The sequence below is a fragment of the Papaver somniferum genome, chromosome 2 (assembly GCF_003573695.1).
Source record: "Papaver somniferum cultivar HN1 chromosome 2, ASM357369v1, whole genome shotgun sequence".
Classification (NCBI taxonomy): Eukaryota; Viridiplantae; Streptophyta; class Magnoliopsida; order Ranunculales; family Papaveraceae; genus Papaver; species Papaver somniferum.
Window position 1 is genome coordinate 195,938,851 of NC_039359.1, and position 72,089 is coordinate 196,010,939.

Genomic DNA, 72,089 nt, shown 5'->3' on the forward strand with positions numbered 1-72,089 from the left:
TAATAATTGACTCGGAATTTCGCAATATCTTAAGTAAAAAAAATTGACCGATTAAACTATGATATTTTCCAGATAAATACCCAATGGAGATGGAAACTGTGAGTACCGTGACATATTTTCAAGAGTTAAACAGTTTGCAACATATCTCCAAACACAAATTCAGAATGAATATACATTCCAAGTTTCACCTTACAAAACAAGGGACACACCTCCCCATCTCTCTCCTTTCTCTCCGGAAAAAATACCCACACCTTTCTTCATCTTCTTTGCTCAAATCCAGTCTGTATTTTATTTTGTTGTTTTTTATTAGGGTTTTAAATATATATATTTTGAGCTACTTTTTATTGCCTGCACTTTAAGTGCTCCTATCTTTCACCATTGATGGTGATTCTATTTTATGTTAACGAGTTTTGATCAGTGGGTTTTCCAAGTACGACGATTATTTTGGGTCATCAAAATATTCAAATTACTGGTCAAGATGTTGAGCACATTACTCGTGTTTCAATTAATGGATAAACTCTTAGTCATAAGAAAATTTATCAAATGGGCAAGTTATCCCTGGAATACTATTTTTTCTCCGATTTGATCGGGTCTATCATGCTTGGTCTAGGTTAGTTTTTATTTTATTTTTAGTGTTCCTTCTTTTTTCTTCATGCTTGTTATTTTTGTCATTTTTTATTTGTTCTATTATTAAATACTTAAATCCAAAATATTTTCAGATTAATAATAAAACATTACATAACAATAGTTGGGAGCCTAATAACAAGCTGAGCCCCAAGCCCTTTTTAAATAGCTACATCTAATCTATGAAAAATAAAATTTCCTACTTTAGAATTAACATCGTGCCTAGAAAGGAAGTTCTTCAACCTCCCCAAGAAAACCATAGTCTCCTCACCAAGTTCACCTAAGGTCGTAAAAGCCAAGGTGCCAAAACCATAGCCATGAGCAGAACAAATATTAAGATATTTGTTTCGCTTACGCTACACAACACGACTCACAACCAACCCTGGAGAAAAATGCTGCAGATAATTGTCAGTGAAAGGTGAAACACCGGTCACATCAAAGCATATATCATGACCGTTTTCCCAATTGTAGACTAGGATATCAGCTGGCCTAGCCTCACCGCCATCACGAGAAAGGAAACCCAAGGAAGCCTCAGTTTTGGGTTGTACCCCGGCTCTAAAGCAGATATCAGTCAAGGTGTCACGGACAAGGTCATGAAGAAATTGGAGGCCAACTTCATGCGCACAACGTAAGGCATGATCCCCAAAAACATCCATATCTTTACCACAGTTAGTACAAGGACTATCCTTAATAAAAAGCAAAACTCCAAGCCTATATCCAGGAACAACACTAAATTGTCTAGGCTCAATCTTCTGGCATAAATTATCTATTGGGATGGCGAGCATATTATCTTGTGTATGTTTTGTCTTTTTATTCTGCCACAAAGCCAAATCACGCTTAGTCATATTGTACTTGTTGGGCATCTCCTTTATCACAGTGTCGAAGTATGTCACTTCCAATTTGCTCATGGGATGGAGGGAAGTATCATCAACACAAAAGGAAGAAGAAGCGAGACCACAAGCACAAGATAAAACATCCAACGCTAGCCTATATGTAGGGCTCATACCATAGATTCCAGAGTTGCGTAAGATTTCACCTTGTAGTTGTTATGTCTGTAGACATGATGCTAAGAAACAGTACCGCATCCATAATGTACAACCCGAGACCACCTTTTTTGAAATGCAAGGAAGCAATATACGCATCTACAAGCGGCCAAAACCTGGTTCGTATCCAGTGACCAACTTTCAGACAAAATTGAAAAGATGTCTATCAAAAATAACTTGTGCATCTTTCACATAAGTTGGTGATGTTGTACGTAAGGTGAAGTAAAGCTTAGAAACACCAGCGCAATTATGTAAGAACTGCAACTCATACTGTGGATTCTTTAACCTGCGTATAGCCTCCATCAACTGAACAATTTTGTTGATACGGGCAAGGACCATTTGGCTGCAAAAATTGGGATCCATAGTAATCGGGCCACCAAGAATCTATAACAGGTCTGTCGATGTCTAATGGAAAAACTTATTCATCTGCACCTCCCAAATCATTTGTACGCCTGGAAAGTTCAGTTTTTTGGATGGTAATATGAAGCGCGACAGATCTTCCTTCAGTTCAAATAACCTGAAGTACTTTGGAAACCGTGAGTGTATTACTAATAATGACAAATACCAAGCTTGTAAATATAAACTACAAGACTGTGTTATCTTTAACACAACAGAATGTAATGTTAAAGCAAATAAAAGTGGTCCCAAAGGATCTCCTTGTTGTACGACTTGTGCTGAAGAGAGAGTGGCATCATTATAGTACAACCTAGCCGGATTCGAGTAACAAAATTCAATCCACCAAGCAATAGTGGGGCATTTGCGCCTTACCTACAATATCATGGCAGTTCTATCAACAATATTGGAAGCATTTCGAAAATCCACCAAAAGCATAGACACAGAAGTAAGATTACTCTTTTAATTCAAAATACGGTTGATAATATGGCTTCACACCCACAAGGAACCCCAACACGAAACTGAAAATCACTAATGGTGGGTTTGTTTGCAGAATTCACAATTTCCATGAATTTATAATCCTACTGGATTATAAATAATGGGATTCATGTAAATCCCATGTATGTTTGGTAACTTAGTTGAGATTCCTAGAATTCATAAAAAATAATTGTGTTAAAGTCAATGTACTATTTGGCGTTGCCCTAAGAATCTTAAAATTGTACATATATGGGATTTTGAGTTAAAAAATAAGTGGGTCCATAAATCCCCTAATAAGTTTCCCAGCAAATCTTAGAAAGGAGGGGTCGGACTCCATACGGAGGATTTGCTAGAAAAGTGGTTCCCGTCGGAAACGTAATTTCAGGGATTTGAGCAACCAAACATGCAGAGGGAAACTTAATTCCACCAAATCCTCTAGACCCACAAATTCCACCTTTAAAATTCTACATCCAAACCCACCATAAGATAACTTTTCATGTCTTTGCTGACGCTAATAGCAACCACCTTAGACACTAACCTCCTCCAAATAGTGCCTACAACAATAGGGCGTACCCCACCCCTAGGCTTAAGTAAAGGTGTGAGGGAGCACTGGCAAAAAACTCACCAACCCGGAAAGAGCATCTACCAGCAAGCAAGAGATTATCAACTGCAGTAATAAAGGAAAGCAAATAATCTGCAACAGCAGCAGCCGAACCACTCATAGCATCCAGCAACTGTCGAGCACGTAAACCATCTCTACCAAAGAAATACCTCTCAGAAAGCTCTTGATTCTACCAAGAACTAAGTCGTTGCTGGCCGAGAAAGATTCCACAGCAATCGATGTAGGGGGATGACAGAAAGTGGCGCATAAAGATGTTTAAGCTGTAAGTTTCCCAGGGTTGCAACTGTATTCGGAGCAACACCATTCGAAGTAAGAATACGAATGGGTGTTGTATAGGAGCTTTGACCCACCTTCCTCTTGCAAAGAGAACGATTAATTTCATCTTGTACAAGCTTAAAACATCATCAACTTCCCACCACTGTAACATTTTTTTTTTATTCGTTGATATACTTATTTTTGTGACATGATCAGTACGGAAATCGAACCCCAAACCTATAATTTGGAAGTTTGACCCTTGATTAACTGGATAGTCCCCGTTGGTTTTCATTGATGTGATTAATGTCTATGTAATCTTGATTTATGAATAATAGAGGATTTTAATAAAAAACTTAAAAATAAAAATAAAACAATATTTAACACACCGCATACGAGTATGACATTGACAAGTTACTTACCAAGCACTCGTGTGTAATGCGCATACCATACCCTCACCTGATTGAAAAGAGTAAAGAAGACAAAATTAATGAAACCCATATAGATCACTTGCTTGATACAAAGAAATCATCGAAACAAACAAAAAATACCAAAACAAATGAATGAGAAAGAAAAGAAAAAGAAAAAGAAAGATGGTTAGGTTAGGTTAGATTGAGAGATCAGATGTTTTATTGATCTAAAGACTACCATCACATCAAAACAAACAAAGGTTAGTATAGGTAACTAGATTAAGGTTTTTTTTTCTTTTTTTTTGCGTTTCTAAAAGGAATACCCATTTTTTTCTCAATTAAAAATAGTTAATTTAAGATTAAATTAGTTTCTTTGATTAGTTCTTATATAAACATAATTTTAATAAGTTAATCAAAGAAGTGGGGTCTTTATTTTTTTCTTTTATGTTTCTTAATCTTTACAAAAAAAAAAATCTTTTTATATTCTATTGTAATATTGATGTTCTTCCGAAAAAGAAGTGCAGAAAATCAACATTTAATTATTGCCAGCTTTTCTTGATATCCTCTTACTTCTCTCTCTCGACACACTCTTTCTCATATCTCTCTCTACTGTAGAAGTTTACTTCACAATTTACGGGTACTATTTCTCTCTTTTTTTGATTTAATTGTTTCCTTCTATGTTGATTCTGAAACTTTTTGTAGATTTCAATCCCAACCCTAGTTTTCTTTTTCATCAAATATTAAGAATATTCTGCTTTTTTTTTTCTTCAGGAGATTTTAGCTGATTTTTGGGGAATTTCAATTTATAAAGTTGAAACTTGAAAACAGAATCAGGATTCCAGGAATTGGTGTTACAGTTATAATTCTATGTTTTTTTTAGATTTGGTTAATGAGGTTTCCTTATTTTTTTTTCTTTTTCAGTAGATTCAGTTGAGTTTTGTGGGTTCGTAGATAAACTGGAATATTGATTCAATCATTGTTTTTGTTTTACAGGAATGGAAGGGGATACATATTCAGGGTTAGGGAATAGAAAAGGAGGAGGAGGAACACAAGTGGATAGTAAAGTATTACAAACATTTCAAAAGATTTTTGTTCAAGTTCAAAACATATTAGATCAAAACAGATTACTTATCAATGAGATAAATCAAAACCATGAGTCGAAGATATCAGATAATTTGAGTAGGAATGTGGGTTTAATTAGAGAACTCAATAATAATAATAGAAGAGTAGTTGCTCGATATGGAGATCTTTCAAGTTCATTTGCTAAATCTATGGATGTTTCATCAGAAGGTGATTCTATTGGTGGTGGGTCCATGAAATCTGGTCAGAAAAGAGTTAGATATGGCTGATATTGTTGATTCAAATATGTACCCTAGCATGGTGAGAAAAGAGAAAGAAAAGTTGGGATATGATCAAGGCTTAGAAGAAGATTATTGGGGATGATTGTTAGTAGATTTTATAAGATCATTTTGTGAATTCATGAGTAGATCAGTGTTTCAGTTTTCTTTTTAGCAAGTACTTGTTTCCACTCTTTATTCTTATAAAGAAGAATAATAATTGTTGAAAATTTGATCATCACCTCTGTATGTCAATGTACTTTCTTTTTCTTTATGCTCATTGAAATTATTAATTCATGCCCATTAAAAATTTCTGCTTCACAATCTTGTATCTTTTTTTTTTCTTCTTTGGTTTAAAACTATTGTCTGATTACAAGTTGAAACATCAACGGGCTAACGGGCAGCAGAATTGGCACTATTGAAGTTGCCCATGCTTTTATGTTTTTCCATTTTCATGGAGGATAGTGTCGCAAGCATAACCAGTGACAAGAGTGAACCAACAAACATGGTCAATAACACTTTGAAAATCTAACAAATAGTTAGGTGAAAACAATTACTCTAAGATTTTGTTCAGTTTCATAGTATTAAAAAGTTTAAACAGCTTTTGTCTACCCCACTAAATCCAAAAGCCTTTACTTTATCTGATGAGATCTGATTTTGGGTTATTCGTCATTCTTTTCTACTACTATCCATGATTCTCCATTAATGGAGTTTCCCATTTAATTTTTGAGAGACATTTCTCTCTATTATTTCTCATGTCAGTCTTAAAATGTACTACTACATTTTGTTTGTATTTTACAGAGAAAATAAAACCGGATTGTTGTTAAATAATTCAAGACAATCGACTTAGGAGAAGATACGGTAGAACATATTAGTTTCATAATTAAGTAACATGAGAAAACAAATAGTGGGATTTTTTGTTTTTTGCTTTGTAAAGATGCTTTGACCCAAATGATTGATCAGTTTCTATTAGATTAGATAATTATCATTATATCTAGACTAGAATGATTTTCTTGACTCGCCGAAATTTAAGTGGACCTGGAAGTAAGGCTACGGGATGTCAAAAATTGGTAAAGTTATGAAATTATCCTTGCCGGTTCTAATTAAATCTAACAAAATTCATCTTCTATTATCAGTTTCATTTTCATCTTCACTTTCTTCCTCTATCATACCAACCAATTGGTCCTAAATATGTCGTAATTGTCGATTCAAAATTTTTATCGTCGATTTATCTTCAAACATGCAGAAGTGTATGAAACAAACTTCTAGAAACCTAATTGTCATGACCCTGGAATCGAAAAAAGTATGTAACAATACAAATGCAAAAAAGAAAATTAGCGGGTGAAGAAGCAATCTCTGAAAGTGAAGAAACCAAAGAAATGACGAGGTTAAGAACCAATACTTTTTTTTTCCCTTGAATGTCAAATTAGGTCAAAAAATCGAAATTGGAATTGAAGTTATGTGGTCGTCAGCGACGGATCCAAAATTTTTTTTGAGAGGGGTCATAGGAAAATCCCTATCAAAACTTTAAGTATTTGATCCCCTTAACGAACAAAAATGTTCATAATTCCATCAAATTTTCCCCCATTGTAGAACAAAATCTCTTAAAATCCAACTGATTTTGCACTGAAGATGAGAATCAAGTGGGGGCTAGATACCCCATTTGTCTCTATGTGCCTCCGTCACTGGTGGTCGTCAGGGTATTTCTCCATCTACCTTCATGATGTTTCATGGTTAGTTTTAGTCGTTATCTACCTAGGTTGAGTATCGTGACGACTTTTCATCTTTGAAAGTAACATTTATAGGGTCGTTATAATATTCATCTTTAACACTTCGAAGACTAGTAATGTGGTAATATTAATCTTCAGGTTTTGAAAATCCTAAACATGCCGACTAATAACCTTTAGAAGTGGTTTTTCCTGTGTATGATTTGGTTATTAGTTTTTCCTGTTTTGAATAGTATCTTGACGATTAAGTATTGGTCGTCATTTTGTAGATTATCAACCACGATGACTAATTACTGAGCGAAACCAAATTTTCATGTGTACAATTTGGTTATTAGTCGTTATGGTTTTGTAAAACAAAGTTGACGACTAAGTTGTGGTCATCATGTTGTAGAATTTTCGGTCGTGACGACCAATAACTTACCAAAACCAAGTTTTCCTTTGTACAATTTTGGTTTTTTAGTCGTTATTTTTTTGTAAAACCAAGTTGACAACTAAGAGTTGGTCTCCACTTTGTAGAACTTTCGACCTTGACGACTAATTCCACAAGATAGTTAGTTGTCATTATGTTTGACTGTCGACCTTGACAAATTACAATGCATTTTCATTGTTCTTGAATTTTTAGTTTGTAGATGTGAATTTTTATTTATTACTTATGTATTGTGTTATTGTTTAGGCTCCAAAAGGTCAATCAAGAAAAAAAACATATTAACCCTCTTTCAAAACCTCCTTGCAAAGACGACAAACTCTTGACTGCAGCACTTAGAATGGAATTTGTGGAGCAGGGAATGGTTAAGATCCATGAATGGAAAGATATTCAGCCATCGCCATCACCTGAACCAAGTAATTCTGATAACACTGATGAAGACCAATCAATTCCTCCATGATGGTGATGATGAAGGAAATGAGGTAATGATGGTGATGTTCAAAGAATTCCGGCTGGTAGAGGAGGTAATGGTGATGATGATCAAGAAATTCCACCTACTGGAAGAGGTAATGATGATGATAAGGATGAGGACGGGATTCATGACGACAGAGATGATAGAGAAGGTGAAGTTTTTAAAGAAGATAAAAAAGAAGACGAAGTTCTTGAACAAGGTAATTAATGGTCAAGAAAAAGGGTTCCGATTCAACAAGTACCACAAGGTGCAATGGCAACGAAGGATAAGAAACCAAATAAGCCTATTGACTGCTACATGCCACCCTCTCACTTGAAAAAGGAACATAAAGAGTATGAGCCACTCTTTGGGCTGCTCGAAGATGGTGGAATGTTCTTTTTTGAAAGAAAGACTCGTGGGTGTATGCAATCTTTTCTACTCTCGTAAATAATCTCAATATCACTTTTTTGTTATTACATTCTATATTTAATTTGCTTTAAGTATTTGTATCTTTTTGTAATTGTGTGTTTTTGGTTTTTGTTATTTAGGATCATAAGGATGTGATCCGTCTTTTGAAGCGCCAATCTTAGAATACACTTATAAAGTATTAGCCACGTGACAAAGAATGTGGTGCTGTGAAAGATATTGTCAAAAACTCCGGGTTGTGGCATGCGGTGGAAAATTCAATTGTTGAGTACGACAAAGTTACCATATATGTATTCTGTGAGAGTTTTTTTTTTGGGGGGGAGAAAGGATACAATGTACTTCCTATTCGGTGAGATAACGATAACTTCCGGTAAAGATGTCTATGATGGTCAAATTTCATGGGAGGATCTCCATAAATTATCCAATAGCTTGTTCGTTTGGGATGAAAAGAAGTTGGATCCCACGTTTATGTTAAAGCATGATTACAGAAGAAAAAAGCTGAATCTAAAGAAGTTAAGGGATAGCTACAGTCGGACCAAGGCTATTTTTGAATAGGAAGGAAGTGTGGACGATGTCCGTGTCGCGGCTACAATGGTTTCTTATTTTCTATACATCTTGGCCAACCGTGTCTTCCCTGATAATGCCGGAAACAAGGTCGAATAAAAGTTTTTAAACTATTGCATCCCCTTGATGAGATGCATAAGTATTCATGGGGTATTGCGGCGGTTGGACACTTGAATACAGAGTTTACAAAGGCTTCAAGGTCACTCACTAAGAAAGTTAACGGAAATCTAATTCCAGGTAATTCAATTGTCTTTATCGTTTATGTTTTCCGGTTTGTGTAGTTAATGTTTGGTAAGATGGGATTCTTACTATATTCCATATTAGCATAGATTTGGATATATACGAGCACTTCCCATCCTTGGTGAAAGCAAATCCCAACATCGAAATCAAGGCTAATCTTCCAAAGGACAAGCCTAGAGGATGCAAAAACTCAAATATTTTCAGGAGAAGCATATGCAGCAATAGCTGACCAATATGCGAGTTTCCTTGGACAACATTACCATCGATGTGGTAATCTTCAATTCATATCGATAAGATAGACAAGTCACGAACTTATAAGGAGAGATGAGGTTGTATTTTATAATGGTATTTTATTTTTTCCCAATGGATTTTTAATATAGGATCCCTCTCGAGTAATGTGAAAACTTGGTTATGTTCAAGAAGAACCCAATTGCGATGATAAACCATGCTTTAAAGTTTTAAGGTTACGTTCCAAATCTAGAAACTTCTCGTTGGGACGAGAGGCGTGAACATAGAGTTGATGTGAGTATTTTGGAAGAGGTAGCCAACGGTCACGAAGATCATGGTAATTACATGCCGTGGTACTCTCATTTTACTCATCCTCGCGTAATTCGGGAAAAAATTGTTCAATCGGCTCAGAAGAAGAGGAATACCGTGAAAGACTTAACAACGAGTCTTAAGAATTTTGTAAGTTTTGTGTCTCTCTTATTCTTTTAAAATTTATGTACATTATTGTATAAGTTCATTGATCCTTGTTTTTTATCTAAAAATAGGAGGAAAACTCCCTTTCGAAGATGATTTGTTGTGTGAGAGATAGATGAGGGCCTTTGTTGGACGAAGAGAAAACTAAGCACATTGACTTTTCTACGAGTGTTGATAATGAAGATACCACCAAATTATTACGTGGACCAACTGTTGAACTAAAGAGGCCTCGTAATCGTGGAAGTGGAAGTCAGGGAAGTCAACAAGGTGATGGTGCTAAACATGGCCAGGGTCGTAATGGTGGTCGTGGTCGTGAATGCATTTCTAGTTTGTTTCTTTATGTGTTTGAAAAGTATACAAAGGTTCATGGTTGGACAAATGTTTCTTTATGTTTGGAGAAATGGTGGTTTCTGTTTGCTTGTAATTGAAACACCAACTTTGTTGGATTTCTAGTTGTTGAATAAATGGTTTGCTTAGTTATATTATGTCAACATTTTTGTTGTTTCAATAGTTTAGTTGTCACGATTTTATAATTTGTCAAATGACGACCAAACCAGGGTCGTCACCTTTTTTATGTGTAGACTGACGATCAAGACAACAAAAATTGTGTCGTTACCAGGGTCGTCAGGGAATTAAAAAATACGACCATGAAAACCATGTATTAGTCGTCATTTTATGAAAACGACTATCATACCGATCATGGGAGGATGAATTTGAGTTTTCCTGTAAGAAAATATACTATTAGTCGTTAGGGGGTAACAACCCATATGACTTTTACGTAGTCATCATTTTTGGAAACTCTAACAATGACAATCAATATTTTTACTATTAGCCGACATCATGTTAACATACCGATAATAACGGTTATTACTAGTTGACATTTTAAGGTAAATCAAACCATAACGCCGAGTTCAAAATTCAAAATTTTGCAAGTAAAATTGCATTAATTTACTCTCCCAACGGCTAGATTTTGGACTATCCTATAAATATACTTGCTTTCTCCACCAATCTACACATGCCAAGTTTTTATATACTCTAAAAGCTCATTTCATCATATATTCTTTATAACTCACTTCATAACTCTGTATACAAGCATGGCATGATTTGATTCAAGTGAAAATTTGGCCATAATCAAAACATGGTACGCCGAAAGTCGAAAGGGTGGATCCCGAAACCTTTTGGGAGAACATATATCCAATATGTGTGAGATTATGGAAATTCAAAGAGAAGAACTCTGCAACAAATTCATGATATGTGCCAAGTTGTACAGAAAGTCATAGTTGATTTTATAGCTATGCAACAACGTATCTTCAATGATATCCATTCAATCTTGATGGTCCCACAATTTGTAAGTATTTTTAGAGTTCCTTTTACATAGGTTAAGTTGTTTTGATATTCCATTATAACAATACTAACAAAGTAAGTTTCTGTTTGTGTTTTTGTAGGAGGAAGTCGTGAAAAGACACTACTTGGAGAAAAAAAAAAAAGAGGGAGAAGCATTCACATTTGATGGAAGCTATCAATTAATAAATCCCAAAATTCCGTAGTTTTCCCCGGAATATATGTCGGGTTTCGCCAGATCGGACGAACATTCTATCGATGAAGATTGAGAGTTTTAGTTGGTTTTAATTAGATTTTGTGGGTAGATCTCTATGTAAACCCCCACGAAACTATAACTCGTCCACTAGGATCTCCTAGGGATAAAAGGCTTAGTGCACATGCTAAGCGCATCCGTGATGCCTACAAAAGTGAGCCTACAAAAGTGAGTTAGATTTTAGAATTTGAATCAATCTACTAACAAATATTGCATAAAAAAAATATATTATATCTTTTGAGTCTCACTTTTGTTGGGTATGTAAAAAGTAGTCATATTTCAACACTCAAAACTTGTCGACTAAACAAGGGTCGACAAGTTATGGATTTTGTAGACTAACGACCTTGACAAAACATATAATACAGATACATGAGTTTTCATTCATAAAAACTCAAATAATGACGATCATCGTTTAGTCGGCATGTTACCATTTTATTACCATCCCGACTAATAGGGAATTTTCACACCATTCTCTGTATGCAAAATCTCAAATAGTCGGCATTGTATGAAATCCGACAACAATACAACGTTTGGTAATATTTAGTCCGCAGGATTTGAAAAAAATAACATCACGACATTTGACGTCACCATTCAAAATCGTCATTATGTCTGGTTATACGATCATGACGGCTAAGTCTAGTCGGCATGTTGTTGTGTAGTCGACGCTGACGACTTTTCATGACCTGAGTTCTGAATCTCTGATTTCCTTTCATCATTTGAAGAAATATACCAGGAAAACCCTATTCAATATGATTTTGAGAAGTTTTTGACTAGAGTAATGTTACTTAAGAAATTTAATCTAACAATATTAACTTAACTAATTCAATAGATTATGACTAATTAATCAGGGACATATTTTTCATTTTCAAAAATATATTGTTAAGGGGCTTTTGGTTTTACTTCCTAGTGACTCCATTTTGTTTTATTACCTATACTTGGGAAACATGATTTCTCTATATTCTCCCTGTTTTACTAGGTCATTATGAAGTAAAATTGAACATCTATTTATCTATATATTTTTTAATGGTCGAAATACGCTTTCACTTTGTTACTAATGATTAAGTCCTAATAACACCCTTTATTTTTTCTATAAAACAAACTTTGGTTAATCTCCTAATGGGAAAAATTACATAATAATATCATATTACAAGGTAATAGTTGGAAACCGAGCAACAAGCTGAGCTCCAACCCCTTTTTGAATAGCAACCCTAACCCTATGGAACAAAAAATTGCCTATATTAGAAGAAGAATCATGCCTAACAAGAAAATTTTTCAGTCTCTTTAGGAAAACAAGAAAATCGTGCCCAAGCTAGCCCAATGTCGTGAAAGCCAAGGTTCCAAAGCAATAACCATGCCTCGAGCATATGTCAAGATATTTGGCTCGCTTACGATCAATAGCACAAGAAATAGGCACACCAGGAGAAATTTTCTGTGCACTATTGCCAGTAAAAGGTGAAACACCGGTAACATCGAAGCAAGTATCCCAACCATTATCCCAATTGAGAACCAAAATATCTGCAGGTGTAGATTCACCCCAATCGTTAGCAAGGAAACCGAGGGAAACCTCTGTTTTAGCATGAACACCAACCCGAAAACAAATATCTGACAAGGTGTCCCGCACAATATCATGGCGGAATTTCAAGCCAACTCCATGCGCACAGTGTATAGCGTGATCACCAAAAACATCCATGTTATTTAGTAAATAAAGGAACACCCACTCTATAACCAAGAATTGCACTAAACTGGTTTTTTTACCCAAACCCTTATATGAATAACCAACAAATAATCTTGAGTATGCTTGGTCTTATTATTCTTCCATTGAGAAAGATATCATTGCGTCATACCATACTTTGTAGGCATTTCCTTAGTCACATGATTGAAATACATAGCTGCAAGTTTACTCATTGGATGGGGGGCAACAGTTTCGACACAAAGGGAAGGGGAATGGAGGCCACAAACATGGGTGAACGCATCTAAAGAAAGCATACAATATTAGCTCATACTTGAGATGCAAGAATAGCGCAAAATATCACTCTGAAGTTGTTGGGTTTGCAAGCAAGAATCAAGGTAGCAATACTGCATCGTTTCAGCCAACGTGTATAACCCAAACAACCATACTAAACAGGAAAAGAGGCCACACGCATCTGTAAGTCCCCAAAACCAGGACCATCCCAAATAAATAATTGTTGGAAAAAGTTAAACAAACGACAACCAAAAATGGTCTGAGCCTCCTTAACAAAATCCGGGACAGTAGTCCTCAATGTGAAATAGATCTTAGAGACCCCGCAACAACTCCAAAAAAGCTGCATCTCAATCTGTTGATCTTTCAAACTCTGAATAACGTCCATTAGCTGTAAAGTTTTGTTAACACGAGCACTAACCAACTTGTTGCAAAACAGGGGACCGAGACTTACAGGGCCGCCTAAGAGCTTAGCTCCCAAGGCAGGTCTATCGATATCAGCAGGGAAAACAAACGCCATAGTACTCCTCACATCAACAGTAGGCAAAAACAACTCAGTCTTGTGAATATTGATATCACGTCCAACCAAGCTCCCTTCCTCTCGAATGATGTGTAAATATTTGGAGACCATAAGAGTGTCCCCAATCAGTGTCCCTTCGTCAAGATACCATGCTTGCAAATCCAAATCACAAACTCGAGAGATCTTGAGCACAATAGGATGTAAGGTTAAAGAAAAAAGTAAGGGCCCCAAAGAATCACCTTGCTGCACTCCCTGCGAAGACGAGATGGTGTGAGAACCATAATACAGTCTAACAGGACTAGAATAACAGAATTCCACCCATCGCGATATAGAAGGACACTTGCGTCTGACTTCTAAGATCATGGAAGTTCGATCAATAAGGTTGAAATCATTTCGAAAATCCACCAACAACATTGACATAGAAGAGCAGTTTCCCTTGTCAGACTGTAAGCGATTAACCGAGTGAAGTATAGCCTCACCCACACATGGGATTCCAACACCAAACTGGATGTCACTAAGATAAGCACTCATATGCTTGCAAACTCTAAGTGCAGCTACCTTATAAACCAATCGCCTCCAAATGGTACCTACAACGATAGGCCGGATACCACCATCAGGTTTGAGAAGAGGTGTGAGGGGAGCGCTAGCAATGTACTCTCTCAGCTGAGGAGGAAAACGACCAGCAAGCAACAAATTTACCACAGCCGTGATAGAATTAAGCAATTCATCAGCAATAGCAGAAGCAGACGCACTGAGTGCATCAAGTATATGCTGAGCATGCAAACCATTCCTACCACAGGAAGTACCTCTGGGAAAGCTTTTAATACTACCCAAGACAAACTCTTTGTTAGCAGTAAAAGGCTCAACACCAATAGAAGAAGAGGGGATAACAGGCAAAGGTGCATTAGGGTATTTGAGCTATAAATCATCTAAAGTGGCAGCATTTTGAGGGGAAATACCATTAGATGTGAGAATACGAATGGCAGCAGTAAATCAACCTTGATTTTCCTTCCTTTTACATAGCCGCTGGTTGATTTCAGCTTGGATTTTCTTCTTCTACAGCTGGTGCTTCTTGGGAGGTGGAGGGATATCTGATAACAACTCTTGCGCCAACTGAAAGTATTCATCCAGTTCACGCCATTTAGACAACGCCTTAGTGATAGCACTGGCGTGCAAGCATTTACACACACCAGACTTACCTTCGGCTCTATTCCTAGGGGTGTAGTTCCGAAGAATGCAAGTTGGGAAGATAAGAAGTTTAATCCACACAACAGAATCCATAGGATGGAGAATAACCTCATCAAGAACGAGCTTGCGTACCTTGGAAAAATTAAGTCTGCACTTAGCCGGCACTGTCCAGGAGTTCAACCCATGGATTAAGAAATTAACATTCCTTCCATTGAAAGGAGCATCAGCGCCATGAGTTTTGCACTCCTTCCTCCAAGCTTGAAAGTGCATGCAAATATTAGATTATGTATTTGTATTAGTTAAGATAATAGATTATGTTCGTAAGATTAGATTACATATTTGATTTAGTATTAGTGTAAGAGAATTAAAATTAAAATTTGGAAGAGAAAAAGGATAAGAAATACAGGTAGACGAACGTCCTCTTTAATGGAGTTTTAGACTAGGTTCGGCTAGAAGAAAAAAAGTACGGGTAGACGAACATCCTCTTCAAAAACAAGTAGCTACGTTTCAATTTTATGTTTAGTAGAGTTATGTTCGGCAATGTCGAGACCACTATGTTGCCGAACCTAAGATAAACCCAAAAATCAATTTACAGAAAGTTAAGCTAGGAAATTAGAAAGCTCAACTAGCATTTTTTTTCTTCGAAATAACAGAACATGCATTTACAGAAAGTTCGGCTACGATTTTTTTCCCCCTCGAAATAACCAAACTTTTCTTCATGTTCTTCATTTTCATCAGGTTCGGCTAGTTCGACTAGAGTTTTTTTTCACAAAATTCCTAGCTCTCTCCACAACTTTAACTTTTATGATACTACTCAATTAATCAATCACAAATGTATTTATGAATTAGAGTACATAACCTTTATGATTACTACTCAATTACAAATCTTTAGAATGCATAGCATAGTTTGGATAATTTTGCCTATGTAAGTGGTGGTTAAGATTTACTCTCCCAAAAGATAAATCAACGGCTACTGATGCTCCCACAAAAATAAACTTGCACCCATCAAATTGGTATCTCATTAATTGCTCATGATGGAAGATTTATTAAATTTTCATTTCTCTTAGTTAATCTAATAAAGACATAACTTCATTAATAACTGATTTTACTAAAAACTATATCAATAGAAACTAATAATGGTTGTATTTCTCACAAGTGATGGTTGTGATTGAGACTAGAAATGCATCCAATGGACAAAAGTTACTTATCATATCAATAATGTCTCATTATTTTTTACAATAATTTTATTATGTAATAATAAATGTCATATTAAAATTATAGTAAATAAATTACTACATTAATAATTATTATAAATATATTTTTATCAACTATTGCTAAGATTTGCTAACAATTGTATAAGTGGAGTGGCGGTCGTGGTGGAGTCAGTGAGCAGTGGAGATGGCAAAAACGTTATGGCATTGTGAAAAGAGGTGGCAGAAGCTGTTTCGGTAGCAAGAATGGTGGTGGTAACTATTGATGGACAACGGTGGCCGGTGAAAAATAAAATGTGCTCATGTCCCTCAACCATAATAACAAGTATTTGATTAATCTTTTTTTGTTTCTCCAAATCAAGTTAGTTGCATAGTCTTAAATCACTATCACTTTTTAGGTTGCTCATGGGTCATGTTTTATTTATTTTTCTTATTTTTATATGACTTTGAATAAACGACTAAAAAATAAAACTATGGTTATTTCATCGAATATGGTATGATTTATTTTAGATGTTCTATCGGGCTTTCGACAAGCCATGTATTATGGTAGGGCGATGAGCTTTTTCTCAATTCTTCAATGGATTATGTTATTTTCATGAAATTCACTTCCCCAAACATTATTTTCCAAGGTTGTCTATCTTATTTATTTTACTTTTTTTTATCTAAACTTTGAAAAATTGAACCCATTAAATTTTTTTTTAGTCTGATCCTTTTTTTTTATATACATACTTTCTTGCATTTGTGATTCTGTTTATTTTCTCCTTATTGTTTTTCCATCTTCATTTTCAGATTACTACAAACAAAGTTCCTTAATGCTGGAAATGAGTATTGAGAATCATAAATCATATATCCTATACCAAATGAGAAACTCATCTTAAGGTTAAACACCTACATATTTTGTTCTTTATACGAATTATAATGTGTTGTATGTTTTGCAAATCATCCATTTTATTCGTGCTCTGGCGTTTGACGAAGAGAAAGCAACAACGAGCACAACAACACTTTCAAATGCTTTATTATTTTATCCTACAAATTGGATAAGGGATTCATCATCTTCGGATAACTAATTTGTTAGTGCTACTGTGTATGTTTTCTCCTCGGTATCAAATGTATATGATGTTAATTTAAGTCGCTTCATCCAAAAGATTCTACGCACACAAAAAATAAAAAAAATAAAAATAAAATCTTTGTTTAGAAACATCCCTTTCTTCATTTGATTCTGTATAATTTAGATGCTTTAATAGTTCAGTTTTATATTCACCTGCTAAGCTACATGGTTTGGTCAAACAACCACCCTGATAAAATCTATCGCTCATAATTTTTCTTTCTATTTAATTTCATTTCACAACACAAATCACAAGCTAACCTTCTTATTCTTAGTCTTTATCCTATTACTAATTGTTATCCTTGAATGAGTTACGCTTTATTTGTTATATTCTCAAACTTTGATCACACTGCTAAATATTTTATCTCAATTTTGTTGTCATGGTTTTTTAGAATTTTAGTCTTTTGTAGATCAATGACAATGATATCGTGGTTTAAAAACAGTATTATTATAAATAGAACATATATTTCTTTTGCACACATGTTTACTACTATAAGATAGTGGACAAAAGATATTGATAACATACACATGTTTACTGCTATAATTTTGTTATCGAGACTATTTTCCTACCTTACTAAGAGGTTTTTTTGGGCATACTTACATGATTTTAAATTTTTAGGTAGCAAACAAAAAATAATGCTAGCTGATGAGTCATAATATTATAATCAACAAAAGTTAAGAGCTAATAAGATATGATTGTAAGAATTATTGCATCCAAGAGATTCCATAAGGCATTTCACACAAAAATATTCCTTAATAAATGTTTTAGCATCAATTTAATTAAATGATGATAATTGAGTCTAATGTTATTAGGTCAAATTGGTTAACCATTTGACTGTCTAGCTAACCATAGTTTCATCATTTTTATTCAGCGAATAACCACACATTTGGAAGGTCCGTAGAATGTGTAGAAGTTTTGAGGTACTAGAGATCTTACTGTGTTATTGAATTTGTAAGAACATAGTATGTGATATCCATTGTTGAGTCCATACTGGGTTTTAATCTCTTTGGAAAATTCTTAAAGGAGAAAAAATCAACAAGGATATGGACATTTTTAAAGCCTACCCCAACTATCCAGGACGAATGAACTCAGATGACATAATTTTTTTAATAACTAACATAGTTCAATGTTTTGGTTTTGCATGATCACTAAGATAAGAGAAACTCAGAAGTGGGGTATCATTTCAAATGACTCATAGGATACCTTTGTAAACTATAAAACACTATAACCTTTTTTTTAGGAAAGATAGTGTGAAAATTAATTATGATAAATTCGTGTCTTGAGGATACAACTCTAACATATTTGGGAAGATGTGAAAGTTTCAAACATACTAAAAATAAATTATATATGGGTGCATGATAGACTGAAGACCGTAAATATCAATCAATTTTTTCTTCACTTTTAATAAGGAGGGTAACACAACAAATAATAAGTATTAAATCAAAAATCAAAACGCCAGAAAATGCATATCATCATGCTTGTGTCGTTACGGCACGGGTTAAGACCTAGTGTACGTATAAAGAAGACATGGGTTAGTCGGAAAGTACCTTGTAATGCACAAATTTCTAAAATCATGTTTTAAAACGTTTATGAAATTGGAAGACAGAACAATAGGAGAAGAAAAGAGTTCAAAATGAAAATAAGTTAGTAAAGAAAATTGTGTCTTTATATTTATGAATTAGAGTTTTAATTAGATACTATAGTGGGTAATGTTAATTAGGTTTAGGTTAATTTAAGTAATGGATAGCTAGGTCCTTGACTATGGTATAATAACTAGGTCATCCCTTAACTCATCACACAACCTAAGCAAATCATGGAGAACAAGTCAAGTTTTTGTATCTGTTAGAGGAAAGGCCCCCTATAATGTCAGAACATGAATATGGCATTATGGTCGTCCCCAAAACGAACTGGTACCCAAAAAATCCTTATATATCTACTAGAATTTTTAAATAAAAGTACCCAAAATTCTCGAGCAAACATTATGGTAAGGTAAGATTTATGCTACAAACTATGAACATTATCCATATTTGGACAGATGGTCGATACCTCGTTGGATGGAGATTGGAAACCAAGTAACCAGCCAAATTATTTTGAATTTTTAGATTTGATCAGTTAATGAGTATCCCCAACCTTAATTCCGTTTTTGCTAGCATAGCTTTTTTTCTATGGGATATCCACATCACATGGAGAAATCTATTTTATCCAAGGATTTGGCGACATTGCAGAGGCGTAGCCAAGGAAACAAGCACCAAAGTGCTTGCTCTTATAGAAAGAATCTTAGTTCATTAAAGGTTGTACAACTTTAGAGCACTTTTTATGGAATGAACAAACTTGAAGTTTGTTGATTTTGATCCCATTATGAACTCAACAAACATGAAAAATGGATGTACAAACCATCATATTTTGTTGGTTTGTTGAGTGGGATGAAACATGTAGCGCGCACATGATGGAAGACCGGGCGAGCTTAGCACAAACGCTAGCGCTTGAAGGAAGAACGCTGGAGTTGGAAGGAAAAACTCCAGCGTTTGAAGCAGAAACGCCCCCTGCTTTTCTCTCTCCCAAACCCCGTTATTATATTTAGGGTTTATTTTTTATTATTTGTTTTATTAGTTGAGTAATATGTGGGACTAAACTCTTATTAGTTCATATAAATAAAATCATTAGTGAGACCCAATTCTTATTAGTTTATATTAATAAAATCACTAGTGGGTCCCTAAAATATCATATTTGTTCATTTTTCCTTGTTTTCCATAGGAAAAAATGCAGTTTGTTCATCCACGTGGCTCAACAAAATAATAAGTTTGTTGATTACCATAGGAATTGCCCTTATCATCTACCGTTTTGTTCTAAGCATTTTTGTTATTTTCATTTGCATTGTGTCCCTTACCAAAAGTGCATTTTTTTTCCAGGGGTAACTAAGATCCGAACGAATTCCAAATTTAGACTGTGAGGAACAGCTCCATTCAAGCTTACATATAAACATCTGCGCCCAAAATTAAATTCTATCACTCCATTTGCTAGGTTACACCAAAGCGACTGAAAATAGGCTTCTGAAAAACAATCTCTACAAGAGGGACAATTATTGCAAAATTTCTAATAGTCAGCATTGATGAGGATACGACACGACGCGGACTCGGATAAATTCACAAAAATCTAGGGTGCCTGAACATTATGAAATCAATGATATTTCTCACCAAAATTTACAGATTATGAAAATGATCTCTAAATTGTTGATAAATATCAAATATGTGAAAATAAGCGTATATACAAATAAAATACTACTTCCGTATCTGAAAAAGTGTTACTTTCACTTTTTCATTTTAGCATAAAAATAGGTCAAATGAAAAAAAGTGAAAGTAACGGTTTTCCAAAAACGGAAGGAATAATACATAAACAAAAAACTCAGAACGTTATTAGTATACTTTCAAATAGTGGGACAGAGGGAGTATATAATATTAATGATGTGTCCAACACGAAGACAAACGAGTGCAAGTGCCTGATGCGACTTTGACGCGGAAACTAATAATTTTTGGAAATGGTATAAATAACCTTCCTTTTGATGGATCTTCATAATTGCCCTTTCCAATAATAAATATGCCCCTACCTTCTTAAATGGAAACTCATTTTATAATCAATGTCGATTTCACCCTTCCATTGTTTTCAACGCATGAAATCCCATCGTTTCATTTATTTTTCCTACCAGAATCAGATCTAAATCCTTTGTCTATCCCTCCTCCTCTTCTAGAAACAACTCACAACCATCAATTCAACAATTTACGCCTCTTTCAACCATCACCACCACAACCTTTACCTCTGTCATTACCACCGTTACCACCTCCGCCGCTACTATATTTTAGATCAATCGAAATTATAATTTGAAGGATTCATCTTCAAAACAAATTTTACTGGTTGAACAGATAAGTCTATCAGTATACTTGTAAATCAATCGAAAGTTTCAATTGATCGATTTCAGATTTGAATTTTCTAAGACCAATTTACTGTTTCAATTGATAGATTGTGATGGTGGTGATGGTGGTGGTGGTGAAGGAAGATACCATATCTACAATGATGGTGGTGCGACGACGATGAAGGAGGTATGTATTTCAATCTATCAATTGATTATCTTCTTTCTCTAGTTTGAGTTTCTGCTGGTGGTGGTAGTATGTAGATAAAATCAGTCATGAAGATTGTGTTGGTTCAGGTTCGAATGATGAAACAAAATCAGTCTTGAAGATAGTGGTGGTTATGGTTGTTGTGGTGTTGGTGGATATTCTGTGTGCTGGTGGTGTTGGTGATGCTGGTGAGGTTAGAACGATGAATTTTGATGATGGAGATTGTGTTGGTTCTGGTTGGAATGATGAATTAGTTGGTCATGAAGATAATAGTGATTCTGGTTGTTTGTGGTGTTGGAAATGTTGTACACTGCTGGCGGCGGCGGTGGTAGTGGTGGTGAGGTTGGACGACAAGTTGTTGAATACTACTCCATCAACTATTGACGGTAATGACTGAATCTGTTTTCAATGTACATTTGATTTAAACATTTGATTGCACTAGTATTGGTGTCAATGATCTTGTGATTTTGATTGTGTTTCAATTGTTTACTGGTAATGGTTTAGGTAAATTGTGCTTATTTGGTGTTGTACTGGTGGTAGTGGAAGTTGTTATAATAGTTGTGGTGGTGATTGTGGTGGTGGTGAGGCTCGAATGATAAAGAATGATAAAAATGGTAGTCAACAACCAATATTTGTGTATCAACATAGAAATTGATCTTAGTGTAAGGAGTCAACAACAAATATTTGTGTATCAACAATAGAAATTGACCTTAGTTTAGGGAGTCAACAACCGATGTTTGTGTATAAACAATAGAAAAATGGAATCAACAACCAATATTTGTGTATCAACAATAAAAATTGATCTTAGTGTAAGGAGTCAACAACAAATATTTGTGTATCAACAATAGAAATTGACCTTAGTTTAGGGAGTCAACAACCAATGTTTGTATATCAACAATGGAAAAATGAAATCAACAACCAATATTTGTATATCAACAATAGAGATTGATCTTAGTGTAAGGAGTCAACAAAAAATATTTGTGTATCAACAATAGAAATTGACCTTAGTTTAGGGAGTCGACAACCAATGTTTGTGTATCAACAATAGAAAAATGGAATCAACAACCAATATTTGTGTATCAACAATAGAAATTGATCTTAGTGTAAGGAGTCAACAACAAATATTTGTGTATCGACAATAGAAATTGACCTTAATTTAGGGAGTCAACAACCAATGTTTGTATATCAACAATGGAAAAATGGAATCAACAACCAATATTTGTGTATCAACAATAGAAATTGATCTTAGTGTAAGGAGTCAACAACAAATATTTGTGTATCAACAATAGAAATTGACCTTAGTTTAGGGAGTCGACAACCAATGTTTGTGTATCAACAATAGAAAAATGGAATCAACAACCAATATTTGTGTATCAACAATAGAAATTGATCTTAGTGTAAGGAGTCAACACCAAATATTTGTGTATCAACAATAGAAATTGACCTTAGTTTAGGGAGTCAACAACCAATGTTTGTGTATCAACAATGGAAAAATGGAATCAACAACCAATATTTGTGCATCAACAATGTAAATTGATCTTAGTGTAAGGAGTCAACAATAAATATTTGTGTATCAACAATAGAAATTGACCTTAGTTTAGGGAGTCAACAACCAATATTTGTGTATCAACAATAGAAAAATGGAATCAACAACCAAATTTGACAAATATTTTTGAACTTTTGATTTTTTGGATCAACTTCAGTTGTTGACACCTAATATTGATGACGGCGGCGACGACGGTGGCGGCAGCGGCGGTGGCGGCGGCAATGGTGGTAGTGTGTGGCGGTGGTGGAATATTATTAGTGGTTGTATTTAGTAAGTGGTGGCCGCGGCAAAGTGGTGGTGGTGGTGGAGTGGTGGTGGCGGCGGCGTTGTTGGTGGTGGTGAAATGGTGCTGCTGGTGGATGTGAAATAATGGAAAAATCTATTTTTTAATGGATAAGATTTTTAAATGAAAAATAATATTGTAAGTGAGGGTATTAAGGTAATCTATTTTTTAATGGATAAGGTACTTAAATATCTGAGTATTTATATTATTGTATACGGGTATATTTATTGAGTGTCAAGAATGAGGTATTTAATAAATTTAACCATTTTAATTTTAGGCACTTCCTTGATACATTGGTCAGCAGACTTGCCACAAAATAAAAAAAGATAGACATGATTTAGCGGGTGCAAAATGGCGCTTAACTGTTTAAGTGGACTGCGATGATCGTAAGAAAAATATATGAGAGAAACAAAAAGCAACTATGGTAACAAAACAGAGCACTAGATTCCTGGAAACAGATAGATGTCCATACACAGTTACCTCCCAATTCCCTAACAAAAAGACAAAGAACACTTCAAAGGATCCTTTTTGAGTGTGATGAAAAGAGAAGAACAAGATGATGATGAAAATCGAAATGCTTATCCTCTCACTCTCCCATGTACTCATTTTATTTCCATTTTCTTCTTCCTCTTTTGTTTTTTGTTTTTTGCTTTTAAGGCAGCAATTTAAATAATGTTTTATTTTCGTAGTGATGATCTCATCACATTTCTTTCCCTCATTGATTGAGTAAAGTTGCCTTTGTCTGTGGACCCAAAAATGCTTAGTTTCTTTTGATTATAGGAAGAGTAGTACTGTTTCAGTTTTCTGATGAAAAAAATCTCACATGGGTGATTGCTGTAAATGGCTAGTAGTCTGTTCAAGTTTTTTATATAAATGTGGGTCTCTTTTGTATCATCATCTACTTGATATCTCTCTTATGAATCAGAATCCAAATTTATGTGTCCTGTGAGAGTCAGAACCTGAAAAACAGATCTGTGACAGACACAAGCACATTCTTCACCTTAATTAAAATAAAATTAAAATCCCATAATGAACGTTGTAGATATTACTACTAAGAAGGATAGAAAATCATGTGCCGATGCTCGACCACGACGGTAGATATAACGCGTTAATAAGGTGATTAAACTAATTTAAAGTACAGCAAATCAAGACAGTGAGACTCATCATTGAAGATCATACTAACCAATTAAACATGTTTCCGATATAAGATTACTAGTATTAGATTAGACCCTAATGGAAAGAGAATGACAAAAAAACAAAACAACGACAAAGTATATATATTATAATGACACAAACATGTGAATGGGGAATCTGCGATATCTTCTTCCTTCTCAGTTCCTTTTTATTCCAACAGATGGGTAGGGATGACAACCTACTTGCAAACCTAGGTTTGCTTGTACTTCTTTAATTCTACATTATATCAACGGATCAGATTTCTGAAGGGTTACTACTTAAAATGTGTTGAAGACACTTCATTACTTTGAACTTATCAATTACAACTTACAAGCATAGATAATGGATTGTTTGATTATTTTTTTTGGGACCATCCTTTTTTCCGATCATTGTTTTATTTTGGGGAAAGACATTAGAAATAAATCTAGGTCACCCCATATCTCATATTTATATTAATATCTAAACTATCCTAATAATTAATTTTAGGTTATGATTAGTTAAATAATTTAGTTAATAATAATTAGTGAGATTATATTAAAAGATGGTATGATTATTAGATGAGTAGAATTTTAGAGAGAGTAAAGTTAGAGAAGATGAAGGAAAAAAATATGGAAAATATTTTTTTTCCAATTCACTAAGTTTGGGTATTTAAGTGATGAAAACTCATCTGATTCTTCATCTCCATCCTCTCCTAGTGTTTTTGTTAATCTTCACAATGATTCGGATATGAGTTATTTCTTAAATGGTGATTCTATTCTTCCCAAAACTCAATCTCAAGATGAATATGATGGTTTAATCAACCACAACCGGAGGAAGAGTATTTGGGTGTCCAGGTATGCTCCAAACTTAGATAATGTATGTTGAATTGGTCAAAACTTTCCTAAAAATGTAAATTTTTCAAGTGGATTTGGTCTAGTTCGGTTACACTATGTCAAGAACAGCTAACCGAACTCATCTGGAAGTGCAGTTCGGTTGCTTTAGCTATACACGGAAGTAACCGAACTCACCTGAAAGTGTTGTTCGATTACTTTCTCCAAACACGCAGGTTACCGAACTCTCCATTAATGAAGGTTTCTCAGATTTCAGTCTAATGTTCGGTTGGTTCATAACAAATTAACAAACCGAACTTTACGTAAAAATTAGATCTAACTTAGTGTACAAAGTTCGGTTGGTACACAACCAATAACTAACCGAACTTACGTAAAAATAAGAATTAACTTAGTGTACAAAGTTCGGTTGTTCCGCAAACTGCATGTTTACGAACTAGATAACCGAACTCTACGTAATATTAGAGTTTACTTAGTGTATTAAGCTCGGTTGTTTCGAAAACTCGAAATAAAAGCGTAAATAGCCGAACTTAGGGGAAAAAAATCTGAAGTTCCAGTGTAATGTTCGGTTATCCAGATAAAATAAGAAGTAACCGAACGTTTTATTTGTTACTTGTTCGATTATGCCAACTTTGCTTTACAAACCGAACCTTGAGTTCGGTTATTGCGATAAAATTTACAATTAACCGAACTCTAATGTAATTCCAATTGATGTTTTTACATTTCTTGTAGATGGAAAGCCAACCTATACCAATGGATGATCAGCCTTCTTCGGTTAGTATGTTGTTCGAAGATACATCTCATCACTATGCTAATGAGTTGGTATTTGACTTACCTATTGATGCGAAGAATTGGGCTATAGAACATGCTAAGAGAGTCAATTGTGTCCTAGTTTTGAATGGAAAAGAAAGCCAAACTCGTTTTGAAATGGTTTGTGAGAGAAGTGGAGATCCCGATGTTAGTCACAAGAGGAAGGGTTATGAGTAAAGAAAAGACAACGAGGAAGAACACAACATGCTCAAAGAAAATTAAATGCCCGTTCAAGATAGTATTCAACAAGAGCAAATTAACGAAGAAATAGTTTCTAGCTATGGATAAGGTGGTAGGTCGTCATAACCACCCTCGTCCGGAAGATCTTGAAGGACATGCAATGGACGCAAGGCAAGGGCAAAGGTAGGCCAAAAACCAAAGAAACAAAAAACCAAGTTAGAGGATATGCAAAGGTGTTAGCTAGGAGGAAAAATGAAATGACCCCTTTTACTAGAGATCCTTCGGGGCATGAGCATACCGCGGCTAAGTACCAAGAAGATTCAAAGAAAAGGGCTAGGAATATTATTGAAAAGGGCGAGACAAGTGATATGAAGAAGAAAGGACCAATGTTGAACTCTCAACCTACTCCGTCGGAACCTACTCAACGAGACGTGAAGCTAAAGGCTCCAATGAATGATACACCACCTCACCAATCTTGATAAAAGGTTCTTGGAAGAGATACCTCCTTACATTAGAGATTACGTCACATCCACCGATGACGTCCCTCCGGATGGTAATTCCGGTTTCCACGTTGTCGTACAACAACTAGGGCCTTTCACTCAAGGTGCCAAGCTATATGATGATAATCAAATCACTTATGTCCGTCAAAGGTTGTTGATGAAGCTAAAGGAGAAACCGGAATTTTACAAGAGAATGTTGTCCGATGGGGATGATAGTCTCAACATGAAGTTTCTTAGGTATCAAATCCGTCTCCACGGGGGAAATACAATCACAAGGGATCATTGGATGGGCATGCCGATATGTGGGCACTTAATCGCCGACGCATTCAATTGCGTGGTTCACTATTTCTCAAAAGGTGCTAGCTTCACATACACTCCGAAAACAACCATATGTGTCGAGCAACTTAGACATAGAAGAGTGGTGATTGCGTTGATTGAAAACAACCATTTTATCGGCCTTCGGTTACAAGGCAATTGTCCATTGCCTCCGATATGTGGTCACTCTTAGTGGAATGAATTTAACCCCGACACAATGTTGGGTTGGTGCATTATGTATGAACATAACATGGAGATGTGGAAAGCTTTGCAGGAATCCGACAAATTGTATACGAAGGAACAATTTCACTTGAGGATGATTAAATGTACCATTAGTTCGACTAAGTATGCTATGAATATCAACATATGAATGAAACATTATGTTTTTTGGTCATTTGGTCTTTGTTCTTTTTTTTTGTGTGTGTGTTATTTGCAATGCAATTTATATAAGTTCGTTTAAGAAATAACATTACATGACTTACCGAACTATTACATGATAAGTTCGGTTTGGAAATAAAATTACATGAAATTGCCGAACTATTACATGACATAAGTTCGGTTTGGAAATAAAATTACATGACATTGCCGAAATGAAATTACAAAGGACTTAATACCCAAAACGCATTATGAAAAAGTCTCTAAGGATGCAGAAATGATCCTCATATTTGAAATCGTTTCCTTTCCATCGTCGCCATTCATTCTTTGACATTAAAACGATTTCCTCCAATGTTTCACCCCTAAGTCGAATCTTTGCAACAATTCGATAAAAAATCAAAAAATCCACAACTCTTTCTCGAATCTTTCCAAATCGAATGAACAAAGGTGGTTGGTCAAGGTTGTGAAGGTTACCTGTGTCGTCGCAAAATTTCTCATGATTTTTTCCCCAAAAATTATTACTCATAACACCATTGAGTCTTCGTTCTTCATCCCTCTTTGGAAAGCATAGAACGTAGTTTCTACAAATGAAATATTTTCTTCTAGAGTAAATTTATGACTAGGAATTGCCATTTTTCTGAAAATTTGATAGAAAATGTTAACCATGAGAGACATATATATACCATTGGGGTGTATAACAGATATAAAAAGAGCCGTTCTTTTTGTCGGAACAAGTACATTGTTGTGTCAGCACCTAAGTTCGGTTACATCGCAAAATCTTCTTATAACCGAACTCTACGGTGCCAAGAAAACTCAGAAGTTCCAGGGTTAGGTTCGGTTACCTGGTAAATTTCTGCAGATAACCGAACTAAACATTTCTTTAGACATGTTTTCGAACCCCTTAGTTCGGTTACCTGCAGAAATTTACCAGGTAACCGAACCTAACCCTGGAACTTCTCAGTTTTCTTGGAACCGTACAGTTCGGTTACATGGAAATTTTGCGATCAAACCGAACTGGGAGTTTGGTTATACCTGAAAAATTGCTATCAAACTGAACTGGGAGTTCGGTTGTACCTGAAATATTACTATCAAACCGAACTACCTCAACAACATAAGGATAACAAACTACTACATCCACAATAACTATAAGAAAATTGATTCGTTTGATATTTCTGAACATAAGAAAAGTCTTCTAAACATAAGAAAACAAACTACTACATCCGCAATAACAAAGTCTTCCAAACATAAGTGTTTTAAGTCTTCCAAACATAAGAAAATAAACTACCAAAGCCACAATTTTTAAAAGTCTTCCAAACATAAGAAAACAAACTACCAAATCCGCAATAACAAAGTCTTCGAAACATAAGAAAACAAAGTACTAATTGTTTGCAATCACTCATTTACGACGAGAAACTTTCCTACTCTTGCATTTAGGAGGTTTAGCATTTCCTTAGTCACTATGAGTATCCTCTCCAGTGCTTTGTTGTTCAACCATTCGACTTGAACCTTCCCCTTGTTGGCGACTCCTTTTCACCGGCATTGGATCAAAATTGTTGGGTGAAAAAATATTTTTCATTTGGTTGTAGAGATCCATTTGTTCTCGAGTGTCCATGGAGTCTCCAGACCGGATCTTTGCCATCAATTTAGCACCTGACTTCACCTTTTTGCAATGAAAAGAATAAATAAATGACTATTTTTTTTTCAATATTTCATAACATTTTGAAAAGCAAAAAATAAGAGTAAATCTCTTACTGCCGTATTCCATAAGACCAAGGCCTCATCACCACAGGTAGGCGTATTCTTCATAATCTTCTGAGCTTGTTTCTCCACTTCCTTCGCTTTCGCTTTCTCAGCACGGGCTTGTTGGACTTTGTTTATTACACGAGGATGAGAAATAGTTCCATACCATTCCATATATCCATCATCGGCAGCATTTGGCTCATCATACGAATCGTGCAAGTCTTCATTTGGAACAATATAATTCCCCATGTTGTTCCAATGGTCCACTGATGGAGCTGGTTCGTATTTGGGAACAAAATTCTTTTCGGTGTCTTTAGTTTCCCGCTTCTGCACCTTGAAGTTGAACTTTTCCTCTTGTGGGACAGTTTGGACGCAAGTAAATTGTCTCAATACTCTTCGAGGATTATACATTATACAACCGCCAGGATAAAACAACGGTCCATTGTAACCCGCGACAGGTGAGAAATCAATAACCCAAACATCTTCCTCTTCTTTATCCGAATTAAGGGTGTATGGATGGAAAACCACATCTTCAACCGTTAACTCGTCCAATGTCTCCCTCAACCTCAACACCTTTTGTTCCTTATTCTTGTCTTGTGAGTTCAAAAATTCATATTTACCAGCTGTAGGCTTCCCATATTTCCAAGGACTGTGAGCATGAGAGAATTTCAGTTTAGGGAAGTGGTCGTACACCCAAACCTATGAGAACAAACCACAAATGATACATTCGTAGTATGATTAGTAACAATACACATTTATTCCTTCACTTAATGAAGTTTCGAACACACAAAGGATAATTCAACGGCGTACCTGGACAAGGGTGTATAACCCTCCAAAGAAAACACTCTTAAGCCTCGAAGCTTTTCTGAGCTCCGCTTGAATGAATGAAAGAACCGCAATGCCCCAACAGTAGTTGTTCACCTCATCAAGGGGGTCCAATAGCTGGAGGTAATGGGCATTTACCACGTGACCTGAAGTGTCGGGGAAGAAAATGGTTCCTAGTTGATATAACAAATAAGCAGTCACATGGTGCTTAATCTTATCCTCGGTCATCACCAACTTTCCTTGAAGAACCAAATTTCTCGTCCCACTAAACTCATCAAACAAGGTTGTCATCTTGATCTTTTTCAATGTCTTCTTGGACGCGCGGTCTTTGTTAAACGGATTATACTCATCACCTTCCTCATGATGTTTTGCAGCTCTTCTAAACTCACATTGTGCCTTGGAAAAGCTCCATCCTAGACATTTTTCGACCAACTTTTCAAGACGTTCATAAGTCATTGAGGGATCATAGCCTTCTCGAACACTTGTTCCAGTAATTTGTAGGCCTGTGATTCTAAAACAATCATCCGGAGTTATTGCCATCTCGCCAAATGGTAGATGAAAGGTATCCGTCTCTGGATAAGCCCTCTCGGAAAATGCAGTAACGGTGACAGCATCAAATTTTTGGTGCGCGTGTTGTATCGCATTCCAAAGTACACAATCATATACCGCCAACTGGACCTCATCACACTCATTCTCTATATTCCATATCATGTTCTTTTGACGTTTTAAAACACGAACAGCATTATTATAGTCCTACAAAAACAACATCATATCTTATATACTAATATATATAGAAAAGAATAATATATGTCAAAATATAATAAAATGACCGAGAAATCTAAATATTGATGGTTAAGATTGAACCATACCTTTGTCGCAAAGATCTTGGCAGCCCATGAGTTTTTGTAGCCCATCAATACCTCCCCGCCATCTCTTGGAGTACCATATGTTGGATTCTTTGGCGGCAAACACAAATTGTCATCAGGAATGTATGAATATCTAGCACAAGGCTTTTTGGGCGTCTTTCTAGGTTTCTTTACCACTATTTCTACTTGTTTCTCTTCTTCTTCCTCTTCATCTGAGTCCTCCTCTGATTCATCATCATCCTTATCTCCATCCTTGTCTTTATCTTCCTCATCTTTTTCACCCTCATCATCGCCACCCTCATTTCCTCCTCCTTGAGTTGGTTCATCTTCTCCACCTTGATTATGTTCTTGACTTCCCATCTCTTCCACGATCTCTTCATTTACTTGTTGGATTACGTTGTCAACATTATCTCTATTGACACCATCTTGGATGACAACACCCGGTAATGACCCACCTCCATACTTAGCATTTTTGGTTCCACGCTTACCGGCATCACAATGTACTTTGCCTCGAGGTGTGGGAGTTCTCAGATCTTCCAGTGAAGGTTGGTTGGATTTTTTTGCCTCTGCCACAAATCAAGAAAACAAAAGATATCATCTTAACCGATAAATGATTCACTAAATCAGATGAAAATAAGGGTACTCAGCGAAGAGTTCGGTTTGTCAAGTTTTTTTGTGAACAAACCGAACTCAACATTGGTCACTATTAGTGAAGAGTTCGGTTTGTCAAGTTTTTTTGCGAACAAACCAAACTCCACATGTATGCAACTACTGAAGAGTTCGGTTTTTCAAGATTTTTTGCGAACAAATCGGACTCAACATTGTTCACTATTTAGTGAAGAGTTCGGTTTGTCAAGGTTTTTTTCGAATAAACCGAACTCCACATGTATGCAACTCAACAAAGTTGGACAAGTTCGGTTAAATTGAAACTCAGCATATTGGGCAAAATAGCATAGTCTGGTTACATTGAATTTTTTTATTTACTTTTTTTGTAAAGTTAAGTTACTGAATAGTTTTAGAATTTTATGCGAACCAACCGAACAAGATAGCTCAGTTCGGTTACACAAAAACTCAAAATAGCGTGCAAAATTGGACAGTTCGGTTACATGTGGAAAACAATTTGTTGTAGAACTGGTTAAGTTCGGTGAGAAAAAAGTTTTAGGATTCTTTGCGAACTAACATAACTGGCAGTTCGGTGACCTAGTTTTGAATCCTATAGAACCAAATTGTTCTTCGTGTTCTTCCTTTCAGGAAGTTCGGTTAGCAAACTAGGGTTTTTTAGAAATTCGTCCTAACCGAACAGTGCACTGTAACTTCCATTTGAACCCTATTTTGATGATTTCTATTCAATTAAACGAATCAAAATTAAATTAAAAGTAATGGGTTTGTTGGAAAATACCTTTGAATCGATCCCATGGCAGAATCAGGCTTCTTACTGCGTCTATTATACTGGATTGTGGATTCACTTGGTTGTTCCACTTCTTTATGAATCTCAAAATCACTTGGCTGATTTGCTAGATGCCCTAATAGGGGACCTGTTCCTGGGAGTCTTTTGGTTTTCTTTCGAAGAACCATTCTTATAGTCGATTGATTAATCGACGATGAAAATTTTATCAATCAACGATTAATCGATGAAGACGATGTTGAAATGGGGAAGAAGAGAAGTAGAGGAGAACTGATTTTTTTGTGCGGCTAGGTTTAGATACTTTTGTTTTTATTTTACATTAAGTTACGGTTAATTTTAATCAGGGGTAGTTATTAGATTAGGGGCGGTTATTAGATTAGGATCAAATTTAATTATGGTAAGGGCCAGATTAGTAATCTCATCTGATTTTAGGACATCCTTTAACATTGTAGGGTAGGTGGCCTAATAAGACCATGGTCCCAAAAAAAGGATGGTCCCAAAAAATCGTTCTTGAAAAAAGATGCATAAGCCCATAGTCACCCCCAAAGAGGGCAACAAACACACTCAAGCAAGATTGATCTACAATACTCCGGCAAAAGGGACAGCACTAGCCTATTCTAGTATGGAGAAACAACAATTTGGGAGCACTGAGTCAAACCATATATCACTAGAGTGGAATGACACCCCTACGCGTAGCCAAGGAAACTATATTTTGTTAGTTAGACTCACAAAATCTTATAGGAATAAGAGACAAAATCTTATAAGAACCATAATGTGATTGTACAATTTCCATTAAATGCTTAGGATATTCAAATGCTTCAAACTAGTTTCTATTATACTGGTCTTAATAGCCTAATAATCCACATTCTGAAATTTCATGTAAAATAGAAAAAGGGAATCCACATATTTGCAGTGTATAACATTAAAAGATACATCAAGGTTTTCATATGCTAGTTCATTCAGTCTTCTCAGTTTCATTCACTGCAAAATGCGGGGGAAAACAAACAATCAAAAACATAGAGCGAAAACTTTCGACTTATACCACACCAAAGGTCTTTTTTAACACGGTGCTAATATGTTGTATCCCAATGGCTGACACTACTCAAGGTAGCTATCATATGCCCAGGAAATGATATCTGTAGATTAAAGTTCCGATTTAAGAAGCAGTAGTTACCTTCAAGACTTTTTTTCGAAGTCCTGTAATTGTCGAATGAAACCGGGATTAGGAGAAGCTTTTGGCCTTCTGCTCGTAACATGTTCTAAAGATTGAGATAGACTAAGTCTTCGCTTTTGCATCAAATATGCAACAATGATTGTGACACTGAAAGAAAAAAGTTCATGAAACTTTTATGAGCTTTAACCATAATCAAAAGAATAACTACCAAGGCTTTATTTTCTGAATCCTATGGTTAAGCTGAAATGAGACATTCTGTAATTGTCCCCACTGGAACCAATACAAATCACTTGTACAATGCAAAATCGCACCTTCTAGATTTTCCTGCGAAACAATGAACCAAGACACCACCACCTTTTGTTTTTGCTTCATCGATGAAATCAAAGCATTCCGCAAAATGTCGTGTTAAGTCTGTGCCTTCTCTGTCAGTCACTAGCACCAACGAAGGAATACAGTAAGACAGTAAGATTCTACAATGGAAATTTTAGTACTTTTATATGCTCACATTATGACAGATAACCCTGCAATTAAGCTGTAGATTATTTTAACAGTATGATTCGAAACTTTCCGTTAACAACCGAATAAAAACCATCATTTTTTAGCATCACTGTTTCATTACAGCATTACAGATGGACACTTAATGGAGTTGCATACTATCTGCTTCTAATGTGAAAGATAATGTACAAAAGACTTGATGCGATTACCATAATAATCACTAAAGCTGTTAGTGAGCGACCATAGTCAACACCTCCTATCTCACAAGATTTGACGGTGATACAGAAATTCTACTCATGTAGCAGAGGTACCTACTGATTTCGAAGCAACAATAATGCTTAGTGAATGCTGTGTGTCTAATTAGCAACCTAGGACCGTTAAGTTACAAGAAAATTTCCTTCAAAATCGATGTGTGAAAGAAAATCAATATAATGGCAGCTAAACAGTATCCATGTTCAACACCACACCCTAAGAATACAATGAGAATAGAGTACTGTAACATAAAGATTTCAAGGCAGCATCCAAAACAAGGTTTTGAAAAGCGAAAGCGTGGGGCGAAGCGCTCTCATACTAAAGCGTAAAGCGCTGCGAAAACGTAGAGCGAAAGCGAGCTTTTTAAAATATATAAATAAGAAGTTGTCAACCAAATAAAAGAAAACTACGAAGTAGTTCAGACATAATAAAGAAACAATTAAACGAAGCATATGGCATACTGATATTGCCTATTCTACCCAATAGCTATTTTAATATACTAGCCAGGAATGTCTGTATCATTCATATCATCATGTAGACAGTCATCTTATCATGATCATTATGCCCCATCAATTAGCTTTATTAGTATTTAGTTAGAAAACGTGAAACAGGCCCTACTAGGCTTCAAAGGCCAGCTTTTTATTTTCTAATATAAGTCAATTCGTAAAGCGGCGCTCTAGAAGCGCCTAGGACCTGAAGCGCAAAAAAGCGCCCAAAAGCGCGCCCCAGAAGCGCCTTTTTAAACCATGATCCAAAATAATGTCATCTAGCCAAACTCAAAGAAAGTGGCTTACCATCAATTTTCTTGTAAATGAAATCATTTGGATGTGGGGGTGCTAACATATTGGCTACAGTCAAGACATGAGTGACATTCTTACTTTTCAATCCATCTTTGTTATGTGCAGCTCCAAGTGAACCCAAGTAAAGACCCTAAGAAATTCGATGAGCACATACGTGATTAGGCAGCAGTCGTTCTCTATTATAATCAAACACTCATGCTGCAATGTTGAAGAATCCAAGAGTGAGTCTATTACCTCTTCAATTTCGCACGGGATGTTATCTTCTTTAATGTATTTTGTAGCATAAATTGCTTGAAGTAATTTTTCGATATGCGTTTTATAAACATCTTCAACTCCAGCCATCATAGCGACTCAAACTTGGTTCTCTCTTTCAACTGTGCAAACTACAATTGATTTTGATAACCGTTATCAGTTCATAACATGAAACAAAAAGACCTGCAGAAAAGGATCCAAATACCAATCATTACCACAAAAATAACATTTCTAAAAGGGAAATGCAGAAAAACGCAGAAAACAGCATGTTTTCACTCATGGTTCGATTACAAAGTAAGAAATTCACTTACCCACTTCCATACTCATACTCATCCAAATGAACTCTACAACAAGCACACCAAGAAATTCATTTGCCCACTTCAATACTCATACTAATCCAAATGAACCCTACAACAAGCACACCAAGACCCAAGCACACAAAGAAATTCATTTATGAGAGATGGCCAAAAACACTCGATATGCTGCATATCCTTCACCCTTCTTCTTCTTCCACCTCCAAAAGTCTGCAATTGCAAGATCAGGAGTAGAGTTGTGCATATCGCCCATTCATTCTAAAAACACTCTTATGAATTCTTTGGTACATCCTCATTTTCATAAGCGCACTAAGTGACTATTTGAATTTGATGTGCAACATAAAACCCCAAATAAGGGTCCTTTAAACGAATTTAAATGGTTCTAAAAGTATCAGAATAATTAACCTTCAAAACCCTACGAAATAGATAATATATCTAGAAAATGAAGTTTACCTGAAATTAATACTGCTTAGACGTAGTAACTGAGACTCCAAGAAAAGAATTCTTTCGCTTCATTCCCTCGGGATTCTTATGTCAATTGAAAAACTGGATATAGAGAGATTTCGCGGTATATTCTATTCTTAGTTTCTAACCTATCAGGTGATGAACTTCCACGGTATCTTTTGAAACAGGCTACACAGCATTAGAGCAAGGTCAAAACTTCCTCATGGGCTACAACAAGTAAAACTTAACACAAGTCCAATACTGCTAGAAAGCTACAAAAATTTGGGCTGCTTATGTTTTCTACGGATAAATGCTATCGCCTATCGGAAAGAAGCCGATTTTGAGGCATATAAAATGATTTGTCTAGTTAGAGTATGTTTATAAGGGGTATCTTAGGATAGTTAAATTACTCAGGTACCATTGATTAATTCACTTATTTATTTAATAAAAGAAAAACACACCCTAAGGTCTTTTTATTAAGAAGAAAGAGCAACATTATGAGGAATGGCGGGCTACCTAATAACAAGTTGGGCGCCAACACCTTTTTGAATAACAATACCAGATACTTTGCAATCTGCAAGCAACGTTGAGACTGAGGCTGAAAAATTGGAATGGAGTGCCGCTAAAGATGAGGAAGATAAGCTTAGAAGGGAGTTAGCTGAGAAGAAGAAGTTGGATAATTTGGCTAAGAAGGGCGTTGTTAAAACCGCGCCAAAAAAGAAAAGCGAACCTGGTGCCAAGCCAGTTGGGGATGATGGCCAAGTTGTCAGAAGAGGTCGAAGTCAAACGCGCAAAAAAGATGATAAGGGTTCAGCAAGCCCTTCAAGGAGCATGGTTAATTAATGCGTGTTTTTTATTGGAATGCTCAAGGCTTGGCTAAAGATGGTGCAAGAGCCAAGTTGCAGGAGCTTTCTTTCTTGCACAAACCTAACGTAATTTGCATTGCAGAACCGCATGTTTTCTGCAGTGTACGTTTTGTTAAGTCTCTTGAATTGGTTGATTTTTCTGAAGATGTTATTACAAATGAGGTTGATGGAGATAAAGGTAATATTTGGATTCTATGGAGGAATACTCTTTTAAGGCCTGGTATTTTATCTACTTCAAAGCAAGCAATTACTGTGAATTTTGCAGGGGATTTCATTACGGCTGTTCATGCTTCCTATAATCCGGTGGTAAGAAAGAGGCTTTGGCGTCAATTGGGTTTAGGTTTTATATCTATTCCGTGGTTGGTGTTGGGAGATTTCAATTGCGTTTTACGCCTGGAGGGAAAAGAAGGGTGGAAGGCCAATCAAAGAGGTTTATATGAATGAGTTTCGTAGCTGGATTTCTGACAATGGCTTGGTTGAGGCTGATGCTATTGGTAAAAAATATTCTTGGTCTAATTGTAGAAGTGGTGCTCACAGAATTGTCTCTAAACATGATAGGGCGGTTGTTAATGATGCTTGGTGCTATAAGTATGCGAACTGGAGATGCAAGGCCTTGCCTATGGTTTGTTCAGATAATTCCCCCATTTTTGGGTTTGCTTTTGAAAATCCAAGGCCGGCTAGAGTTCCCTTTCGAATTCAGAAGATGTGGCTTTCCCATCCAGGTTTTATGCAGTTGGTGGAAAGGAGTTGGAGTTTAGATCTTAATGGTGCTCCCCCTTTTGTTTTTACTTCTAAGCTGAAGAGACTAAAGGAGGTGTTGAAGATTTGGAACAGAACTATTTTTGGAGATGTGCAATTTCATCTGAAGCAGGCTGAATTGAAGCTTGAAACTGAAAATGATTTTCTTGATTATGATCCGGCAGATGAATTTCAATTCCTAAGGGTTGCGGATGCCAAAAAGGAGGTTGATGATGTGAGAACGGAGTTGGTCATTATGCTTAAGATGAAATCAAGAGTAACTTGGTTGGAGGATGGTGATCAAAATGCTCGTTTCTTTCATAACAACATCCACATGAGGAGAAGTCAAAACACCATATCAGAGCTTAAAATTTCAAACGATACTACTTTGTTTTTGCAAGATGAGATAAAGGATTACGTTGTTAACCATTATCAGGCCAAATTTAATGGTGGTGACATTCATATTGATCCAGTTTTATTTGGTATTGAACATGAGAGCATTTCAGCTACTGAAAGTGCTTATATGGATGCTATTCCATCTTTGGAGGAAGTTAAAATGGCGGTTTTTGATTTGGGATCTGATTCTGCGCCTGGCCCAGAGGGCTTCACAGGTTCTTTCTATCGACAGTGCTGGGACATTATTTCTAGAGATCTCTTTAATGCAATTGCAAACTGTTGGTCTATGCGTAAAATCCCTAATGGCATTAACTCTAGTTTTATTGTTCTTTTTCCAAAAAATAACAAGTCTGATGCTATTAAAGACTATAGGCCAATTGGCTTGAGCAATTTTTTTTTTTCAATATCAGTACTAAGAATATGGCTACTAGGCTTGGTACTGTTTTAAATAAGTTGATCTCTGAAGAGAAAGTGGCGTTTATGAAGGGTAGAAACATTCATGAGAATACAGCTTTGGCGTCTGAATTGATCAATGAGATCAATACGAAAAGGAAGCATGGAAATGTTGGCCTCAAACTGGATATTGCCCAAGCTTTTGATACGGTAAGTTGGGATTTCATAGCTGAAGTTTTTCGTCATTATGGCTTTTCTGATTCTTGGTGCATGTGGGTTCTTAATATCCTTAGCTCATCTCGGATTTCTGTCATGAATAATGGATGCCCTGAAGGTTATTTCAGTATTACTAGAGGTCTACGTCAAGGTGATCCTCTCTCACCTTTGATCTTTGTTCTTATTGAAGATGTTTTAAGTCGCAATCTTTCCAAGTTGTGCGCAAATAATGGTATGCATGTTATGGTTAGTAAGAAAGGTGTGGCGCCCACTCACTTACTTTTCACGGATGATATCCCTATTTTATGCAAAGGTAATCTTCATAGTTTTCAAAATTTGAAGAATATGCTTGTTTTGTATGAAAGTGCGTCTGGTCAGTGCGTAAACTATGCAAAGAGCAAGTTTTATTTTGGAGGTGATAGAATTTCTCGTGCTATTGCTATTTCTAACTATTTGGGTATGGAGAGAGCTATGTTTCCGGATAAGTACTTAGGTATTCAATTGAAACCTGGAATTGTTCGGCATATTCACGTTCGTCAAGTGGTTGAGAAGATTATGTACAAGTTGGCTGGCTGAAAAGGTAAAATTTTATCATTCCAAGCGAGGCTTGTGCTAATTAAATCGGTGATTTCTAGTTATGTTATTCATTCTATGGCTGTTTATAAGTGGCCATGCACGGTTATTAAGCAAGTTGAGAGGTCCATTAGAAATTTTCTTTGGTCCGGGGATGCCGAGAAACGTAAATATTTTACTGTTCTATATGATGATCTATGCCTCTCAAAGCGTGAAGGTGGTCTTGGCATTAAGAAGTTAAATGATGTTAATAGGGCTATGCTCATGAAGCTTTGGATTTCTATTCGGGATTCAAACAAGATTTGGGCCAGATTTTTGAAGGCCAAATACTTTAAGATCAATGGTAATCTGATAAATTACAAGCTGGGTTCTTCGGTTTTTCCTGGAATTCGCTTGGTTTACAACTTAGTGCAGAAGCATACTCGCTCAATTATAGGTAATGGTGCTAATACTTCACTATTATTTGATAATTAGTGTGGTGATTTTTCTATTGGGAAAAGACTTGGTATCACTTCCAAAGACCCTAATGATTTTAAGGCTAGAGTAAGTGATATCATTTTTGATGGTACTTGGGTTATTCCTGAAAAAACAAGAGATTTGATGATTCTTTGTAATATTGATGTGGATAACTTGCAGGTTATTGCTGGTGGTGAGGATTATAAGATTTGGGATTTAGATAGCAAAGGCGTTTTCTCAGTAAATTCGGCCGCTCTTAAATTGCCGGCAGAAGTTGTGCCTTATGCAAATCTGTTTTCTAGACGGGTTGTGCACCCTACCTTGATTGTGCGATACTGGAAGATTTGGGCCAAGCAATGTTGTGCTAGTGAAGACAATATTATTAAGAAGACTGGTAGGAGCATGCCTACTAGTGTCGCTTATGCAGGAAAAGTGGCGAAACTCTTAGCTACATCACTTGGCATTGCAGATTTGCTAGGAGGATTTGGGCTTGGGTGGCTGGAGTTTTCAAGCTGGATCCAACTGAAGACCTTGTGGACTCGTATAAGGCAACTAAGGGTCGTAGTAGAATGATAAAGGACCTATGGTTGGTTGGAAATCTTGCAATTGTCACAGAGTTATGGAAGTTACGTAACAAGTCTTATTTTGAGAATATGGTTGTTCAATGGCTGGGCTTTAAAGGGAGAGTTTATCAGGTTATTCGTGATAATTCAATTAGAATGACAGGCCACATGCATAATACTTTAGAGGAGTTACGTATTCTGAATTATTTCAAAGTGCGGCATAGATCATGCAAAACGTCTACTCCAATTGAGATTAGTTGGACTCCTCCTAATCAAGATGAAATCATGATTTGTTTTGATGGTGTTTCTTTCGGAAACCCGGGCCAAGCTGGTTCAGGTGTGATTTTTCGGGATACAAATTCGAAGGTGCTTGGTGTTCTCTGTGTTGGCCTTGGTTGGCAAACAAATTTCTATGCGGAAGTATGTGCGTTTATTTATGGTGCGATTATGGCTAAGAGATGGACTTTGCGGTTGCATTCGTTCTGATTCGAAGAGTTGCATTCAAGCTTTTCAAAAGGATGAGCTGCCTTGGCAGCTGGTGCAAAAGTGGAAAATTGAGAAGTCTTTCTACACCAATGTCTGTTATGTTCATAGCTATAGGGAGGTTAATTTTTCAGCTGACGCCTCGGCCAAACAAGACTGTTTGCTGGCTGAGGATATTTTTGAGTTTTTTGAGGGTAGGTCAGGTTTTATTCCATCTGTGGAATGACATGGAAAGGTTTATTATCGTTTCAAATAGGTCTTTCCGGTGAGTGGCCTAGCGGCTAGTCATTAGGAAGTCCTAGTTCCTGTATAATTTTTCGCTTTTTTAATTTTTATTTGACCGAGAAAAAAAGAAAGAAAGAGAGAACCTCCTACATCAACGTTGATGTCTTGACTAGCAAGGCAGTTTAAGAATAAAAGAAGAAAAATCAATAAAAAATTTATTTCCAATAAGTTAGTTGGAAGCCTGAAAATAAGTTAGTTGGAAGCCTGAAAATAAGCTAGGCTTTAACCCCCTTTTGAATGACAACACCTGACCAACGAAAAAATAAATTATCACCCTTAGGTGTACCTTTCATGCCTAGTAGAATAGTTGTAGAGACGCTTCAAGAGATCGACTGCATCTTCATTGAGCTCCCCCAAAGTGGAGAAGGAAAGCACACCAAAACTATATCTGTGACTCACACACTGGTCAAAATACTTTGTGCGTTTACTAACTACAACTATCCACAACAAGGTCAAAATTATTTTTTTAAAGTATCTTTTTTTTAATTTTAATTTTAAAATTTCAAAATAATTTTATTTATTTTTTTAATTTTAATTTAATCTTTTTTATTTTTATTTTAGTTATTTAATTATATTTTTGTATTAAAAACAAAAAGTTTTTACAAGAATCGAGATAGGAGGCTAGCAACAAGTTGGGCTCCAACACCTTTTTGAATAACTTAACTTATTTTATTAAAAAGAAAATTACCAACATTAATATTTACATCATGCCTAGGTATGTGGGTTTTCAACCTTTTCAAAAACTCGATAAATTCAATACCAAACTCAACCAAAGTAGTAAAAGCTAGGGTACAAAAACTATAACCATTAGCACTACATACATCAAGGTATTTAACCCGCTTATGCTCAATAGCTTTATCCAAGGCAAGGCCCAGTGTAAAGGCATGTACACCATCCCAGTAAAAGGAGAGACCCCAGTCACATCAAAACAAGTATCACGATCCTCCTCTCAATTATAAACCAAGATATCTGCCGTCCTTGCATCACCACCGTCACGAGAAAGGAACCCTAAAGATACTTAAACTTTAGAAGGTAACATTGGAATGATAAAAAATATCGCAAAAGTTACTAGGCGAAACCTAGACTTAGCTTCGGCTAACAAGTTATCAGACAAACCTTTTTTTTTAAACATACTAGGTGCGACTGACAAGTTATTGGCCGAACCTAAATTGTTTTAGTGTATGAAGACTACTCATAGGTTCGACCGGTAACTTGTTTAATTGCTAGAACCAGCCTAATCTATCTTTGGCGGTTACAGAGTGAAGTTCGGCTTATAACGAACCTAAGTTTGGCGGTTATATAGTGAAGTTCGGCTGATTATTTATCACCAAAACCTAGGTATGCTCTCAAAACAAGTGGGTTCGACTAACAAGTTATCAACCGAAATTTTCAATGTTCCATGAAGAATAGCCCGAGGTTCGGCTGATAAATTTTCAGCCGAACCTAGTGTGTTACAAATAAATTATCTCAAACAGTTTCTTAGTCATCTGGTTACAGGTGATTGGTCGGGTTTGGTCTCCTTCAGCAAAGTCTTGCAACACTTCCCATCAAGTATGGTGGCTTAGGGGTGTATACCATGAAGAATGCCATGCAATATTGTTATCTGGTTCCTTGTTTCCATATGAAGGATCAATAGGAGAATATCTTGAGGCATTCTGGCGTGTCTAGTTTGAGCCCAAGTTTTGAGCGTGCACTTAACCTATACAAACATGTATGCGGTAATGAGATTTCTTCATTATACATTGATGATATCGTCCCCCATTCTATGAGTTCTTTGGAAATCAAATACTTCGATGCAGTGAAGAAAGATTTACCTAACCGGTTTGTCATGACAGAGCGTGATTATTCCCTGTTCCAGAGTAACATGATCAATTATGCACAAGACTATTTGTTGGACATTCCGATTGATGGGCTTAATCAAAAACTTGGGCGTCGACATTTTAAAGCTATCTTACGCTATAGACTTGGGATCCCTCTTTTCGAAGAAGGAGACACATGCTCCATGCAGTTGTGGCAGGAAGATGGATATTTTTGGGGATCATGCCTTGCACTTCTCGCATGAATTTGGGCTCAAGTATAGACATGACCTGGTTCATGACACCTTTGCCGACATTTGTTATCGTGCGGGTGTACCTGGTAGGAAAGAGGTGTATTTGGAATTCCTATCAGATACCGGCATGGCTTTGAGACCTGTGGATATATTAGTGTACAACTGGTAAAATGAACGCGATGTGTGTATAGATATAACAGTTGTTTCTCCCTTCACAGGTGGTGAGGTGCGCACCTTTGTTCCTAGTAAGGCAGTTGATGATGATGTCGCTTGGAAAATAACCAAATATTTCGAGAAGTGTACATCTCAGGGTTTTGGTCTTGGCGTGGTGGTTTTTTCTACTTTAGGAGAGTTGGATAGTGACACTGTGGAGTTTCTGAAAAGATCGCGCAACTATATGGCTAGCCATGATGCGATTGTCATAGTGGGGATTTTCTTTTCCATAGGTTTGGGGTTGTTATTCAAAAAGGAATTGGAACTCAGCTTGTTGTCAGGCTTCCATCTAACTCTTGTGATTCTTCCTCTTCTGATGAATAAGATTTTAATTTGGAATCCTAAAATATATTTATATATTAAAAAAATTAAAAAAATATGAATAAGGGTAGTTTTTCCATTAAGAAATACATGGACAAGGGGATTTTAAGATTACTACCTAATGACCTTATTTTGTCTCTAGTTGATATGCCTCAAAAAATTTCAATATGCCTCAAAATAGGTTTCATCTGAATAAGTGGTTTGTGCTTAAATCATCTAAAGCCAGCCAAGTTTTTCTATATGGTAATGTTTTGATGGCAATTCAAAATACCTTTCTACCCTTGACTGGTTTACAAATGATTTTAAAAATGATTATTCAAAATTATCATGTCATTTCGTCAACTCTTCGTTTCTCTCTTCTTCGCTTTCAACATCATTTTGCAAGGGACTAACTAAATACAATCCAAACAAAAGATTAGTAACCTATTGATGTGGGTAACCAAAACCCATCTTATCATCTTTTCTTCATAACCTAATCCCCTTTCTTTAGTACAATAATTTGTTAATTAACTTTGTCTCTCCTGTCATAATGTCATGATCAACCATGAAAAAGGTGAACGAATTGTAAAACTCGATTATAATTAATTATCAATAATTCATGGTAACCTTGAGAAGTTGAAGAACACGATTTTTTTTTGTTTAGTTCTAAAGTATGATGGATATGTTCAGTCAAATTATGATTTGATTAAACCTTCAGAGGATAGTATAGATATCTTTTAACTAAAGTAAGATTGTTATGTTCAATCAAATTAGTTTACATGAATCCCATGTATTAGTACGAAACCCTATATATATTACATTATTCCTGCAAAAATATTTGTAGAGATTAATTTTTGTTTTATTTTTTATGAAAATAGGGTTTGGGGATTAAAATAATTTTTTTTACCTTACCATAATTGTCTACTTCAATGTGGATTGTGGATGAAGAGTCTTTCCAATTAGAACAATGTGTTGAATTGTATATCATACAAAATATTAAGGTCAGCTATTAACTTAACGGTTAGTATGCGTTACCCACTATTGTTGGTGTATCAATATATTGATGTAGTTGCATTTAGTTAAAGGGAGGGTTGTATTTAGTCATTGCCTTTTGCAATATTTCAGTTAGTGAAGATTTTGATAGACTTCTTTCTCCTTATCATCACACAAATTTAGAAACCAAAGCTGTCGAAAAACTATAATCGACGATAGATTATAAACCTAAAATACAAACTTACAAAATTAAGTAATAAAAAACCCTAAAATGAATCAACTGTGACAAACTTGCTCAATTAAGCAACTGATCCTGCAACAAACTTGTTCAACGAACTTTTTGACATTATTTGCTTCCATTTTTATGTTACTTGGTTACTTAGGTGACTGTAGCTACTATTTTATTCAGGGCTGAATACTAGCCTATAAACCAAAACAAGAATGTTGTTACTTGGGATTTTTCTGGAAATTTGATCCATACCATTAAGAGAAAGGAAACAAATCGATACCAAGAGATCTTTGTTTAGTTGAACTGCCATAGAAGAGGAGAAACTAAAGTCTCTCCTAACCACGACAACCAAAATCTCTGTGATTTTAATAGTAAGGGTTAAATAGGTATATATAAAAACGTTGGTTATAGGATATATGCAAGGAATGATTAGGGTAATATCCTTATTTTGTCGCCTAGTGAATTTGTGCTGCATGAACTTTTGTAGCGCAAATCATTTTTCTTTTTATGGGGATGTCGAGGTTATTCATATCTAAGGTTGTAAAATAAATGGCGTATACCTAATACTATTTTCCTCAATTTTTTCAAACGAAATCATAATCAATTTTTAAATCGTTGAATTGAAAACTAATTCTTCATACGTAGTTACTGTTAATTAGACTACACACTCAAGAGTTAATTAAACAACACACTCAAGCATAAATAAACAACACACTCAAGCATAATATAGTAAAGATAAGCAATAAAGGGTAGAAAATAAAATACCACCAAGCGTTGGTATGTCAAGGTTGGTTGTCATATTTAAGTTCCAAAACTCAAGGTCGCTTGATAAGATTACTAGAGTAAATTTTGTTAGGTTAAACTAGGAAGTCTAGAAATGCTGATACAAACTCGTGTTACACTGAAGAACTTGAAGACCTATCGACATCAAAGAACACATTATCCTTCTGTTCGAGGTTAGTAATACAAGACATGACTTGTTTCCGTTCTTACGTACGTTACTTTCAAGCTGTTTAGATTGAAAATATTACATGCGAATATAGAAGTTGTATCACAACTTTGTTGTTGATGGTGGTTTTTAGCTTAGGGTTAAAATCGTAAAACCTTGCATTTGATGTGAAGTCAATCTGTAAGGAAACAAAGCCGTGAGTGCTAACTTCTCCTCTGGAATATTTATTGAGCCATTCAATATATCTACATGAAATTTATCCAGACTAGCGAATGTAGAAACCATCCCAGATGTTCAGTAAATTTCGGCGCCTTGCCTATATTCACTTAATATAAGTTTCTTTGAATGCCTTATATGCTATGTTCCCCAGCTGAACCCTTAATGTTGATATGGCATGACGATTTGTGTTCACTCGCAGCAGAGTAGCACGAATTTACAAATATCAAGGATAAGGTCTTTGATATTTACTGAACAGAGTAGCACGATTTGTGTTCACTCACGGCTTTCCACATTCGCTAGTCTGGCAATGAGAAAAGCATGCTGCTCTCTGGCAATGAACTTAAAAGAACTCTGTGTCAACACATAGAATTCAATAAATTGCCCTAAATAACTTACATAAGTTAGGGTTTCGCGCCTCGCGCAGTATACCAGACCTACATTGACGAAAGTAAGCCTAGGAAAACTAGGAAATTAATCCTCCATGGATTAGTAGGTGCAAAACCCTGCCCAGAATCAGAAAAACAGGGAGCCGCAACAGCAAAAGGAGGCGTGGCCATGCCTTAGGCCAGTGGGCGCCACTTGCCATTGGCCACGCCCCATCCTAAACCGGCTCTATTTCCTTCGACCAATCAGGTCGCTTTAAACTCGCCACGCGCACATAAGTTATGGCTGGGCCCATACTTTCCGGACCCACTTCCCATCGACCAATCAGGTCGCTCTAAAGCCGCCACACTCTCACCATAAGTGTAGCCGCTCCTTATGTTTGGACGACCCCCTTTTCTTGGCCAATCAAGTCGCTCTAAACTTGCCACCATACATTAAAGGCCAAACGCACCCTGCCGCGCTACCATACTAACTGACAAGCCAAATGCACCCTGCCACAACAACATATTGATCGGAATTTCAACATGCCACTCTGCCGTGGTAACATGCCAACATGCCACTTCGTGGAAACCTGCTATAAATAGCACCCTATGTGCTAACTTACCTCCTGTTCGTGGCCAACGCCATGAAAAGCTTAAGATTAGGGTTTTCTGGTCAAAACCACGCTTATGCATTAACCAAAGCCCTAATTTCCAGTCGTGGCACAAATTATGCCACTTGGACCCCGCAACATACCACGAGCCATGTGGGACCCAGGAATCCCTAAGGTTGGCGCCACATCATAGCCACCTACGAAAATTCCTACTCATGTGGTCGTTTCCACACTATGGCCTTTCCATAGTTCCTTTTGCATGGCCATGGCGCCATCTGCACAAAAGTATTGCCATGCCGCATGCCACACGCACTAATTAGGGTTTCGACATGCCAAACCCTAATTTGGGCAAAGTTGCTACGCCAACCAAAGCCAAATAACGTTTCCCATAGCAGTGGGACTGATGTGGCAACATGGCCAATGTTTCCACATGTGGGCCTAACACCACGGCGCCAAACCCTAGCCTTGTCCATGATACAGACGTGTCCATGCCACAACTCCACTGGCATGCCGCTATGCCATGACCACTAACATGCCGCTATGCCATGGCCACTAGCATGCCTCCATGCCACGGCTACGAGCATGCCTCCATGCCACGGCTACTAGCATGCCGCCATGCCACGGTTACGCCTCTGGCATGCCTCTATGCCACGGTACGCCATTGGCATCCCCCTATTCCATGGCTATGCCACTGGCGTGACACTAGCATGCCACTATGTCGATGGCGCCACTCCGCTATACAACAAGATGTGGCTATTATCAATGACCATCTTTCCTCATGAGATGCAATCTCTGCCATCCAAGTTCTCCATCCAACTGACAGACTTGTGGCAAGTTTCAGGCGACCATCTGCCTAAATCTAGTGGCCATGGCTACGCCAGGTGCCACTTGCACCACCGTGCCACTGGCATGCACGAGTCATGCCATCCATGACACATTCCCACTGGCGTATACCAAAACACCACCACGCCATCATCAGGCACCAACACAAGATAACCATAATCAACAGCTACCCTCCTTCATGAGATGCGATCTCAGCCATCGTAGTTCTCCATCGAACTGACAAACCTGTGGCAAGTTTTAGGCGACCAACCAAAACGAGCCTAATAGCATTACATGCTATTTTCCTGCGGTAAGTCCCTTGACTTTGACTTGCCGCACGTAGCGAAGTGCTACATGTTTTCCACGAAAAAACTCGAGACATCAAACACGTCACAAACTGGGGGATGCTCATCAGGGTATTGGTCTGTCGGTTTACAACGTGCGGCGTGCAATGTGCCTGTTACAAGAAAGTCTCATGAAGTGGGACAATTAGTGGTGGTAAAAAGTAACGGTGTAAACGAATTAATTTCCTTCATCACGGAGCATAATGTCTGACGGTTACACGAATTCACTTCCTTCATCATGGAAGCATAATGTCTGACGGTTACACGTTATTCTTTTCTTCCACCAATCAATCGTTTCACTTCCTATAAGACCAGGGTACGTTTCAATATGACTTGTATAAATAGGCTTCACCTATTTTCACCAAACAACAAGTTTGGGTCGACAACAACACATTATCTAGAAATCACCTGGTAGTTTTCCATTCTGCTAGCCAGTTCTACTTTCAGATACAAGTCACAGACAACCATACCTTCAGAATCAACTATTCTGGTCTCAATACTCTCTTCATTTCCCTCCATAAGACCAACCCTTCTCCTTCACTTTGTGACCGAAGCAAGCATGGAACGACCATTTCTTGGTTTAGGCCAGGATTGTACAGATTGATATCTCAAATCAAAAGTACTCCCGTGCAGTGCATTTTTTAGGGTTTAGATTCGTTTCTCATCCACACACCCAAAATTACCAAAACCAGCAGAAACAGTTTTCACCCACAAACAATTGGCGACCACAGTGGGAGATTAATCTCTCGGTTACAAATTCAACTCTTAATTCAATCATCCTACCAGTGAATGCAATAATTTGAAGCGCATCGTCCAAGGAAAGAAGGATTCAAGAGAATTACGTCTGTGGACTAGAGATTTTTGGCCTTACCACGGACCGACATAAAGATGTTCCACAGACAATAAAGAATGATTGGGGACTTCTCTCGGCAGCGAGAGTATCGCATAAAGACTCAGATTTTACTCTTTGAAGATTCAGTTTTGGTGAAAGGCCCTGAAGCGAGTAAGTATTTTCAGACAATGTTTACACGATCTACTGTTTGGGTTTTCACTTATAAAATGGAAGCTGATATCCCAATCACCTTGAAATTTCATATCATCCCATATTTTTCCCTTTCCCATGTAACATTCACGGTTTCACAATTTTCTCGAATGATCTTGCTACTTACACCCTCAATTCAGATTTTGACATATCAATTCATCAAAGGGGAATTATTCCAAAATATTCAAAAACTCTTATAAGAAACAATCATGTATATATCAATCCAAAAACCAGAAAATCAAACCATAAACTAGGCGTTTTTGTTGTCTTTCATGAAAAAAAACTTAAGAAAATGAAGTTCAGAAGATATTCAAGGGAAATCATTCAACAACGGTTCATTCATCTTGGAGAAAGCATCCTTCGCGCTTTGAAGAGCCGCCTGTTTCAGCTTCAATTCCTGAGACAACCTTTCGATTTCTACTTCCTGTTGGTTGATCACATCCACGGAGAGACCTTCGATCGCTTCAGCCTGCAACTTTTGGATCTCGAAAAAACCTTCACAGAACCAGGAGACGTTGAACTCAAAGTCTACACATACGTCCCGGTGAAACTTCTAGCTTGAAATTACATCTCCCGAAATAGTATGGCCGGTCACGTTGCACATGTCATGAATTGAGGATAAGGCTTCTTCTACATGCTTAACCAATGCAAATTGGTTGGTGATCCTTTTAGTTGTTGCAATATGTCCATACCTTTTCCATATCTTGGTATACAACGCCTTATACTTAGCTGGTACACTAAAACCTCCGATCAACAGATGGTCTTCATAAGGAGTCGAAAATGGAGGGTCGAACGTGGCGCCTGCAACTGATTCCGCGACCAGCAGGGGTTCCTTGGCAACAATCGCACTCGCAGCCGCGAGGGCGTTTTCCATCATATGAAGCGGGGCAGCATCTTCACGATGATCAATCTCCATCTCCAGACTGCTAGAAGTAACGGCTGCCATGGTTGGAGACAATACCACATCTTCATCTTGACGAATCTCCATCTCAGGGTTATCTTCGATGGCTTCTTCTTGTGACAACACCGATTGAGTATTTATTCCGAATAAATAAATAGCCTAAAAAAAGGGTGTGGCAAACTCACCGACTCATCCGTGGGCCCGCTGGAACTAGAAGAAGACCCGCTGCTTGGCTCTGAAGTGCTTTCCCTGTCATCACTGGATTCTGAATCCTCTTCTTCACTTTCCTCCTCATTGGCCGAAGGCTCAGTATTACCATACTTTTCTTCAGAAGCCATTTCTTGACCACGTGCAAGCTTGGCGAAGGTGTTTGAACTGTCGAGACCCTGAGTAAAAAGAAGAAAAGATTTTCAGTGGCAACAATCCAGAATGTTCACGCAATTCAGGAAGAGAATCATGCGTACTTGCATGTTGGAAGAAATGAAGGTCACCGGGGCAGTCGAAGCCGATTGAAAACCGCCTGCACGAATTTTCGATCTTCGCTCCTTTTTCTGGGGACTGTCTTCATTTGAGTTAGAAGATTTCCGCTTACACAGAAAAGGAAATCTCAACAACCCGTGCTTCGCCAAAACTTTAGAGGAGGGATTGCCGCGTGGATCTGTCACAACATTCTACACGAATTGCTGGATGGAAAGGAACTCTCCCCGCCAGAAAGCATTATATCTAGGAGTTTCCACCGACTTTCTTCCTGAAAGCAGAAAAAGAAGGCTCTTATGCTCTGCCAGGGCACTGCTATCAAAAGAAAACTGGCAACATTTATTCTGGATGCTTTGATGGACGGCAGAATGGAACCCCCTGATCAAATCCCATATGACGAGCGACCCTGTCAATATTATATGGGACCGCTTCCAAAAGTTCCTTGAAAAAGGATGGTACGTATCCAGGTATGCAGCTTCGCATGAATATGACTTTTCCAATTGTTATATCCACTCCATCAGAACGCAATGTTATGTCCGGGGCAGGAGAAAAAGTGTTTGGATGAACTATGGACGCATGGAACGGAGCCCAGGGACGGAAATTTATTGCATTCACGTTGTCGAGAAAATCGACGAGTTTTGAGATAGGTCTTGGACGCTTCTTCGACCAACGAAGTATCCTAGAACCGCCATATGTGTCAGGAAGTGAAGTTATTGGATTAGGAGCGTAGTGCTTAAAATGCTCCCACAACCATGCTTGGAGAAAGGCGACATGGACATACGAGTCCACCTTCATGTGCCCATTAGAAGCGTACATGTCTGCTTCTAAGCAATCCAGATGGGTGTACAAGGAGCCAAGGGAAAAGCTGCCTATGGGAAGAGCCACGCCTTTCGCCAATTTGGTAGCAAAGTTGATGAGATTTTGCCTTATTTCTTTCCTGCCAGAGCCATCATCAAAATTATCTCTGGATAACCACAAGGATAAAAATGCAGCGACATGGAGCATATCATCCAGCACCAAAGCCGGCTCCGGATCCTTGGGGAACCATTCAGACACCCACCAAGTATAAAAACATTTTTCCTCATTGTCCTTCCGAACATATCCTTACGACTTCCTAACCATAGTAGCATGCATTTCCTCTTCCTCCTCGGACAAGACAACATCAAGATTTCTGATTACTGGAAGATTCAATAGGACGGCTACGCTCTCCAAAGTAATAGTCATATCACCCCACCTACATAGGCAGTATGAGTCTCCATTCACCACCTAGAGATGAAAATGATCAGACCTGCAATGTCTTTCCTAATCTGAAGTGCCGCAGACGCCATGACAGCATTCATGATTTGCGCCTTAACCAGATTAACTTTGACGTGGTCACGAATTATCAAGAATCTCATCCATCCTTCGTAAGAGCGCAATGGGCTTTGGCATATTTTAAATTCGATAGAGAAAGCCGGATACTCTTTTCTCTGGAGACAAAACCGTATCACACGCAATGGTGAAATCTACTGAACCTTTCCTTCGTTCTCTGATCCAGTCAGAAAAGTTTCCACATGACTGGGATGCGTCCTTATACCTGTGCAAGGTTCAGTGAAGAATTCATCATCCGTATTTGGCTTGTCCTTGGAGTTGTTAGCATTTCTCGGCACGACGGCATAACTGTTTTTCAGGTGACATCCTAACAAAATTCCCTTATACTGCTTTCACTTTCGAAGTAGCTACAACAGATCAAAATGAAGGAGAATTACCACTTTGAAGAAAAGTATGCATGAAGATTTTATAAACACTGGACGCAATAATCAGGGAGCAGCATTCATGAAGAAGTTTTTCCTTTAGCCGCATGTCATGGTACTCACGGTCAAAGAATGGGGACTGATGCTTGCTCGATGAGATATGTGTGCTGCCGTGCAAAAAAAACATGCTCTTGGCCGAAACCATTCAATAACACGGGAGCCTTGCTCTCGGCCAAATCACGCCTTTCCGCGGGAGTTGCACTCATGGACAAAGGAAACCCTAATAACTAGGTTCTATGGAATGAGCGAATGTAGTTGTCCGAGCTCAAACAATTACCTAGCATGTTAATTGGTTTCGTTTCCATTCACATTACAGCTAACCCTAATATAATATTGCTAGCGAAGAGGAGTTATTCATATCAAAAATATTTTGTGGAAGTCATACCTATGTCTAGGGTTTACACCAAAACAGAAGAACAAGCTAAAGAAGGAACGCTGGAATACATACCTGGAATACGCTCGTCTTCTGTGTTGAAACTTCTTTGCCGCTAACTCCAAGACGTGGGGACAAAACCGATGATATGGGATAAAGAGGATGGGTAGCACCTTTTTATAGGCACAACACTTTTGGGACTTCGAATGGAGGAGGGTTTCTTATTTTGGTTATACACGGAGAAAGGCAATCGGACCGCGCTGGCAAAGCTCCATGGCGCCAACAGGCCGCAGCCAAGCTAGCGCCAACAGTCCGCGTCCCAAGAAACACCACATTCTCCGCTCCACAGCCAACGCCAACAGTATGCGTCCCAAGCCAGCGCCATCTTCCCACTCCAGAAGTCCGCGCCCTAGCCAACAGCGCCATCCACCGTTCCAAGCTAGCCTCGCCATCAACCGTTCCAAGCTAGAAGCGCCATCGACCTGGCAAGCCAAACCAGCGCCATCCACCTTTCCGTAGCCAGCCAAAGCGGCTCCATCCTAGCCATTCAAAGCAACGCCATCTCGACCATTCCGCAACGCCATCTTCGTATGGCCAAGATTGAAGCGTTATCTCCGCACGTTCCTTGACCTAACTAGCCAACGCCTGTCCCGCGGACCAAATCGCAGTGCCATCTCTGCTAGCCAAAGTTTCAGCGTTGACGCTAACACCCTATGGCAAAGTCAGAATAACGCAGAGACACCAATGCAGGGATCACGGATGCCTCATGCCTTCCGCTAAAGGTTAGTTGAATTTCCTCGGCAATCTCTTCACGTCTTGCCCTTTCGATTTTACTCTTGTCTGTCACCATCTCATGCTTACCCCACAACAATGCCACTGTTACGTGCTAAGCAGGGGACTTAATGTTGATGGTGGATTTTAGCTTAGGGTTAAAATCGTAAAACCTTGCATCTGATGTGACGTCACTCTGTAAGGAAATAAAGCCGTGAGTGCTAGCCTCTCCGTTGGCATATTTATTGAGAGTTCAATATATCTACATGAAATTTATCCAGACTGGCGAATGTAGAAACCATCCCAGATGTTCTGTAAATTTCGGCGCCTTGCCTATATTCACTTAATATAAGTTCCTTTGAATGCCTTCTATGTTATGTTCCCCGGCTTAACCATTAATGTTGATATGGCATGACGATTTGTGTTCACTCGCAACAGAGTAGCACGAATTTCCAAATATCAAGGATAAGGTCTTTGCATAAGGTATTCAATCAGAAAATCATGCTGCTCTCTGGAAATGAACTTAAAATAACTCTGTGTCAACACATAGAATTCAATCAATTGCCCTGACTAACTTGCAGAAGTTAGGGTTTCGCGCGTCGCACAGTATACCAGACCTTGCTTGACGAAAGTAAGCCTAGGAAATTAATCGGCCGCCATGGATTAGTAGGTGCAAAACCATGCCCAGAATCAGAAAAATAGGGAGTCGCAGAAGCAAAGGGAGGCGTGGCCATGCCTTAGGCCAGCTGGCGCCACTTTCCATTGGCCACGCCCCATCCTAAACCGGACATATTTTCTTCGACCAATCAGGTCGCTTTAAACTCGTCACGCGCACATAAGTTGTGGTTGGGACCATACTTGCCGGCCCCACCTCCCATCGACCAATCAGGTCGCTCTAAAGCCGTCATACTCTCACCAAAAGTGTAACCGCGCCTTATGTTTGGCCGATCCCCTTTTCTTGGCCAATCAATTCGCTCTAAACTTGCCACCATATATTAAAGGACAAACACACCCTGTCGTGCCACCATACTAACTGGAAAGCCAAACACAACCTTCCACAACAACATATTGATCGGCATGCCAACATGCCACTCTGCCGCGGTAACATGCCAACATGCCACTCTGCCGCGGTAACATGCCAACATGTCACTTCGTGGCATGCCATTTCTTGGCAACCTGCCATAAATAGCGCCCTATGTGCTAACTTACCTCCTGTTCGTGGCCAACGCCATGAAAAGCTTAAGATTAGGGTTTTCTGGTCAAGAGCACGCCTATGCATTAACCAAAGCCCTAATTTCCAGTCGTGGCACAAATTATGCAACTTCGACCCCGCAACATGCCACGAGCCATGTGGGACCCAAAAAGCCCTAGGGTTGGCGCCACATCATAGCCACCCACACAATCCATACTCTTGTGGCCGTTTCCACACTATGGCCTTTCCATAGTTCCTTTGGCATAGCCATGGCGCCATCTGGACAAAAGTATTGCCATGCCGCATGCCACACGCACTAGTTATGGTTTCAGCATGCCAAACCCTAATTTTGGCAAAGTTTCTACGCCAACCAAAGCCAAATAACGTTTCCCAGAGCAGTGGGATTGATGTGGCAACAGGTCCAATGTTGCCACATGTGGGTCCAACACCACGGCGTCAAACCCTAGCCTTGGCCATGCTACAGGCGTGTCCATGCCACAACGCCACTGGCATGACGCTATTCCAAGGCTACTAGCATGCCGCTATGCCACGACCACTAGCATGCTTCCATGCCATGGATACGCCAACGACATGTCGTTATGCCACGTCTACGAGATATGCCATGGCTACACCACTGGCATGCCAATAACATGCCACTCTGTCGATGGCGCCACTCCGCTATACAACAAGATGCGGCCATAATCAACAACCATCCTTCCTCATGATATACAATGTCGGCCATCCAAGTTCGCCACCGAACTGACAGACTTTTGGAAAGTTTCAGGCGACCAGCTGCCTGAATCTAGTGACCATGGCTACGTCAGGCGCCACTTGCACCACCGTGCCACTGGCATGCACGAGTCATGCCATCCATGCCACATTGCCACTGGCATATACCAAAACGCCACCACGCCATCATCAGGCACCAACACAAGATAGCCATAATCAACGGATACCCTCTTTCATGAGATGCGATCTCAGCCATCGAAGTTTGCCACCGAACTGACAAACCTGTGGCAAGTTTTAGGCGACCAGCGAAAATGAGCCTAATAGCATTACATGTTATTTTCCTGCGGTAAGTCCCTTGACTTTGACTTTCCACACGTAGCGAAGTGCTACATGTTTTCCACGAACACACTCGAGACATAAAACACGTCACAAACTGGGGGATGCTCATCAGGTACTGGGCTGGCGGTTTACAGCGTGCGGCGTGCAATGCGCCCATTACAAGAAAGTGTCATGAAGTGCGACAATTAGTGGTGGTAAAAAGTGACGGTGTAAAAAAATTCATTTCCTTCATCATGGAAGCATAATGTATAACGATTAAACGAATTCACTTCCTTCATCATGGAAGCATAACGTCTGACTGTTACATGTTACTCTTTCTTCCACCACTCAATCGTTTCACTTCCTATGAGACCAGGGTACGTTTCAATATGACTTGTATAAATAGTCTTCACCTTTTTTCACCAGACAACAAGTTTGGGTCGGCAACAACACAATATCTAGAAATCACCTGGTAGATTTCCATTCTACTAGACAGTTTTACTTTCAGATACAAGTCATAGACAACCATACCTTCAGAATTAAGTATTCTGGTCTCAACACTCTCTTTGATTCCCTCCCTAAGACCAACCCTTTTCCTTCACTTTGTGACCGAAGCAAGCCTGGAACGACCATTTCTTGGTTTAGGCCAGGATTGTACAGATTGATCTCTCGAATCAAAAGTACTCACGTGCAGTGCATTGTTTAGGGTTTAGATTTGTTTCTCATCCACACAACCAAAATTACCAAAATCAGCAGAAACAGTTTTCACCCACAAACATTTGTGTATATAGAATTACGAAGTATAACATTTATCTTTTGAACTTCATAGTTGCGACATAGACACTATCTATGTAACTCGTTATTAGATTGTGTTATGAACTTACGATTGATTCTATACCTAGAAAACTATGTTTAAAGATGTGAGCTTAAGGAAGTAGACTTGCGAAAATTATTTCGTAATTGAAAGGAATAAATGATATTGGTGTTCCAATCCCTATTGGGGATCTATAGCAGGACCGATCCTTATTGAGGGATATATATAAGGACAGATCTCTTTCTTTCGGATCTATAGCATGACCGATCACTATTGGGATCTCTTGTATGACCGATCCCAATATCATTTTTTTGTTTCCGGCTATACATATACTTTAGGGTTTTGTGAATATCGGAATATGAGTTTACATTAAGGAAAGTTCAAGATATCGACATAGTGAGTAATTTGAACATGTGCTAAAATCTTATGCTTTCATTGTTCAAAGATATTCCTTGATACTCAAGGTGAGATCCCAAACCGAAATGTTTGAGAATCTTATTTTAGGGTTTTAGAATTTATATTACTAGTAAGTAAAACATATCTCTTGAAGATATATTAGTAAAGTATACTTGTATACTAGCTAATATTGAGTTGTCATTGATGAAAAATTTCGGTATATTAGTTGAATATTATCTGGAATTAGAAAAAATCGAAAATTGGTATCTATTGCATATCTTTAGATATTTCGGTTATGGAAATTCCTTGTTGTCCAATCTACCTTAGTCTATAAATAGTGAAGTTTGTTCTTCTTAAAAATTTATCCTGGCACGTGCACTTCATCTTGTAGTCACTGTGGTAACCGACTAATTGTATTACTTGTAATATTATCCTGGAAAGGAGGGTAACCTAATCAGGTGAAATCTCTTACATACGCTAGTTTCAAGAATTCTGTGGGATCAATAAGCGCGTCTAGATACTACAGTTGATGGGAAACTAGAATTTGCATTGTTTTTAGTTTTGGATTATTGATTTATTTGACTAACGGTGATTAAACCTTGATTGCACCTAATTTGATTATTCTTGATATCATTCTCTTCTGATATAAGGTCATCAAACCAGATTAAGGGTTGACATAGTTCAGATATGTCTGTAGATCTGACGATAGGCTTATGATCATCCATTATTAACAAACTTTTTTCTTTGCGTGAACGATCATAGGGGAATCAAGTTTGTTTGTGAAGGTACATTGAAAATATGAATAGAATTATTATTGATTTCTGATCTTTATGATTTAGCCAGTGTACGCACTTGATCGGCGGGGATCCAACTTAGCTTTATATATCTTCTGATAGACACCGTATTGTTAATCATATTAGATCGACAATCTATCATTTGGTGGTCTTCTTCAGGATCCGAATATGGTAGATTGAAAACCTAGATCTGATTATCTTGATAATATAAATCTTGGTTGATCTAAACCGAACAAAAGAGTTTATATTATTTAGACGGAAGGACCTTTGTTTTAACTCAACATATCTCCGATTTCATTTGAATAAGATGAAGCTAAGTGAAGATGAAGGTTTTCGCGATGTGATGTATCAAGTTGGAAGTTATTTGTATCAGAAACTCCTGACGTATCGTCAAAATTCTAATGTAAAAAGGAAGCACCAAAAATTATCTCTATGTAGATGGTGGATTTTCGACAAGGGCTAAAATCGTAAACCCGTAATTATATATGCTCCTGATCTAGCAATCAAATGAGTATTGAGGTTCATGTCTCTTATCGAAAGCGTGAAAACTCATGCCACGAGAATCTCTGACTGAGAATACTGTCTCTCAGAGTATATGTAGATGTGTAGTCTCTCAGCTGACGCAACGACATATCTCATGAATATTGAGCAACTTCAGTGATCACTTTCATATAGAATCGCAAGATTAGACGGCTCTTAGACAGCTTGCCTTCTAGTATAGAGCAATAAGGTCTTCAGGATGTAACAATGCTTTCCCTGACTGTATAGAAGAAATATGACGCTTCAACAAGCTCATATCACTCAACTCCGGAATAATTAATACTCCTAGATGATCGTACTAGTATAGAGCCATCAATTAATTATTCCTAAATCATTAGATTCATTCACTGAATCCTTGAAAAAATATTCAATGTTTTTCATAATATTTCGTTACTTCAATTCATGGTTTTCTCGATAGAGCTCCATGGGTTAGTAATAAATATTCAGCGTACGGGCATCTGAGCTACCTTCGAGTAAGCCTCGACCCAAATGATGCAAGTGTACTCAACAATAATGCACTAACGAGCACTTGAATGCACGAACGAGCCTCTCAAAACACGACGGGAAAAATAGGAAAGAAAATAATAAATAATAAAATATTAACCAAGGCGCTGGGGGACTGGGCTCACCGGCCGGCCAGTCGTGCCGTGACCAGTCCCACGCCCAATTTTATATTTTATCATATTTTTTATTATTTTCCTTGATCTCATGAAAATCCCTTCATTTGAACAAATATCCTTCGTTTTAAGGAAACTCCTCAGTTCCATGGTGTTTCCTTCGTATCAAAGAAATAATATAAAATTGAAAAAGGTGTCATGGGACAGTGTCTACTAGCTGGCCGGCTATGCCCTAGTCATGGCCGGTCCCATACCTCATGATTCCTCATTATTTTATTATTATTTCCCTAATCTCATGAAAACTCCTTAATCTCATGGTATTTCCTTCAAACCATGAAAAAATAAGATAAAATTAGGAAAACTCATGGGACCGGGCCCTAGTTGGTCGGTCATGCCCTAGTCGGTCCCACACACTCTTTTTTATTATTATTATTTTTATGTTTCCTTGATCCCATGAAATTCCTTGATTTCATGGTATTTCCTTCAAATTATGAAAATTCTTTCAAATCATGGAAATAATACATAAAATTAGGGAAAACTCACGGGACCGGGCCTTAGTCGGACGACCATGCCCAAGACGGTCCCACACATCCTTATTTTATTATTATTATATTATTTGTTTCCTTCATCTCATGGAAACTCCTTCACTTCAAGGAAAAATCCTTTATTTCAATAAATTCCTTGATTTCATGATATTTTCATAAAATCATGAAAAATATAATAAAATTAGGAAAAATGCTATGGGACTGGGCTCATTGGCCGGCCGGTCGGTCATGCCTTGACCATGGCCGGTCCCACACTTTATGATTCCTTCATTTTATTATTATTTTTTCTTCATCCTATGAAGTTTCCTCAGTTTCAGCAAAAACCCCTGATTTCTTCATATTTTCCCAAATGATTGCTCAAATGCACATCAGAAAATATCAAAATTCTCAGGACTGAGACACGAACACTTTGGTGACGCGAGCATATTACCTTGACCGACCAAGGTTGGCTCCTTGGCTTGCAAATGTCCGGTCCCACATATTTTCATCATTTGACCTAATTTGTTCATATTAGGTTCAAACTCTTCCAAATAATTTTAGAACTTCATAAAACGATCATCATTCGATCCCGTGACCACCCAGGGATGGTTTCATGACCCATTGGTCGGTCCCTCATCCCGTCATAATTAATTAGGTTTTATCACCTAAGGCTCAGACGAGCATTATTTTTAATAAATGAATCATCCTTTCATCAACGTCTTCAAGAGACTTTGATATTTTGCTCACTGGAGCATCTGGGCGCTACATGGTCGATCCATCATCCATATAGTCGGTCCCTCCTTCATTCCATGGTTAATTCTCAATAGACCATCAATTGATCAAATTAGGGTTTCGAGTCCAAGGTTCATAATCCCAGATTCAAACGCTAATAATTTTACGTTGATCTTATGGTACTCTCCAGTTGCCAGTATCTTAATTTAATATTTTATCTGGTTACGCTACCAATTATTCATCAAACGAGCAACATTTTCTCAGATAAGCAATATTTGATCAAACCAAGGAATATTGTTTTCATTCTCAATATTCAACAATTCATCGAATGAGAAATATTTGCTCACCTTAAGTATCAACGTTTACTTGAGAATTATACCTCTGTCTCAATAGACATGGTCAATTCATGAATTTCAGAACATTTGCAAATCATGTTCAATTCAGCAATACATGGACTCATCGTCCCATAAAGTCAACAACTGACTAACTAAATACACGTCTGCCTTGCAGACTCCATAATCATGAGACATCAATCGTGTCACATTTGGGGATATTAGCTAGGGTTTTGGTCTGGCAGTCTACGGCACGTGTGTTCATACACACGATGAGAATGTGAGAAAGTCGTGCAATCAGTTGAAGGAGTTAACAAAGTAGTGGATGGAAAATCGACCAAGTCTCCGCACGTTGAGCAACTGGTTTTAACACTCGATTTCCATTTCTCCACTCTTTGATCCCGTCAACTTTCACACTTCATGGGATCATGGTGTTTACAATTCTAGCGATATAAATAAGTCTCTGAGTCATGATTGAAAAAGGAGGACAATCTTACGTCAAGCAACAACACGAGATTAACAACTCAACGTCTGAGCAAATTCAATCATTCAGAACTTATCTTATTTTCAGAATAAACAACACACCTACAATCTTCGATCACCATTGATCTCACACATTTCTCAGCTTCCCTCCTATAGATCGACCCATCCTCTTTTGTGACCGAAGTTACTCTGGAACGGCCGTTGTCTTGGTTTAGGCCGGAGTACTACAGATTGGTCTCTCGAATTCAAAGCACTCCCTTCTTGCAGTGCATCTGTGTCAGGTTTGACAGTTCGCTCGGTTCAAGGAGTTTCTTCCGTACCTCAATTTCGTAAAAACCAGCAACTTGTTTTGCCCTATCTACAGATTGGCGACTACAATGGGAGATCATTCTCTCAGTTGTAATCTCACTTCTCACAAAGATGGTCGGTCTTAGGTATGGTTCAGTTACCAACTCGGATTCAACACCCGACTCCAATATTGCAAGCTCTAGTGGTACTGCCAACACCATTCCCCCGGTGCAACCTGCTACCACCACTCCTCCGGCGCAACCTGCCACTACTGCCCCTCCGAGCAGTGGTTCTCCAGTGATCACCCCTGCAAGTGACGGCACCGGAGCCATCAACTATCCACTATTCGTCCGGTCTCCTGAAGAAGTCAGGGAAAACCCACCTACCGTAGGTGATCTCATGAAGGTGCAATAAACTCTTGCCAAAAATCAGACTGACATGGCTGCTACTCATAAGGAACTATTCAAGTATCTCAAGACTCTTACAGACAAGATGTCAGAGAAAACTCAGGAGAAAGGAAAAGCTAAAGAAACGTCTTTAGACGCTGATCCTGAGGTCACTCTGATTCATGTAGTAGACGATGAGGAAGTTCCCAATGCTGTAAACAATCCACAAGTGAAAGAGCCATCCAGCTTCATCACTCTTGAAGACCTGAAACGCCTATTGGAGGATCGTGGAAAAGACAAAACGCCTTCTGTCCACCGTCACCAACCTCCATATCCTGCTGCTACACAAAGGATTCCTCTACCAAAAGGTTACACCTCTCCAACCTTCACACTGTATGATGGAACAAGAAATGCCCGAGAACATGTTTCTCGATTTCTAGAGGCACTGGGAGAACATGAGCATAATCGTACTGTCCGTCTGAAGGAATTTTCAAAGTCTCTGAAAGACAAAGCATATACCTGGTACAACAACATCACACCAGGAAGTATCAAAAGTTTGGGAGAAATGGTTAATGCTTTCTACAGAAAGTATTTCTTCGTCTCAGAACAAATCACCCTCTCGGATCTCGGAAGGATGTTTCAAAGGAGCAACGAACATCCTAACGATTATGTGAAAAGGTTCAGAGTTCAATCTTTGGATTTCCATGATCCAAATATCACTAAAAAACAACTCGTGGACTTGTACATCAATGGAATGATTCTAGTCTACAGAGCCTTATTGGAAAATCTCAGGTTCCAGACTTTCTTAGAACATCATGAAGTGGCCAAGAGATCAGCAACTAATGCACCTGCTTTGTTGGAGAGGGCTAAGACTACAAAAATTGAAGAGACACGAGAAACTCGAGGTAGCAGACGTTTAATCAACAAACAGTACAACGTCTAACCTTCTATAAATTTTGTTGCGGAAGGGAGCAAACGAAAGGCTGAGCCGCAGCGCAAACATACTCCCTCAACTCCTTCGAAGGCACAGAAGAAGGGAAACACGCAAGTTCCTGCTCAACACACAGAAGCCGATACGGAGGCACACGATTTTCCCTGCTCCATTGAAGAGGTTATTGAACTTCTAGATGCCTGGGTTCAAGACGGTGCAATTAAACTGCCATATGTCAAGGAAGAACCAATTGAAAAGGCCATGGAAAATCCTCGTTACTTTCGCTTTCATAGGTTCGTCAACCATCCCACAAGTGATTGCAGATATTTTAAGAGCATATTTAAGGAAAAAATCGAATCAGGAGAACTCAACTTGGGGACAGAAGGAGTACGCAGAGATCCTCTCCCAGTCAGAACTTTCACCCTGTCTGAACCTCTTGTCAAGGAAGCAGTTCAATTCTTAGTCGAGCATGTCTGCGAATTGCTATACCTGTCAAAGGCTCAAATGGGAGACATATTTGCTGCACTGAATCACATCGTATCAGGGAAACGATTGTTGATTCAAGAGACATTTCCTGAACCGCCTTCAACAACGGATGAAGAAATGTATGACTGGGAACTTCTCACCACAATCTATCTTAATAGAAATGAGTTCAAACGAGCATTAGTCGATGTCGGCACTGTTGTCAATGTTATCCCTCTGAAAACTCTCAGAGCTGCTGGTATCACACGACAAGAAGCCATTCATGCTCCAGTAACAATCACAGATCATGAAGGAACGCCCAGAGATGCCTATGGCCACATTACTCTCAAGGTAAACATTAACTCAGTCTGGATAGAAACAAAATTTTACATAATCCGAGAGGATCCAGGATATGATATGATTCTTGGACGCACGTGGATTCATGCTGGGAAGGTAACACCAACACCTTAAATTGCATATTTCTCCGCTGAAGAAGCCTATGATTAGGAAGAAGAAGAAGATATCTCATCATTCGATTATCTGAAAGAAGTCAAAGCCCTGACGGAGCTAACACAAAAGCATGAGGAAAATGCTAACGCTTTCATCAAAAGATTTCGTACTCAGGCAAGTCTTATTCCTCTTTATGTGTCGATATTATCAGTTCTCAGACATGCTGCTTTGGTTCGAGGGATTTACTCCACCAAAAACTTAGCAATTGCAAAGTGTTATGAGTGGATAACCTCGCCTCCAAAATGTTTGCAATACTTGCATTCATCAATTTATCAAAATTCAGTTTACTTAAAGAAAATCTCTATCAAACCCAAATAAAATCCTCAATTATCTACTTATCCAAAACCAATCAAAACCAAAAATAAAACCTCACATCTCTCATAAGTTCAGAAGTTCAAGAGATTATGAAAGGAAATCAAATAAAATCAGCAAAGAAAGATTTTTGCTCCTCTGTATCCTTCAAGACTTCTAAGGCCGCCTTCTCCATGTTCAGCTCTTCGGTCAGCTTATCAATCTTGTCTTACTTCTCCATCACGACGTCATTGGGAAAGGGTATGTTACTCTCACACGAGTCCTTGATAGTATATATTTTCTTACGAAGCCACTTCACGTTGAAGCCAAGTCTCTCAGAGTTATCCAAGTTTAACTCCCAATCAAAGAGTATATCTGGAGTAACAATATTTATGGCCCTAGCGCGTATATCACTTACAACACGCAAGATGGCACTTACTTGCATTGTTAAAGAATAAGCATGCTTTGGAGAAAAAGAGGGGGTTTAACAACCACAACCAATGTTTCGTTTGGCAATCTGAATAGACAAACTCCAATATACTTTCAAGAGAATCAACTAGACAGTTAGACTCAATCTATTAAAAGTATATAAAAGAGTTTTATATCTCTATCTCTTGATTCAATCCGCAATCAGCAAATAGGAATTTGCGAGCCCGATTGAATATAAGAGGATTAACTTGAACGGTACCAAAGACCAATGTTCAAGTGTAAATCAATTCACTCAACAACCCAAAGCTCGGATACAAGAACTGATTGATCTTAACGCATAACCTGTGATATTTCTATTATATAAATAAAATATAATGCGGAAAAGAAATAACACAGACACCAGAATTTTGTAACGAGGAAACCGAAAATGCAGAAAAACCTCGGGACCTAGTCCAGAATAAACACACACTGATTATAAGATGTTACACCAATTTCCTACTACCTATTCGTACTAGATGTAATACCTCCTTCAGCACTTGTAGAACTCCTAGCAGAATACCGATTCTCTTTAGAAATTCTTCACACAAACCTTCTAGCAGAACCCAAGGTTCTCTTTACAAGATACACCAACACGATTGATATGATTTGATATTTTGTTTGCACAAAACACCAGTTTGATTTCCCTTTAGATGTGCATCAAGGTTTTGGAAATCTTGTGTTTGCTTTGATAAAAACAATTACTAGGTAAAAGTAATATCAAAACAAACTTGTAGATTAGGGATTAGTATACTCTTCAATAAAAGGAAGAGAAACCTAATAACTCTACAACAAGAAAAACTAGAATAAATCTAGAGATATATTTTTTAAAACTTCTCAAGGATTTTTACGAGATGCCTCAATAGAAGTTTTTCTTTCTAGTCTCCAATTTCGACTAACAAGTGCTGGTATACGATCGAAAACTGAAATCTATCAAAACCTAGGGTTAATGATCAACAACTCTTGAATGGTTTTATATATTAGAAGAGAAAACCTTAGAATAGACAAGAGGTGAAAAACCTAGATTACAAGTTGTGTGATCAATCACGAAGATAAAATCCAACTCGGCTTTGTGATCCCCAATACAAAGAATTTTATCTCACTCTTGTTCACGAAGAAAAGAAGACATGGAAACAACCTTCAAAGCTTACACCAATTTTCCAAAGAGGATGAAAACGTGTAAACTCATGAACCTTTTATTTATAGTGAAAAGTTAGCTTGAAAACTAAGCTTAGGGTTTAGGATATTTTCCTTTTTCAAGACTCTCCTAATTATGGGAGTCTTTCCTAAGTTACAAATATTGTGCATAAATAATTAGAAAATATTTATTTATGTGAATAAATCACATTTTAACTTAGGTAGGAATTAAAAATTATCACAAACACTTTACTATGGTAATCAAATATGTTTGGATTAATAACCATCTTGCCTAGAAAAGGAAAAATCACCAATTTGACTAAAAAATACTTCTAGTCACGTAATTGGGCCCAAGTCCGTGAACTGCTACAAACAACCCATGGATTGTTTCCTACTAACGAACTGTAACAATTGCAGCAACACTTATAATTGTTACTTTAATAAATCACTCATAACTTCATCGTTATAACTCGGAATTGAGTGATTCTTGGCTCGTTGGATTCATAAGCTCATTCACTATAACATGAGATTCTTTATAAGGATAAAGGTTATTGTCTCCAAGATCATGAATCAAATAACCTCAAGTATATATACATAAATGTACAGTTAGTGTCAATGAAATTGTTCCATAGAGTGAGAATTTATCTTGATAGATTAGAAAGGTAGAATTGAACAAGAATCCAAATGAAATCAATCGCATACCTTTGTTGATGAAGTACTTGTTGATGTCTTCTTGTAGTCTTCAATCTTCAATCTCCATCCTTTAAGGATAGCTTCGATTCAACTTCTTAGACCTAATCTAGTCTGAAACTGTCTTTAGTATGCTAAATCAAGAATGCATTTTGGAAACTAAAATTGACAACTAACTTGACATACCAACGCTAGTGGGTTCAACAGAGCAGTGCTCTAACAATCTCCTCCTTTGTCAATTTTAGTGACAAAACCATTTTACATATGATTGTACTTGTTAAAAGCATTACAGCTCCAAAATCCTACATGCTTGATTTCCTTGGTTCTTCAACTATGCAAATGTGTTCATCCTGTACTTGTTGAATATCCATCATAGTATTATCACACATCATCAAAGTTCAATTGTATCACAACTTTGACAATAATACTACAGTGATATGTATCACTCCCCCTTAGTCAATACTCCATATCAACATGATAACCACTCCCCCTTATATAATGATCCGTAAACCATATGTATTTGTAGTGTGAACTACACATTAATTCTCCCCCTTTTTGTCAATACAAATTGGCTAAGGCATAAAAACTAGTGGGATCCTCATGAAATTTTCACGGAGACACTTCATGACAAAAAGAAAGAAACATATCAACTTTGTTTAGACGATATCACAGAGTCGAGATTTAGTGACTTCATCAAGGAGTTTATTAAGATACAAGTTAACTCCTACATGTTCCAAACCCTCTTCTCCATACAAAGATATGACAATTAAGCACAAGTTCATTTAAGAACTCTCCCCCATTAGATGTCATTCCCGAAAGAACAACAAGAGTGACTTTACTCCAGAGATAAGGATTTATATATTGGATTTTAGAAAACCGACAAGGAGATACGAACTAAGAACCAATCATTGAAAGTCTCTCATGAGATCGTGTTACTAACAATGGAACTATCTTATGGTAATAATACACAATATGTAACCATTAAGATCAAGTATTGTGATCATCTTTTCTAAGATACAAACTTGTATAAACAAGAATTGATATGCTTAGAAGGAAGAATAACCTTTTCCATAAGGATTTACACCAAGAATGGTTACCATAAGAGTATGAAAAAGATTCTTTGACAATAAAAACCAACATCCAATGGTTTTGATTATTGCTTCTAACCTGTTATGCTTAATAATTTTTAATCACAAATCAAGTTAGGTAATTAAGAATCATATGCGTGGTATTTAACCATATTCATCTTCACCATAACTAGTTCAAATGACTCAAATTAACAAGTTAGAGAGTTGTTCAATTGCAAGGAAATCTTATGTAACTACACAAGACACAATTGAAGCAAAAACGATTTGATTCACTCGAATCGGTTCATGAACTTTATAGCCACGGTTTTCAAAAGAATTCCTTAATCAATATAAAGATGAGTTCAATAACAATCGTTGTTAGATATAACCTAATCAAGTTCGCGGACTTAAGTTCCCGGAAGGAGTTCACAAACTCCAGCAGAAATTCTTGGGTTTGAGAACTTCGCCAGTTCGCGGACTGAGTTCGCGGACTGAGCTTGCTGAGTGAGTTTTCAAACTCCAGCAGATATTCTCGGATGAGAACTTCCGCCATTTCACGGACTGAGTTCGCAAACTGTGCAAACAATTCCGGTTCTCTTGATCAACAAAGTTCGCAAACTTTGGTTCAAGGAATAAGACTTATACATATATGTGTTTCCACAACAATGCTTATATCCATCAATGGTTATATAATCTAAACTCTCATTTCAATCATTGAAACATTCTCAGAGGACGTTATATAGTTGTTATTCACAAACCATTTTTCGTCAAACCAATTCTCAAAGTGATTGAAACATATCATGACTTTCGTCACTAGGTAAAGATGAACTTGGTTAAAGTGAAAGTTTACCAACACATATTTTGAGAAATATGTAAGTGAGTTAGACTCAGCTGGAAACAACAAATTGTTTCACATATTCAAAAATTAACAAACACAATATGTGCGCCCCAATTCTTTTGCAATCCTCACCGCATTTAATAGGGCTTCATGGTGAGGATGCACTTTCAACACAATCAAGTTGTGTTGAGGTGAGAAAAATCTTGCTCACGACAGGTATTCGGAACAAAATCAAACATGGAATCTAGGAATTTAAAAACTTTCTTGAAACTTTCAATAACTGTTCCATACCTTTTTAAGATGTTATCCCTTGTCGAACTCTTGTCTGGGAGATCCTTCTTAATAGACTCGTTGCTTTATTGGTCTTCTTTGGTACCCATTTCTGAGCAGCTTTTGGAGCAACGTATTTCTTTTTCTCCCCAATATAATTATGAAAATTCTTGGGGGGAATACTGAAAGAACTGATATTATGAGACTCAGTTTTTCTCCAGTTTGGAACATCAGATCTTTTCATCTTAACAGAATAAGATCTGGTTTTATCTCGTTTAAGAAATCTGCAATTCCTTTGCAAGTGACCTGGTTTTCCACAATAGAAAACAATGTTTAGTAGAATGGAAAAAGTTATGTTTAGTGTTAACTGAATGTTTATGTGCTTTCTTTGGAACTTGACAGGATTTCCTCTTTTCGTTATCAGCGGTTGATAGAGATACTTTATTTTTGTCAACCGTGGAAGGTTTTGATTGAGAAGAATCTTTAGCTTTGACAAATTTTACCTCTTTACAAATACTAGGAGCGTTTATTCCTTCATATCCAATCCTCGTGTATCACGATGAATTCTGCATGCTCCCAATATCGAGGTTAATTTATCTAAGCTGCTATTTCTAAATAAACTCTCTTTTAAGCTTGACTTTTCTTCTTCCAAACTTTTGACCTTCTCAAGCGCAATAACTAGATCATTCTTGGATGATTCACATTGAACTTTAAGATCTTCTTTTTCCAAATCAAATAACAAGTTCATCTCAATGTTCTCCAAGTTATCTAGCTTTGCTTGAAGAATAATTTCCCGATCACGGCCTTCGGCGATTTCTTCTTTAAGATTTCGTATTTCTTTGAGATAATCACTTGCACCACTAAAATCAAGTTGGTCTTGCAAGTCTTTATTCCGACTACGAAGTCTGTCATATTTAACTTTCTCACTAGAAATGGTTCTCTTAGCTTCTGAAAGTTTCCGATGACATTCTTTAAGAAGATTATTAGTAACTGGATCAACATGGAACACTTCTTCGTCAGAATCAGAATCAGTATCCTAAAGAATTTTTCCAGAGGCTAATGCAACCTCGCCTATGAGCTCTTGAGGATTATAATATTAAGGTCCATCATCAAGAGTAGGCAAATCTGCTGAATATGCCGATTGTCTACGGCTCCAGCTAGGGCATACTGAAGACAAGTGCCCGAAACCACGACAGTTATAACATTGTACATCATCCTTAGGAGATGTTACATTTTTAGAAAAAAAAAAAATTCCTGTTTCTCAAGAATTTTCTAAATTGTCGTGGAGTAACATCCTTAGTATCTGGTGAACCAGATTTATCCTTAGAGGATTCAGAATTGTTTGCAGCTTTAAGAGAGATCACCTGTTTTCTTGCGTGTTCATTATCAAAGATTTTTAGCTTTCCAGCAAGAGTATTTCTGGAAAGTGTAGAAAGATCTTTCCTTCTTCAATGGCATATTTCTTAGACTCGTATCTTGATGGTAGAGACCTGAGAATTTTGCACACAATATCTTTCTCCGGAATAGTTCTTCCTTACGCAAATTAATGAGAAGTTAACTATTTGATAAATTCTTTGGTTAAACTCATCAAAGGTTTCATCATCAGACATGCGAAGGTTTTCCCATTCAGAAGCTAGATTTTGAAGCCTTGCTTCTTTCTCTGTGGCATTCCCTTCGAATACGGTTTCTAGGATATCCCAAGCATCTTTAGACTTATTACACGTAGTAACGTGGTGCTGAAGATCTGGGGTAATGGTGTGGATGATCGCATTTAATCCTTCATAATTTTGCTTTGCAACAAGAATCTTAAGATCATTATAATCACCAATATTCTTTTCAACAGTTACACCGTCTACTGTAACTGATGGAGGATCATATCCATTAACAATACGAACCAATAATTGAAAATCTCGCGCTTGAATGAAAGAACGCATAGCAATTTTCCAACATAAATAGTTCGTGCCATTGAAGGCTGGCGGTACGTTTATAGAGATAACACCTCTGTCCATAGAATCAGATTGCTACAAACATAGACTTATGAGGTCTTAGCGTGTTTTCCTGCTCTGATACCAATTGAAAAAGCAGGGGTCTAACAATCACATCAAATATTTTGTTTGGCAATCTGAATAGACAAACTCCAATATACTTTCAAGAGAATCAACTAGACAGTTAGACTCAATCTATAAAAAGTATATCAAAGAGTTTTATATCTCTATCTCTTGATTCAATCAGCAATCAGCAAAAAGGAATTTGTGAACCTGATTGAATATAAGAGGATTAACTTGAACGGTACTAAAGACCACTGTTCAAGTGTCAATCAATTCACTCAACAACCCAAAGGTCGGATACAAGAACTGATTGATCTTAACGCACAACCTATGATATTTCTATTATATAAATAAAAATATAATGCGGAAAAGAAATAACACAGACACCATAAAAGGTCCAACTGGGAAAGACCTTTTATGGTCTCTAAGTCTGTCGATGGTGGATACTACAAACTAATCAACATGGACAGCAAGAAGATCGTGGCCGTGATACACGAGAATTTGCTCAAGGCCTTTGACATTTAAGTTTTTGGATATCCGAGGTATTGGATGTTCAAGACGTGACACGAACATCTCAAATATTTAGCGTTTAGCAATTTTCTTTCATTGTATTTTAATTCCTCCAAAATGTTTGCAATACTTGCATTCAACAATTTATCAAAATTCAGTTTACTTAAAGAAAATCTCTATTAAACCCAAAGAAAATCCTCAATTAACTACTTATCCAAAACCAATCAAAACCAAAAATAAAACCTCACATCTCTCAGAAGTTCAGAAGTTCAAGAGATTATGAAAGGAAATCAAAGAAAATCAGCAAAGAAAGATTTTTGCTCCTCTGCATCCTTCAAGACTTGTAAGGACACCTTCTCCATGTTCAGCTCTTCGGTCAGCTTAGCAATCTTGTCTTCCTTCTCCATCACAGCGTCATTGGGAAAGGGTATGTTACTCTCACACGAGTCCTTGATAGCATTTATCTTCTTACGAAGCCACTTCACGTTGAAGCCAAGTCTCTCAGAGTTATCCAAGTTGAACTCCCAATCAAAGAGTATATATGGAGTCACAATATTTCTGGCCCTAGCGCATATATCACTTACAATACTCAAGATGGCACTTACTTGCATTGATAAAGAATAAGCACGCTTTGGTGAAAAAGCGGGGGTTTAACAAACACAACCAATATTTCGCTTGGAAATCTGAATAGACAAACTCCAATATACTTTCATGAGAATCAACTAGACAGTTAGACTCAATCTATTAAAAGTATATAAAAGAGTTTTATATCTCTATCTCTTGATTCAATCCGCAATCAGCAAATAGGAACTTGCGAGCTCGATTGAATATAAGAGGATTAACTTGAACGGTACCAAAGACCAATGTTCAAGTTCAATCAATTCACTCAACAACCCAAAGGTCGGATACAAGAACTGATTGATCTTAACACACAACTTATGATATTTCTATAATATAAATAAAATATAATACGGAAAAGAAATAACACAGACACCAGAATTTTGTTAACGAGGAAACCGAAAATGCAGAAAAACCTCGGGACCTAGTCCAGAATAAACACACACTGATTATAAGCTGTTACACCAATTTCCTACTACCTATTCGGACTAGATGTAATACCTCCTTCAGCACTTGTACAACTCCTAGCAGAATACCGATTCTCTTTAGAAATTCTTCACGCAAACCTTCTAGCAGAAACCAAGGTTCTCTTTAAAAGATACACCAACACGATTGATATGATTTGATATTTTGTTTGCACAAAACACCAGTTTGATTTCCCTTTAGATGTGAATCAAGGTTTTGGAAATCTTGTGTTTGTTTTGATAAAAAAAATTACTAGGTAAAA

General features: G+C 37.4%; 3 protein-coding genes across 7 annotated transcripts; 1 reads left to right on the forward strand and 2 right to left on the reverse strand.

Moving 5' to 3' along the window:
* Positions 1 to 13,403: 13,403 nt before the first annotated feature.
* LOC113352554 lies at positions 13,404 to 15,067 on the reverse strand. The gene is made up of 2 exons (XM_026596364.1): positions 14,966 to 15,067; positions 13,404 to 14,684 (listed from the first exon to the last, which is right to left on the reverse strand). Exons 1-2 carry the CDS (start codon positions 15,065 to 15,067, stop codon positions 13,404 to 13,406), a joined length of 1,383 nt encoding a protein of 460 aa, XP_026452149.1.
* Positions 15,068 to 32,986: 17,919 nt separating this feature from the next.
* Positions 32,987 to 36,144, reverse strand: LOC113350130 (dual specificity protein phosphatase 1-like). Of its 5 annotated transcripts, none has more exons than XM_026594212.1 (7): positions 35,969 to 36,144; positions 35,513 to 35,609; positions 35,184 to 35,332; positions 34,944 to 35,079; positions 33,714 to 33,834; positions 33,403 to 33,549; positions 32,987 to 33,209 (listed from the first exon to the last, which is right to left on the reverse strand). In XM_026594212.1, exons 3-6 carry the CDS (start codon positions 35,292 to 35,294, stop codon positions 33,405 to 33,407), a joined length of 513 nt encoding a protein of 170 aa, XP_026449997.1. In that variant the 5' UTR covers positions 35,295 to 35,332; positions 35,513 to 35,609; positions 35,969 to 36,144; the 3' UTR covers positions 32,987 to 33,209; positions 33,403 to 33,404. The 5 variants fall into 5 exon arrangements, with proteins under 5 accessions (XP_026449997.1, XP_026449996.1, XP_026449998.1 ...); XM_026594211.1 differs by having other exon boundaries at positions 35,184 to 35,384; XM_026594213.1 differs by lacking the exon at positions 35,513 to 35,609.
* Positions 36,145 to 36,801: 657 nt separating this feature from the next.
* On the forward strand, positions 36,802 to 39,144 carry LOC113352555. Its single transcript, XM_026596365.1, has 3 exons — positions 36,802 to 37,131; positions 37,199 to 38,241; positions 38,370 to 39,144. Exons 1-3 carry the CDS (start codon positions 36,802 to 36,804, stop codon positions 39,142 to 39,144), a joined length of 2,148 nt encoding a protein of 715 aa, XP_026452150.1.
* Positions 39,145 to 72,089: the final 32,945 nt, after the last annotated feature.

What these genes read in the sequence shown, in the direction of transcription:
- LOC113352555 (XM_026596365.1), top strand. Translation starts at nt 36,802, where the DNA reads ATGCGTGTTTTTTATTGGAATGCTCAAGGCTTGGCTAAAGATGGTGCA. An exon ending in ATGCTTCCTATAATCCGGTG is followed by an intron (nt 37,132 to 37,198) that starts GTAAGAAAGAGG and finishes TGGTGTTGGGAG; the next exon opens with ATTTCAATTGCGTTTTACGC. An exon ending in AATGCAATTGCAAACTGTTG is followed by an intron (nt 38,242 to 38,369) that starts GTCTATGCGTAA and finishes TTTCAATATCAG; the next exon opens with TACTAAGAATATGGCTACTA.
- LOC113350130 (XM_026594213.1), bottom strand. Translation starts at nt 35,294, where the DNA reads ATGATGGCTGGAGTTGAAGATGTTTATAAAACGCATATCGAAAAATTA. An exon ending in TCCCGTGCGAAATTGAAGAG is followed by an intron (nt 35,080 to 35,183) that starts GTAATAGACTCA and finishes CGAATTTCTTAG; the next exon opens with GGTCTTTACTTGGGTTCACT. An exon ending in CATTTACAAGAAAATTGATG is followed by an intron (nt 33,835 to 34,943) that starts GTAAGCCACTTT and finishes CGTTGGTGCTAG; the next exon opens with TGACTGACAGAGAAGGCACA.
- LOC113352554 (XM_026596364.1), bottom strand. Translation starts at nt 15,067, where the DNA reads ATGAGGTTATTCTCCATCCTATGGATTCTGTTGTGTGGATTAAACTTC. An exon ending in CCCTAGGAATAGAGCCGAAG is followed by an intron (nt 14,685 to 14,965) that starts GTAAGTCTGGTG and finishes GATGATTTATAG; the next exon opens with CTCAAATACCCTAATGCACC.